Consider the following 68,928-nt stretch of genomic DNA (forward strand, 5'->3'; position numbering starts at 1 on the left):
ATCTAGCAAACAGAGCCTGTTTGGTCCATCTTGGTCTTGGTAAGGTCATTTTATAGGCAATTTCCTTCTCCTGACTTTATCCTTTATCCTATTATTTTAAATAGGGAACCTCTTCCAGCAGACTATCAAATGGACCAGTACTCACACATTATCTTCATGAAAGAAAAGTTGTGGTTATCCTCTCTAGTGACAGGCAAGTGGATCTGGAGACAGAGGATCTGCAACATGGATTCATGGCCTAGTGTTTTAGAAAGGAGTATTTCTTTAAGCACTTAATCTGTGCTTACTCTTTATTAATGGCCAGTTCTAACCAGCTTTATGCCTATTTTGACATTTTGAGGAATATAACTGTCTTCCAGCAGTTGTCTATGGACCTGGGAAGGTGCTTGGGTTCCACTCAGGAAAAATAGCAGTTTGAAAGACAAGGGCAGCATGGTGTTAATTTGCAGGTGATGCTGTTGGTGGAGGTGGTTGTTGTTGAAGGACAAAACACTGTTAGAAGGATTAACATATTTTCTGATTAATCATTTGATTTCTGAACAAACAGAGAGAAAGAAATCAAATGGTTCTGGAGGGATTTCGAGCAGACTACGTATGAAAAATTCAGCATCCTTGGCCTCCTTTATGTTAACTTGAACAGCTGGGGGCTGTCAGAGATAATGTGTGCTGTCTCCAGATGGGATACCACGTGTCACTGGCTGATTCTTCATTAAGAGAATTAATTGCCTTTTGTGACTGTAACCTGCTGCAATAAGGCAGCAGTAGGTTAATATTGTAGTTCAATAAAAATAGCGTTTACATACACTGAAAATCCACCAAGAAGCCAACATAATACTCTTTCCCATTGTGGAATTTAATCCTCCCTATATAAATTTAAGATTTAAATAATACAAACCTAAAAATTGGTGTTTGTTGTCTTAGGTAGTGAAATACAACATATGGTAAACAGGGCTGTACAGATACAAACCCATATAAAACCCTCTTCAGCTGCAAGATTCAATTGTCATGTTTTGTTAAGTTTGTTTTGCAAAGCAAAGGCAGAGCTTATGCACACATTCAGAGCAACAGAGGATTTCCTACTATGCCCCAGGAAAACTGAAAAACCAAACTATTCTCTAATGGAGTCATGTTCTGCTGTAATGAAAATGTGGTCTTTTTAGAAAAGAGCTTTAAAGCTAATTAAAGAGTAACTTAGGCAACCTTAGCTTGTTTTTAAGAGTAATGTTATACAACCGTATTTGCAGTTTTAGCTGTCAGCTACTGTGTTTATCCACAACAACAGCAAATCATGACATAATCTATTTAAGTGATCTGGATAGTTTTGATGGAAAAGCTGTAACAAAACGTTGACAACACAGCTGCCAGATCTCAATTTAAATTCTCCATCAGCACTACTAGAAGAGAGATGGTTTAAAATACTTGCTTTATAGAAGAACTTACAGAGCTATTGTAAAGCAATTTCCAACCAAAATTCATTTCTGAGGAAGAAGGAAAACCAAAATTTTGTATTTTTGTGTTAACGTAATAAAGACTTGTAACAAATAATTTGCTTTGCCTTATAAATTATTTCCATCTTAATTAGTACAGATCTGTGCTGTTCTAGGGAAAAAAAAATCTAAATATTAATCAGTAGTGAGAACTGAAGATTATTTTTCCTTCTTTTTCCTTCTTTTTCTTTCTTTCTTTTTTTATTTTTTTTTTTTCAAAGCTAAGAAATACAAGAAGTAAATGAATAGTTTAAATAGGGTAAAGGGACAATTTCACTTCTAGACTGATTTTGACTGTTGCTATCCCCCAAGATAGATTAGCCAAATTCCCTGAGATCAAGAATAGGACTGTTTAGTGGCATCTAGATGAATCCAGCATTGGACTTTATGGATGCTCATGGTTAGATCACAAGCAGATCAGCTGGTGTACGCAGTAAGCCTTAGCATGACTTTATGATCTGTCACTTTAACTGAAGTCTCTGGGTGCTTAACAGATATCATCACCTTCTACTGTTGTCGTATTATACTGTATTATCAATAACAGTATAAAGACATGATGATGGGTATCACTTTCCAGTGTCGCTGTGTGCAATAAATGCCTCTTTCTCTAACCTAATAGGAATTTCTCTGTATCTGCAACAGTCAGAGATTTTCCATATTACTATGTAAGCTTGTGCCATAGAAATCAGCTGCTTACCCTCCTCTGTATTGATCCTTGCTTTTGCTAACTCCATTTTTTACAGATTTTTTTTTCCCAAAAAAGTCAGCATGGAAATTAAAACTTGAAACATGAAAAATTCACATTTCTTTTCCCCCACTGATCTCTCTGTAATGTATTCCTGAAGTAAGCAACTATATGAGACAAGGAAGAGGAAATCAATATTTGAAATACCAAGAGTAAAAAGATAATTGTACAGAAGTATATTAATAGACTACTGTAAGCGTGGGTCATTTTCTCAATGGAAAGGCAAACTTATTGAAAAACTGATGCCAAGAAATCCAAAGAGATGATGAGCCATCACCCACTGAAAGGCCAGCTATGGGCAAGAATTTATCCTGTTATGTGCATGAAAAAAGTAATGCCTTAGCCAGGAACCTCTTGGGGATGACTTAGTTGTCTGAACCCGTTGAACATCACAGTAAAATACTTGAAAATCTGACTGAACAATCTTCTTGCCACTAGCAATCCTCATTAAGTGTTTTTAGGAGATGGACAAGACAACATAAGATCAAAGACAAATACAGTGCCCATCAATAGGCTCAGAAGACAAGCAGTTGTCCCAAAGAAAATACTCTTCTCCATGTCACAGGTGGACACAGCCTTAGGAAATGGCCAGTGGAGTAAGGCTATTAGTATTGTTTGACAGAGAATGAAGTTTTCTTCACATGATGCTTTCCAGAAGAGATTGGATAAAGATAAAACCCTTGTTTGGAGGACCACAAATGTAACTGGCTGTATTTTAAGCAAGTGCATGGACTAGACTGAGCTCCTTCCCAGATTTGTCTGTCTTATGCTCCAAAAAATTAACCAAACGTAGAAGTCATTGGAACTTTAAAGCCTCAATTATTTTGTTTTTCTAATGGAATGATACTATAGCTGGTGTTGCAAATGCAGGCAGCCTTGGCTGCTTTCACCATGCAGAGACATCGCATGTAAAATTTATCTGGATAAGGACTAAAATGATTTTGAATTTACTTTATGGCTTCTGATGCACATACCAACATTCTTTCAAAATTTTGGAGAAAATCCACAAATAGACAATTTCATTATTTACAGAACTGAGTTTAAAAATTCATAAAGTGGCACTGTCTCTTTTGGATTTTACTTGTTAGAGTTAATGGGCCTCTTGACATAAAAGCATTCTTGGCAGGTGCTCTAGCAGTCAATCAAGTAAAGCATTGATGTAAAGCAGCTGAGCTTCCTTTCACCACCACCTGCTGCAACAGCACAACATTATACCAACCCAAGAGCACACAGTTCACAGTACAAATGTATGTGCTATTTTATTCCTCTATATTTTAAAGCCCCATAGAAAAGCTGAGTCTCCAATTAGTTCCTCTGACATTATACTCATACTCCCCCCAGGTCCCTGTATTAAGCTTGAAGTAGTAAAGATATCTCAAAATGGTTCAGTCTTGGAGATGAAACTGGCACAAAACAGAAAGACAATAAAAAATCTCAGAACAGAAAAAATTCAGCATGTAAGAATTTCCATTTTTATTATACTTCTGTTGTCAGGGTCAAAGGTTTTTCGGTGCCACCCAGCGTATGAGTTCACTGAATTTTCACTCAAAATGACAGTATTTGTGAAATACAGGAGAAAATATAACAAAAGGCATAAAATTTATTTGTGATGAACTGTTGAATGGTAAATTTTAGACTGAGGAGGAGAGAAACTACAGATGAAATTGTAGCAGCTAAGTCATGAAAATGTCTGAGAATGATAATATGTCTCCGAAAGAGTGGTGAGGGTGAGACAGTGGAATGGGCTGCCAGGGAGGTGGTGGAGTCACCAACCCTGGAGGTGTTCAAGGAATATTTGGACATTGTGTTGAAGGACATGGTTTAGTGAGAACTACTGATGATGGGTGGATGGTTGGACTGGATGATCTTCTTGGTCTTTTCCAACCTTGCTGATTCTATGATTCTATGAAGTGTCACAAGTTCTTTTCAGCAGTGGTGTTAGAAGGTGCACTGTTGAATATTAAAAAAGAAAAAAGAAAAAAGAAAAAAGAAAAAAAATTAAAAAGAAAAACAACAACAACAAAAAAAGATGTATTTGCTAGCTAGGCAAGAAAAGCAAGGGTATAGTAGTCAGTGTGTCTCATGGGGTTTGTATCATGCAAAGGATCAGCAGATGCTGAGAGAGCCGTGCTGCACCTGCTCCCCAGCGCGTTTCTCCGGCATTGCCCAGCACCGGCCGTGCCTCCGACCCGTCTTCCCTATCTCGGCATCCACAGGAGAGCACGAGCTGCACAGCAGTTCCACCTAAACTCCAGCCCTGAGGAAGGAACAAGACGCTACAGCGCAGGGGCGTTCCCCACTCACCCTGACCCGAGAACAGCGGTGCTCCACGCGGGCGCTGCCCGCGGCCGCCCCCCGCTCTGTGTGGGCGGGACAGCCCAGCCCAGCCCAGCCCACGCGGGGTCGGGCCGCCTCTTTGAGCCGGAGCAGCGTGTCGTGCCGCATCGTGCCGTGTCGAACCGGGAACGACCGGAGCTGGAACTGGTCCCGGTGCCGGTTCCGCGGCCGCGCCCGCCGCTGCTGGGGGAGGCGGCGCCCGCCCCGCGCCCCGCCCGCCCCCGGCAGCAGCGGCGGCAGCAGCCTCAGCACCTCCGGCAGCTCGGGCAGCAGCTCCAGCGGCGGCAGCAGCAGCATGGACCTCTCCTTCATGGCCGCGCAGGTAGGCGCAGCCCCGCTCCTGCTCCCTTTGCCAGGGGTGCCGGCGTAGCGGGAGCGCAGGGAGGCGAGGGATGAGTCGCTGCGCCGCGTCGGGAAGAGGGAAAGTGGCAGAGAGGGAAAAAAATAAAATAAAACGAAGAAGAAAGAAGGGGGAAATCGGGGAGATGAGGCTCTGAAGTTGCCGGGTGCAGCAGGTGTCAGCGCCCAGCCGTGGGACCGCTCCTCGCCCGGCCCTGGAGCGCATCCCCCGGCCGCTCCGCTGCCGTCATGCTGGGGAGGGAGGCGAACGCAGCGTCGTTCCTGCCTCCTGCTGTGGGCTATAAATAGAAAGCGGAGATCTGATTTTTCAGTTCTTTTCCTCGCTTCCACGTTTGTGCACGCATCTGTGTTTGTGTGAGTTGTCCCTGCCACACGGATTCTGGACTGGTGTATGCAGAGATGCTCCCGTCTGTGTGGCCAAGTTGTTTCAAGTCATGGCTAAGTTTGGGCTTCAGCTCACAGGTTGTTTGTGAATATTGGTGGTCAATGTACAGACAAGCTCCTCAGGTCTACAGAGCACCCAAAGACAAAAAGCATCTCATGAATCCAAATGAATTAGATTTTTAAACAGACAAACAGTACAGACAGCATCATGCGTATTGAGCGTCCATTTCATGTTTTACCACAATGATTTCTTCTATCTAGAATAGAATAGTTCCATTGGAAAAGACCTTTAACTATCAACAAGTTTAACTGCCTGACCTCTTCAGGGCTAACCAAAAGTTAGGGTGTTTTATTGAGGGTATTGTCCAGAAGCCAGAGCATTGGCAGCCGTGGGCCATCAGCTACTTCTCTAAGAAGCGTGTGCCAGTGTTAGACCACTCTTATGGCAAATAAGAATTTTCTTAATGTCAGGTTAGAACCTCCCCTGGTGTAGTTTTGTGCTGTTCCCATTCTATTGTTGGTTATCAATGTGTGACTATAAGCACAAAATTTATGCATATAAGTGACTCTATGGATGGATGAAATTTTTTGTTTTCGAGGATTATTTGGATCCAAGTTTGAATTCTTGCCAAAAGATGTCCTCCACTGCTAAGAGGTGGTGCAGGGGCCCACCAGGCTTGTTGGTACTGCTGTTAGCTGAGCTCCCTGTATCTGATTTCTGGTCCTTAAGGCCCTGTGTCCCCATTCTGTAAGTGGAGGTGAAGTACTGCAGCAGATTGTTCCGGTGATGGGAATGCACTGTGCCAAAACTGGGACTGGTACCACCATTTGGAGCCTCTGCCTTACTCTTGTTGTCATGTTTCATGCATCTTTAACCCCAATTCTGTATATTCCAAGAGCCACCGGGCTGTGCTTCATCCTCACAGAATAAATTCCCTGTATAAATACATCTGGCTCTTACTGAGACTGCTGCTGCAACAGTATCTATCAAATTGTGTCCATGTCTTCCTGATTCTGTGGAGCTGGTTGGTTGCTGTTTGATCAACAAGTGGCAAAGAATAATCCGTTCACAGTTATTATGGTGAACATGGGGGCTTTCTCAGACAAGGCAGCTGTGGGCTCTCTCAGCAGGTGCCTGGGCTGAGGTCTAGAGGCATACTCCCAGGGGTTTTTTGTGTAATGTCTTAGAATTATAAGAGAAGGTTTCTTGGACACTACTAAGGAAAATGTTTTTATGTTGCTGCATGCTGTAGATGCTGCTCTTACCCTTGTGCTGTTCCCCTCTGATAGGCCTTTTGCACCTCTTCCTGACCCAGGCACTGCTCCACATCTGTGATCACAGAGGCACTTAATCCCCAGCGTCACTTCTAGAAGTGATGTACCACTCTTCTTCCACTTTTTTTTTCTCTGCTGTATCTTTTCCTCCTTTTTTGGAGTGCTTTTTGTGGCTTTTCTGGTGACACGGTCCACTGAGATGACCCTTGGTGTGGAGGATGTATGAGAGCAGAGGAGAAGGCTGATCATTCCTAAAGACTCTCTGCTGTGTCCTGGTGGTGTTCAGCAGGGCTTGCATTTTACCTGGTGAATGTCAGGTTAATACTTCAGGACAAAATAGGCAGTATCTGAACTGAGATCCTTAATGGCAAGAAAACACTGTTTGCCTCCCAAGCAATTTCAGGACGCTTCAGGCTATATTCCTGTAAGTTGCTTTTGTGTCTTGGCCACCCTGAAACTATTTCTTGTGCTAGCAGAATGATTAATGTAATGCCCTCTGAATGATATGTTAGATGCCATAGAAAGGATAATATTTTGCTGTTAAAAATTGTTGTGGAAGATTGGAGATTGTCAGAGCAGTAATGCTAACAAATGTGTGCACTGTAGGTACAGCACAAAGGTTGGGCTGCCCGGCTCAGGCACTCGTGTCTGAACAGCTCAGCTGTACAACATTTATTAGTGTGTAATGAAGAACAGCTTTCGACTCTGACAAATCCCTCGTTAAAATAAGCCCTTTCACATCTGTGTGCTCAGCAGCACTGGGCTGTGGAGGCTTCAGTATCCCCTGCTCTGCAGGTGCTCTAATTGATTTCCGGTGGGTCACTTGTGCTAATAGGGAAAGCCTATTAGTTAAGGTTTTTTTTTTTTTTTATTTTGAATCCAGATTTTAATTAAAGTAATCCTGTGTGCCTCAAAATACCATCAAAGATGTTCAGCTGCTGCTGAGCTGTGTGACTGTGTGTGTGTGGCTTGTTTCAGTGATTTCAGAGTGCTCTTGTAGTCTAGGCAACCTGAGAAGTAGCCTCTTACCATAGGTAAGGCCTTCAGCTTCCAGCATCAAAGCTTGATTTGGGGGACTTGAGCACTATGTCCAGGCTAAGAGCATTCAGTGCTTTTCAGAGGTGGCTGTGCATTGCTTCTGCTGTTGAAATGTTCAGCAGCAAAGCAGGGGTCTGGCTTTTGCTATCAGATGCTTGGTGACAACTTGTTCCCCTCCCTCATCTTATGCCTAAGAACAGGCTAAAGCATTTCTGCTGGGGAAGCTAATAGTAAAAATTGCATCAGAGTTAATAACATTGTGAGCAGGGCTGGAACATCTATTCAACATGAAAAATAGAGGCACACAAGGGGAAGCTACAGAGGAAAAAATGATGTCATGGTCCTCAGTACAATACAAATCGATATTAGCTGAACAGCACCTGCAGTCATAATAGCAGTTATGTTTTTCAGGATTTGTGTTTGCAATTTACCTTTCCCTTAAATGATTTCTGTGTTTTTTGTTTCATACTGAGAATGCAAAATAGATTTCAACTTGCAATATCTTTATAGTTGGGTATACGTACTACAGTACAAATACTGCTCTAGTTATCAGATAAATGATCTTTTCTTTTACATACAGAACAGAGAAAAGTAAGAGCTTGGAGAACATGCTCAATTCTGTAGAATTGTTTTTGTCTTACATACAGTTTGTGTATTTACCTATGTGTTCAGGAGCTCTTTAAAACCGGGGATCTGAAATACGGTAAATAGAACTGTGTGTTTAATTTCAGTGAAGAAAAGTGAGATTTTTTTAATCTTGAATTTCTATTATGGTGTTGAAGATTTTTTTTTTTTTTACTGTAGACAATTTTAGAAAGCATGACTCTCATCTATTTAAGGAGTTAGAGAAACGTGAACAAACTTGATACAGAAAGCAAGACCATGTATTAAAGAGAACTTAGACTTCGTTGGTTTTGTGTTCTGTATCACTCCTGCTATTTCAGGTCTGATCAATGATCGCTCCAGTCACTGTGTCTCTTTCATTCTCATTCATTGTTTTGGGAGTAGTTCAGGTCTGCTGTTTTCCCCAAAACAGGGCAGTGTGTCTTGGTGTACCTTGAAGAAGCTCTGCAGCTGCCTATGCCCTTATCAGTATGAGAAGTCTGAGGCTGTCATGCCTCTATATTGAAAGTATGTTGTCATGAGCTGTGTAACTTCTGGAAAGCACTGGAATACTCATAGTAAACTGAGTTTGTTTAAGATGAGTTTGATTTACTATTCATATTTTCCCAAAGATACAGACTGCTCATGTCTATGCTGCAAAATTGGTGTATGCATGTGGAGGGTCTGCTTGGTAATTTGGGAAATCTAATCACCTGGGTGAACAGAGCTGCTGCATCTCTAGACATCTGAGACATAGCTGCTGCTCCCCTTAATTCCTTTCTAATGAGATTTCAGGATGCAAGAAGAGGCACAATTAGGACTTGTTGTAGTCTGCTGAACAGAATAGAGGAACCAGAGCCCAGAATAATTCCACATCTGTTTTCCAGCTTCTCTCTTAATGTATTTTCTGTCTCAAGGGTCAAGGCATTCAAAGCCTTTATTAGCTGTGTGCTCTCAGCAAAGTATTCTGAAGATATTAAACCCAAAAGGGCTTAGATTTGTGGGTTTGGTAGGTTATTTTCACTGCTTTAAAACAGATCCCAGGCTAGCTGCTCAACAAAAGCCTGTGTGTGTGTGCCTGTGTACACATCTATGTTCTGTGAAAGCTAACTGCAGAGACTATCATACCTTTGGGTTGTGTTTGTGCATTGAGAATCTGTGCTGATTTGGAAGCTTTAACACCACTGATGTAAGCTTAGGCAGACACACTGGTTTTATTTTACTTTTTTCTTTAAAAATTGTGCTTGCCAAAAAAAAAAAAAAAACAAAAAAAAAACCACAAAACTCTAAGGTAAATCATGTGGCAAATTGTGATTTAATCTTTCCTTGTCAAAAGCAGGGCTAAGATTATAATCAAGTCTGTGAGACAAAAACTCTTTGACCTGTAGCATCAGACACTAATTATGCTAGCTAGGAATATGTGGGCATTCTTTTACAATTCAGTGGTTGCTTATGTACTGAATAATTGGGCACTAACTTACTCTACCAGCTCTGCTTCCTTAAGGTTAAGGTGAATTTCTTTGTCACTCTAATTCCTCCAGATTGTCTTGCCTTACTGTAAATAGAAATCAGACATTAGAAAGCTGAAAGAGCAAATCAGATTTTAACTGAAGGTGTCTCAGGTGCTTGAAGTTAAACTTCAGTGCCTTGCTGTGTTATGGCACTCACCCAGAGACCAGCTCCATAATCCAGATGTTGCAAAATGTTATTCTATGTATGGAAATCAATACTGTCCTCATCCAGGATGTCATCATCAGTTGAGATGAGAAGCATTTTCTGCAGAAGTCTTTCTGCTAGCTGCTTGGTGCACCCACATTAGATCACTTTTGGGAGGAGTAGGGAGTGAGGAATCCCTGTATATTTCTTGTCACTCCAGTGACAGTGCACGCTACACTTCCAAGTCTTCTGTAGCAAAAAATTCTGTGCCAACAAAGCTTTTGAAAGTTCTGCAGAGATTTGGATTAACTGATTTGGTCAAGCGTGGATATTGCACTTTGGGAGAGGCTGCTGTTTCAGGCTGTAATTGCTGTCAGAGATGCTAAAACCAGTGATTCCAATCCAACAAAACACTTAAGCACTTATTGCACTCAGAGCACGTGTCTGCTGTTCCAGTAATGTCAGCAGGAATGTCCACTTACTTAAAAGGTCATATCCCAGAGCCTGGCACTGATAAGGTGAGAATGCTTTGCAGTTCATAGGAACAGCTCTTTGAAGTGCAAGAGACCTTTTAGTGGTCTTTTTTTTTTTTTTTTTTAATTTGGAAAAGGCTGTGTTTTGGTTTGACTGTAATTCCATTGATTTTCCAGTTTCTCTTAGGAGATGTGGCATGAAAAATGGCAGGGAAGGGAAAGGAGGAAACTGCTCATGTTTTCATTTGTACAGTCTATGTGCATACTTTATAAGGAGGGTTATGGAGAGACTGAAAATAATGTGTTTCATGTGCCGATTAACTGTGAGACTAATTCTATAAAGTGCTTTTACTTTTAGTTTTGTTTGTTTGTATCAACTGACTCGATTTTCAGTGGATATGGGCTAAATGATTCACAAAGGGCGCGAATCTCAGACACTTACATCTGTCCTGAATTCAAAAAGCAGACTTGTAAGATGACTGCAAATGAACACATTCATATGAATTACAAAGATGAACCAGCTTCAACAACATAGTTGACTGCAGCAGCAGCTGGGGTCCTATTATACACAGCAAATAGCTACAGATGGCAGGTAAGAGAAATTAGGACTGAAGCAGTGCTACATTCATGTCAGACGTCTTGCTTGTTTAGGTGTCTGGTATTTCTTTAGCAGGAAAGATGCAACTCTGGTACACTGAGCAGCAGTGCTCTGGCAGACTTGGTGAGAGCTGAACTTACTGGGTAGCACAATGGTGTTGGGCCCATAGACTGGAAAATCTAGACTGGAGATACATAAATATATATTATATATTAGAAATTGAATTTATGAATTTGTTAATGACCTGCAAACGTGGGGAAGCTTTTGTTTTACATTTTGTTGGAAGTGGCGTGGATGGTAGCCATTAAGTTTCACCATTTAACTGCTCTTAACTTTGTTCTGATAACAGGCAGAAGCTAGGTCCAAAAATCTCCAAATGAGTCAAAGGGTTGCATGGGATTTAGTAGAGCAGCCTGATGCATTGGAGAGAAAATATTAGTGTTTTCAAATGAAATGCAGTGATGTGGAAAGCAGAAAATTTGAACAATAACCCAAATAAATTCAGCAGTGACCAGTTCCTTTAGCTTGCTGCATCTATCTGCTGGGACTTGCTTTCCTTAAGGTATTTTCTGTCATGAATTGCATTATCTCCCTATGTAATAGTGTGGTCTGTTAGAGTCCTGTCTGTTGTTTTGGTAAGCTCCTTGGCTTGATGAGTGTGTACTATCCTAAACTGGATGAGTTTTAATCCTTTCCACTCTTCACAGGAGTGATGGTTTTTAAAGGTATGTTTAGAAATAGTGATGGCTCTCTGCTATTCTGAGCTTTTTTTTTTTTCCCCAGCAGATACTCAAATGTAAAAGGAAGGTCAGTGAAAATTGGTGTGAACTGAAGGCAGTCATCACTCATCAGTGGCTTCATCTGCTTCTTGTGCCTGGGGATGAGTCAGGAGTTGCTCTGTTACAGTGGAGCAGCAGCAATTTCAGCATGGTGGAAGCCACTGGCAAACAAACTGCTGAGACTGCATATATAAACTGTTAGCACTAGGATTAAAAAAAAAAAAAGGGGCAGAACAAAGTGTCAGACCTCCTTGCCATGTGTTTTGACGGTGCTGAACGTGCTGTCCAACCTGTGCTCTCCTGTACTCTCTAGTACTAGAGTGATCAGTATTTGTCTCTGCATTGAGTGTTTGAACAGGAGAATACTCTGTGATGCCAAGAACCATGAACATACACTGAATGAATGCTTACAGCTTTGAAAGAATTAAGCAAGACATCACCAGATCCAAGGTAGCTCTTTACAAACACATCCAGGCTGTGTGTATGGGCAGCCAAAGCTGGTCCTGGCTGTGGTCACTGGCCACCCTTTCTCTTGCAAGCTTGCACATGCACATGGCACTTTCAAGTTATTCTTGCGGTACTCGATGTTTGCAGCACCGTGTACTCTTAGGCTGAATCCTTAGTGTTTCTATTCTAAGAGATCAATTCCACACTCCTAGAAGCTGCCAGAACCAAAACCTGCCAAGCGGCAGCTAATTAGAAACCATTGTTGTTACAGTCACTTCAGAGAAGTTCAACATCTCTTTGCAGAAGGCTTTGGGAGACAGAGTTGGGTAAGAGGCCAGTTCTTCTTGTTTCACAGATTATCTCTAGTGTGGAAGTGTTTTTTAAAATAAATTTTAAAAAATTAAGCTTTTAACCTCAACTAGTTCTGTTTGCTGCTGTTTTGCTTATAAACCTTTCAAGCGTTAGGTGACAGGGAACAGCCTAGGGATAAGCTCTGCATAATTAAAATAGGAAAAAAAACTTCTACCACCAACTTCCACTGTGATTTTTTTTTTTCCTGTCAAAATCAACTGGATGAGCATTTTCAAAAGATGGGGAATTGTGCTTCATGAGACTTCATGTGCTGTGTTGAGAGTAATTAAAAGCTCCCAAGTCCATGGAACTACTGCATGAAAGCAGAAGGGACAGTCATGTCCATTCAGCTGATGTTTTGTGTGTGTGTTGAGGTGCATGCTGAGAGAGGAAAAATAACAGCTGAACAAAGAAGGAACGAAATGCATCCAAAAATACACAATTTTGAAGAATTTCTGAAAATGCAGCTGAACACAAGGACTTGAAGCAGTAGATCACACAAATTCTCTTAGCCGTAATTTAAGTGTATATTAAGGTATGTGAGTAATCCTCTGATCTACATCTTTGTTAAAAGAAGTATATAATTAAGTGCCTTGATGATATGAAGTAACTGCCAGAGCGTTCGGAGGTATCATAACAGCCTTTCTTTGAAGTTGAGCTCTACTGAGAATAGATGGGGTTGTTTCTTTTTATTCTCTCTTTCTTCCCCTTCTTGACACACCATGTAATTTTATTTATTGATTTGGATTTGGATTTAGATATTCTCACACCTTTTTTTCATAAAAATTTCCATCCAAATAGTCTTCTGTCCTTTTTGAGTATCTTCTTTCTCCTATCCCCTATGCCTACCTTTTATAAATTGTCTCGGCTGCTGTAGCTGCACCAACTGAAGTCCAAATCCTTCAATGATCTACATTTTTGTTTAAAAAAATCAGAACAAAAATATATATTTCCCTTGTGTAGGGGCATGTTATCATGCCTTAACAAGGATTTATGTGTCTCTGAAAGACAGCAAGCATTTGCACAGGGTTAGATATATCCAATTTCATCCTGTGTTGCTAGAGCTCTTTGAATTGACAGAGGAAAAAAAAACAACAACAAGCAAACAAAAATAAACACAAAAAAACATTGTCTACAGAACGACAGAGGAAACAGCTTAAATTTGAGCAGAGCTAATTCCACTATATTGTAGAGTAATGAGCTCTAGAGGTCAAAATCTGTTGTCCTAACAACAGTATTTGTTCAGTGTGTGATTCTGGATAAACTTCATACTCCTGTTTGTGTACTCCATTTTGGCAGGTACTTGCAGATCTGTAGATTGATCAGCCTAGTAAATTGGTATAGAAAAGATGTATGTTTATAATATATTGCTTATCAAAGGTGAAAGTGGAACTGAGTCATGCCATCATAGAAGGCCACTTAGGTTGGTCAGGAAGGAGTTGCGCTCAGCGTTGCCATGCTGGTTGTCTCGTATCACCTCACTCTCTTTTGTATGCCTTAACGTAGCTTCCAGGAGGATCTACTCCATGATCTTAGCTGGCACAGAGGTAAGGCTGACAAATCAGTAGTTCCATGGATCAACCTTTCTACCCTTCTTAAAAATGAGTGTGACACTGCCTTTGTTCCCCTCGCCAGGGACTTCAGCTGGCCACCATGATTTCTCAAATATCATTGAGGGTGGCTTGGCAACTATGCCAGCCAATGCACCCAGGACTCTGGGATGCATCTCATCATCTCATTGGGATCATAGACTTAAGGAAGTTCAGGTTCCTCAGGCAGTCATGAATCAGCAGGAGGGGCATTTCTCCCCCAATTCCCCACCTGGTTCCCACCTTCTGAACCATCCACTCAAGGGTTCTGTGTAGAACTGTTACTAGTGAAGACTGAGGCAAAGAAGTTTTTGAGTACTTCAGTCTTCTCCTTGTCTGTGGCAACCAGTCTGCCTATGTTGTGCACAAGAAGTGGTACACCTTCATGGACTTTTCTTTTCCAGTTGATGTACCTATAGAAGCATTTATTGTTCTTTGCACCTCTCCTGGATCTTGGCTTTCCCAACCTCATTCCTACACAGTGTAGCAGCATCCCTATACTCCTTTCAGGTAACTTGTCTCTGCTTGCCTGTGCATTTTTTTTCTTGCTCTCCAGTTTCACCAGCATTTCAAACTGCGGGTGCTGATCTGTAGCAGGATTCATGCTGTGAAATGGTTCCTTTGTTGCTGGTCTTTGAAACATCTGACTGAGCATGCTGTGCAGATGGGCCAGGCAGGGAGGTCCTGAACCAAGTCACTGTCAAGTAGCAGATGTTTTGTTCCCTGATGACTCTCAAACACATGAAATGGAAGCGGCAGAAACTGAATTGCTGTGCTTGCTCTCACTTGTTCTCCAATGTTGTTCTGCAACTCGTTTCTCCTGTAATCTTATCAAGTGTGAGAAGACTCCTGACTTCTCTTACAACTGTGCTTTGTACTTTCGCAGGTAACCTTTACCCAAGCAGCTATAATTTTCAGCATGGCTGGTTTTCATAGTGCATCTCTTACTCAAAGTACATAATACTCTTAACAGTGCTTTAAAAATTAGCATTTGGATGACAAAATAAACAGTCCTACCTCAGAAATACTTGTCTCATGACCTCTGGTCTGCACAGTACAGAAAAGGCAGAGGAGGGCATAGGCAAGGCAAGGTGGAAGGCAACATGCTTACAGTCTTACAGTGCCAGTAATTTGTTGCTGTTCAACAAAACCTCCAGATACCACTGTATGGCACAGGGAATACTGAAATGAAGGGAAATAGGAGATAGCCAGCAAGGGTATCCTGGGCCTAACTGGTGTTCATGCCATGCATGCAGCATGGTATGATTTGAATTGATGCAGAGAATGCTAGCCAGTCTGTGGAAGCCAGATTGTTATTCCTGAAAGTTTTGGCTTAAGAAATGATAGCTAGATTATTAAAAACCTTAAATTCAGCTCTAGAGAATAAGTAGATGCTGGTTTGTCTCAGCACATGATGTTTGCTATTAGAAAACCAATTACATGTTTTTACACTTGGGTTCATTTTGTTCAAGCAATAATATCATTTTATTTATACAAATATATTTCTTTATTATTTGGTGTTTTTTTTTCTTTTTGAAATTGCTACAAAAGATGTGGAATTTGTTTTCCACATATACTATGTTGGATTCAGCTGGACTCCACCACATCCATGATGTTGGATTTTTCTGTTTGTTTAACAGAGACATGTAACAACTAGGGTATAGATGCATTACTCCAGAGATCTATGCAGCTCTATTATATAAGTGATGATTAGGTATACAACCTTACTTTGGGTGAGGCATGATTGGAAACTGACTCTGCTGTGATACTATGGAGGAAATAAAAATCTTCATCAGAACAGATTCACAAACTGGGGCTTTTTCAACAAGGAAGCTTAAACTCTCTGTGAGTGGCAGACAAAAGAAGCAATTATTTCTTTAGCCAGATCTGCAGTCAGGTGGCCCTGCAAGTAAAACTCAGCACATCCCTGGAGTGTTCAGTTTGGATGAAGCCTGCAGCCTTGCCTTTCAAAACTAGACTTCTGACTCTCAAACTGTGATTTTCTTGTGTTTTAATTATGGTGCTGTGTCCTTCAATCTAGCAGGTGATTTTAAGGATGGAAACCTCAGCTTGTCAGCCTGCACTATTTCAGCAAAGGCCTGTCCAGCTGCAGGATGGGGTATTCTCTTCCCCATTTAAACGAGCAGCATCTCTGAGTGCTGATTTTGACAGATGTTTAAGAGTAATACAGCCTGTGTATAGCTCTTTGCCTGAGGATCATACTACACTGCTGTCAGCCCTGGTAGTCATTCCATTCCCTGCCTGTCTCACAGGAAGAGCAGAGCAGTGACAACAGAGGAGATGCTGCAGCTGTCACACCTTTTTACAGCTCCTTGCTCATTGATGTGAGGATAAACAAACTTGGTTTGTTCGTGCAGTTGCATGATTAGCAATTTATTTTGAAAGTTGGTCATTTGAAAAATACGAAAGCACAAGGAAAATAGCTCTGACAGCACTTCCTGTGCAATTTACAACCTAGTGCTTGACCTAAGGCTTGTCTTTCCTCTCTATTAACTTAAGAGTCAACATAAAGGCTGCATCCCTATATAGTGGAAGCACGTTTCTCCTCTGTGAGGATTTGGCTCTCCAAATACAGGTACATAGCAATTCTTGTTCACTGCTGTCTCTTTATTCCCTGGTTTTATTACCAATTCTGAAGTGATGATTACTTCACTCATGGGCTACTGGTATTTACTGCAAAAGGGCTGAGTGAATTCATATTTGAGTGGATGTCTAAAGAAATAACAATTGGAGATTGGTTTCCTCTTTTGCTTGAAAACACTGGGGGGAGTAGAGAAAGGGGAGAAAACAACATTTGAAAACATAAATGTTTTCTCTTGGATAACCATGAAACAAACACTCAAGCTCATATCTTCCAGCACTACATCCCCATAAATGCTGGCATGAAGCAGAATATAACCATGTGTTTAGTTGCTAAATATTATCTATTCCAGTACAGTGGCTGCTACAGAGTTTTTGTATGCAGGCTGACCTGCAGTCAGTGTTCAATATTGGGACTTGCCGGTCCTTTAGGATTTCAGCTATTTCTGAAGTGTGTGGGAAATGATGTGATTATAATCTCAGCACTGGGTGGGTGCTAATGCACAGACAGGGCTTTTGGGGATGTGACCTTAGAGCTGCAGAGGAACATCATGGTTTTCTTGGAAACTTCTTGGTTATCTCTCATTTTGGGAGGCTATCCCTGCTGCTGCAGCTGCCTGTTGTTGAAGTGCTGATACAGCCTTGCACCCATCACCTGGGTAATACAGCATGTGGCAGTGCTTGAGTACCTCAGCTGTCACTTGACCTTCTTGTGCCCAGCCCTTGCTGTGGCTCTGTGTGATGCTGCTCCTCCTTTCCTCATCAGTTAGTACCAAAGATTCTTGTCTCTCAGAACCAGTAAGGGATAAACTTATTCAATAACTGCAAAGCATCACCCTCCATAGGATCCTGCAGATAGATCTGATATCTCCTGATATGGAAGCTGGTTCACAGTCAGCAAAGCTCTGCACTTCTCTAGAGGCACTAGACTATAGCTTCCAGAATGTACCAGTCTGTTTGTTTTTCTTTTTTTGTCTCACATTTTTCCTCCTTTTTTTTTTTTTTTTTTAAAGTAATCATAAAACAAGCTTGCTTTCATGAGTTCAGGACTGCAGGAACCTGCATTTTAAGCAGCACAACTTCCATTCATCTTACAAACATGCTGCTGTTGCTGCTATAGGAGCATTTATTTCATTTTTATGTAGGTTACGTTTATTTTTGTGGGTCCAAATTCAACTGTGGACTACACTGCTGAAACTGAGCCCTGGATTTTTGTGGTGAGAACTGTCAGAAAAACCATCATTTTTGACTTTATTTTTTTAATCTGCTTCACAGAAGTCTAAATAGCCTCAAAATCAGTTCTTTGGAAAATGCGATAACTTTGCAAAGAAACTTGTTGATGGGAACAATCGACACTGAAAGGCTGGAAGCAAAGTAGGGGTAAGGGCATATGTGCACTTACATCATGTAAACTAGATGCCTACCATTATGGGTCTGTGCATGCTCTCCTTGCTGCCTGAGAAAGCCGAGAAGCCTCTTGGCCTTATGGCTGCTTAAGGACAGGACTAACCCAGACTTCATCACCAAAATGCAGGAGCAGACAGCTGCAGGTTCATATATCCTAGGCAGAGCAGAAGCCCTCGAGTGAGTGGAGGGTCCAACTGTTCTTCCGTTCTCCATCTGCTGCTTCCCACCAGCACAACTGTCCTCATCTTTCAGAGAGAGGGAAGTACCTTTATCCAAGGAACAGAAAGAGAGCCCAAGAGGTGTGTTTCCGTCACACCCGCTGTCTTGTATTACTCAAGGGACTTCTCAGATCCGCATCTCTGTGAGCGTATTGAGCGTTCCTGTCAGCCATAAATCATCAGTGGGAATAAACACCTCTTGTCTGAGTTAAGCCCACTGCCTTGGGAAACCTGTTCCACACCCGCAGCTCTCTGCTGAAGAACTTCTTCACACCCACTCTGAACCTTCCCTGTTCTTCTCCTTTTGTGTCAGTTGGCATTTTTTTTTATTTTTAACTGAGGTTTAAAAAAAAAAAATAATCTCATGCTACTGTTTATGCTTCTATTCTCAGATCTGGATTTCAAAAGCATGTGTTTAGATACAGTTTTTATGCATCAGTTCATCATTCTACTTGCATAGTCCATTTCAGGTTGTTAGTCTTTGTTTATCTTTTTCACCCCATCTCTGTAATTGTAGTTGTCTTCATGCGTGTATGTCAAGGTGGGATAAATATTGTACTCTTTCCAGGACTTCTCTGCTCAGGTTTTATAGTGTTTGTGGCTGCTCTGAACCTCTTCACTCGACTGTCTTTTAAAATAAGTCTTCTGAGCAAGCAGAGAGTTCAAGATAAGCTGTGGAGTTTTTGGTTGGTTGGTGAAAACTGGGTTTATTTAGCATATTTTCAACAAATGTTTCAGTCCTGGGGACAGGGTCTGTGCTTACTCCTATAAATGTGGGATATGACTGAGGGTGTCTCAGAAGAGATGGCTTTTACCTTGAATGGAATTCAGTACCTCTGTGTTGGATGTCAAGATATCCATGGAATAGTTTGACTCCAGGTAGCATTGTTCTGGTTTTGATTCATTTATTTTCATTCTATGACAAAAAGATGCAGATTTAATTCTTCTGAAATCATGATGCAAAGTATTAGTTCTTTTTTTTTTTTTTTTTAATTAAAATCATGTTTAGCCTTGCTAGGAGCTTCTTTTCTTTTTATTTGGCGGAATGATATGACCAACTGGTATTACCTGGAAGACACTCTTAAATTTTGGGTTTCATTCTTAGGTGTTCAGGCCTCTGACCATGGCAAGTATGCATTCCTTATCTTATTACAGTACTTTGCATAATTTTTTTTATTTTTTCATTGAGATATGTTATTAATAGCAAGTGAAACATTTATCTTAGTAATGTATCTCTTAATCAACAAAAGACCACAATAACCTTTTGAGTACCTCAGTAACTCCATAATTCACATGCATAAAGTATCTCATTTGCATTTCTGCAAAGGGGAAAAAAAGAGGCATAATCTAAATGATATTAAGTAATGAGGGCTTAAAATATTAATGGAGGCCTGAAATCAAAACAACATATTTTAATAAAGTATAATGATAAAGTTATATTTCTATAAAATACCTTACTTTTTTTTTTTTAGTTTGTTAACACGTACTGGGGTCATCTTGCTCTCTTTATAAATGCCCAAGTACTATTAGGAGATGTTGCTGCCTTATCTTGGTTTTTCTACTGTCAAAACTGTAGAGCAACAGGGAATCAGCTGCGCACTTTTCATCTCTGGAATAGAGGGTTTTTGATCAAAATCATGCATGGGTTTTGTTGAGACAGATCAAAGGCAGTAGACCAGGTTGCAAGTACTGCAATCAGAGTGATAAGAGAAGTAAAATCAGGGGGAATCATTGGAGTGTAATGGAAGCAGGGAAGGAGAGATGTGTGAGATGGAAGAAAGGATGCAATGTGAGACTGAAATGTAAGTAATCTTTGCTCTGACTCTTCAGTTTGATTTCTTCACCACGCCCAACCTGAATAACCTAGCTATGTCCCTGGGACATTCTTAATACTAAGGTTGTTTATTCTGGAAAAAGTCCTTTGGCAGAATGGGCATTTCCCTTTTTTTGTTGTTTTTTTCCTCAAGCTTAACCCCGATAAAAGATGATGCTACAAAGAACTGACATGAGGTAGTTATCTTTGGTAATCAGGGCCTTTCCTCTGCTATAATCCATACTTGATGTTTTCTGAAAACTGGGCATACTGCTGTTCTCTACACATGAGCAGATTCTTGCTGAAAACCAATCTCATTTGAAGCCTTCACAGGTCCTGATCAGTTGGCATCCAAGGCTTGGTGCTGAGTAATAGGTAAAAATTTTCTTGGCACGAGGTGGAATGACCTGGCATCTTTCAGTACAAAGGCAGGTATGACCCAATTATGTTTGCTAAATAATGAGTCATACACTTCAATGCTTTCTAGAAATTCTTTTTTCCTCTCTTTTTATTTTTTCTCTATGAGGTCAGCAGGAATAGAATGTATTGTTAATATTCCATCATTATTTTTCCGTTTGGTACAACTGTAAGTAGCTTGAAACAGAAGAGATGGGTGGTGGTCAGATTTATAGGGAACATGGTTATCTGTGGAGAGTGCTACTGTGATATTTTCCAAAATGGGCATTTTCAGTTTGTGGAAACTTGAATGGTGCCTGCACAGGCATCAGAGGAAAATGGCTCCTAATGGAAGGAGAAGTGGGATGGCTTGGTCAGGTCACTGAACAACTCTACTGTGTCTGTGTGTAACATGTAAAATTCAGGCTTTGCATTCACTTCAGAGATGATGTCACTGTTTTTAATAGTACTGCAGTGATGTACTGCCTTGTGGAAGGGAAAGTGCCACCATGGCCAGAGCTGCGATTCACAGCTTGGCATCCTTACTGAATATCTGAAGAAAATGTTTAATGTCAGTGATGGCCCTTACATGTATATGGATATTGTTAGTCCCTTTTTTTTTCATGCTAAGGCTTTGTCCAGCCTTAGAAGTGAAGGAGACAAAAGATTTAAAACATTAAGAAAATGTTTCCTCTTCTTTCTCTACTTGAGTGGTGTGAACTAGAAGTTGTTCTTGGTAAAATTGGGTAAAGCAGTTTTACATAACTCCTTTTCTGTTTCCAGACTTGAGTTCTATTTGATGCAATCTTATCTGAGTTTGTAAGATACAAACTTTAGAAACATGGCCTCAGAGTAGGGAATGAATATTCTCATTCTTTCTAGATCTTGCAGAAAAAAACCCTGAAGTTATCCAAGGTCCAGAGTAAATTATTATGGAGCTTATATCTGAAGCTCATAATTAGAAAAACTTAAATTAAGATTTACTCTGGGTCAAAGTTAAGTACATACAGTGTACATAGGGAAGACAACCTGTTGGAAAGCTTGCACGTATTTCTGACTTACTTCTTCCTCATGTCCCCTTGCCTATCTTTATCTCTCTGCTTTAGTAACTACTTCCTGTTATCTTTATGTGATGATCCAGAAAACTAGACCTGGGAGCATCAAGGAGGACAACACCATGACCTTCCACGCCACAGTAAGGAAGGTCATTGTTTTATACACAGAATCTGTAACAGGCACCAGCACAACCTGATGATTATTCCTCTCCCTAGCAGAATTACTGAAACTGCATTGCACAGTCTGGTTCTCTTATCTTGATTGCAGTGTTTAAATGTCCCTGTTGAACTAAGCAGGGTATTGGATTCTGTGAATATTCTTTAGCTGTGTCTTGTCAGTTTTGCCTGCAAGCGTATAAACCCTGCAGCTCTTTGAAATCGGTGACATGATTGTGTATGACAGTCATTAGTGGTTGAAACAGAAATCTGTCTGCAAGCATCTGCTTTGAGAAAGCCAAATAGAATTAAAGTTTAACCATGCTGCATTTGCTCTTTTATTTACTGGGACGGCCACATTTCATACGGTCCCTCCTGAGGAGGTTTGACTTGCTGCCTTTTTGTGTTTTGTATAAGTGTGTTTCATATCACAGGTTTTGTTAGAGACTTGCTTCAAGATACTGAAATTCTACCTTTTTGAGTGTCTTCAAGATTTTTCCAGGGGGAGTCTCCTTGGTTTTTGGCAGTTCTGAAGGTGCAAACTCTTCACTTTTGCTTCTCACTCACGTGTTTCTTAGCATAAATGAGATGGAAAAAAGGATGGGTGAATTTTCTGCTTGTTATTCCTCTAAACTGATGTGAGTGTAATAAATACCAGTAAAAGTCTAACAGAAAGAGAACTGGGTTCAGTGAATACAGTGGCTTGATTTTTGGATACATATAGCAGGTGTGGATATGACATGCACTGATAAGGGGTATTCAACAGCAGATGGTTGCTTACACTTTTAGATCTTGGCATAAAGAGTCTCTGGTAATTGCAATTACTAGTTATAGTAGCAAATGAACAATGCTGTAGTGAAAGTGCCCAGACAAGATTGGGACATCAGTGTGGTAGGCTTTATGTAAACTAAAACTAAGCAAAGTTGCAGTGAAGCTCAATCATTTCTCAAGAAATAACCTTCAATTTTTTGAAGATGTTAGAACATCAAAAATAGATAAAAGAAGGACCGTTTCCCAAGGTACTGGCATGAGCAATAGCAAGGATGCGTATAAGAACTTCTTCATGAGCACTGTCCTGCTTGCCCTGCACCCACTATATCTCAAATTATTCTTTTTCAATTGGGTGGCTGGCTACAGCCAGCAGTGTTTTTACTTTGAAGCCTGTAGAGCTTTTCGACTGGCATCTTTAAGCCCTGTACATTGTATTAAATGGTATATGGTTTGGAATTGGCCTTAAACCACATCACATTCATCTTTTCAATTTGATGTGTTTGTTTTGCTGACTTCATTTATATTAGCAATATAGAAATAAAAAAGTGTAGAATTACTTGCAAGTTTTATATCCCAATCTGTGTATTTTTGCTTGTTTTTGTTTGTTTTAATTTCCCCACTTCTCTAGGTCACTGGTCCCTGAACTCTGAGCTGGAACTTATTTTTATTATCTTATTTTTAGCTGGTTGTGAATTTTTAAGATGGACAGTCCTCTTGCAGAAGTGTATTGCATGTTTATGTTTATTGCTTATATTATCAGTGATATTTCCATGATACTTTTTTAGCAACACGATTAAATGTGATTTTATTCTGTAATTATTTCAGTGTACTTGCCAATAGATAAATAATGCCTTTCCTTAAATTAGAGGAAATTCAATTAATGGTGAACTACAGATGAAAGGCATTATGTTCTCTTTTAAGGATGCATTGCAGAGGTTAATTCTGTACAGTCTCTCCAGTCAGGGTGCGTATTACGTGATATTGCATCATTTACAATTTATCTTCAAGGGAGAACTGGAACAGGTAATGAATGTGCTAGGAGGAAAGCACTCTGGGCACATCCGTGCTTTTATGGAGTTTTAAGAGTTCTCAGAGACATACTGTATAAAATATTTTCCTGTGTACAGGGCTATCGGTTATATGTAGAAAACTTATTTTTATTTGGGAATATCTTAAACTACCTAATTGACCTCATTTTAAATCAGGTGAACGTGCTTATCTATTTGTTATGGTCATACATTTGTTATTTTACCTTTTTCCCTTTGAGTATGCTTTCAGTGTACAAACATTCATATTACAGTAGGACTTATGACTTTCAAGGCACTTTCAAAATAAGCAAATGCATAATTGGTTAAAAGAAATGACAACTTAAATCTTTCTCTTCTCCTCTGAATCCTTTATCTCCTTTGTAATTTCACAAAAAGATCTGTCAGTATGATCCTAGTGGTAGGAAATTTCATGGACCTGATCACCTGGAGTGCCATCACTCAAGTACCCAGTTATGCTGGGAACTGCTGTGTTGTGCATGCTAAAGTCTCTTAGAGCTAGGTGTTTTACTTCAGCCAGGCATTTTTTTCAGATGTTCTTATAGGATTTGTACTAAGGATTTAATAAAGCAGGCTTTGGGATTTTGGTGCGGTTTGCTTACTTTGTTTTCAGCTGTTAGCATTCAGCTGTTAAAGCTCATTCTCACTGTTGGGCTGCTTTTCACTAGATTGATCACTTTCAATTTGCACGTGTAGATGCAAGATGCCACCGCGTTATCGTATGCTTCATTGCATGTGCAAGTGAGTATCAGTACAAGGGTGTGTGTGTGCTCTTGTCTTGCTGTGAATCCTGTCTCCCTAAAGCACCAAGGTATCCCTTAGCTATCTTGTTGTTCTGTTGCTTTTACCATCTGATGTTCAAAGGGTTCCAAAGTTCAGGTTTGAAGAAAAGTCTGCATTTTTTTACTTTGACTGTCAGGCTTTGGAGAAACTCTTAGTGAACTCGGAGCCAGCCCATCTTCAGATCGCTTTTTGAAACTCTTTATGTGAAAGACTTCATCTGTTGCATTGTGCTGTTTGTAGTTATTTTTTCTATAACTGAGCTGTGTCAGACTCAGGGACACGGTTGGACTTGATGATCTTTAAGGTCTTTTCCAACCTGAGCAATTTTATGATTCTGCGAACCTCAAGGACAAAAACATTTCTGTTTATTTTAAGTGAATTAAGATGCTTGCTCTTTCAAAGCATTGTTCCAGAGACCCTAGGATGCCAGGGGATTGGAAACTTGTGTCTTCTATGCAGTTTGGGAGGCCACCACACTGCACTAGCTCCTAGAACCATTTCAGTCCTCCAGACCAGTGGCGATTCTATAGTTCAGATTATACTGAATAAAATGAAGAGAGAGAATGCATATACAATAAATTTTGCTTCCTTTTCTGTTTTCTGCCCTCCCTTTCATAATGCAGAAATAACTGAAGAAGTTTTTTTGAAGTCATTTTTGTGTAGGAAACTACTCGGAGCTAAGGAAAACTTTTACATATTCATGCCTTTTAATTATTCTGTGCAGCCCTGCCAGCTGTAACAGTTCAAAGTACAAACATCGAACTGCAAATAGAAGTATAATAAATTATACATTGCTTTGAGCCCATCCTGTTCATATGTATATAAACAGTCACTAAGGAGTGCTACTTTGCGCATAAATATATAGACTCACACTTATCTAGAGACGTAACATCAATGTGTAATTTATTATATTATTCTGTAATATTCTTTGAACTGTTTGAACAGTTTTAAAAACAACACAGATGGTTTGGCTGTTCTGTTTTCTTTGGCACGATAAAGATGCCATCAGCTGCTGTCTAGTTCAGCCACACTTAATCATCCCTTTATTGTCTTAATACATGAGCAAAACCTAGGATGTGAAAATCTGGGTTTGTGAAAACATATGGAATATTTGGCTCTGAGGAAGGCTGTTCTCACACTTTGAGGCCTTCTGCCCTCAAAAGGGCCAGTGAAATGTCCCACATGGGTGTTCCTCTTCTACTTCAAAGCAAAGTGATCCAGGCTTATTTTAAGACTTTTGTGAAATGTATTTAAGCTATGCCTGTTGATTTTGCACCAAAGTGGATGAGAAACATGTTAATTCTTTTCCTTGAGCTCTGCTGTGGGAACAGCATATCCTAGAAGATGGCTGAAACAGTTGTCTGGTGGCACTTGTCTGGTTCTTGAGCACTCAAGATTTACAGGTGACCAAGCTTTTAGCTCCTCTTGATATTCACTCTTTGGAAGACAGCTTTCTACAAGTTTCTTCTCAAATTCTAAAAGTTAAGTAACTTTCAACATTTTTTCACATTCTAATTTTTATTTTCTTGTATATTGTATGATTAGCTCACTCCTGTGGCCAAAATACAAGATAAAATGATTAATTTTCAGGCACATTAATATGGTTTCTTCTTCAGGTATAAACCACTCCTTAAGCATTAAAGAATAAGTTGAGGGGGATGTGCAGTCTGTAGGTTGTTCAAGCCATATGTTATGCCTGGTATGCCTAATGGAATCAAGAAGCATGACAGCCTGCCAGATGTTGGTATTCTATCAAGTGAAGTGTATGCAGTAGGAATAACATTTGGCAGTCCTTGTATCTTCCTAGAAGTTGCACTGTTTGTTGTACTTGACCTTCATGTGTGCTGCTGCTCATATGGTCTCCAAACAAGAAGGGGGTTAACGCTGTGTCAGCTTTTTCTACCTTTTTTTTTCCATCTCAAGTGGAATACATCATTTTTTTTCTGACTCTTGGGCTTTTTGTGTGTCTTGAACTACATGCCAAGTAAGTAAGAAAAAGTATTTATAAAAATAGGCTTAATACTTGAGAGAGATACATCTCAGATTCTTTATCAGCATAACTCAGCCCTTCTTTTTTCTTTTTTGAAAATGCAATGCAACATGAAAATGAAAGAAAAAAAAAAAAGGTATAAAATGTTGGATGAAAATGACACATAGCCCAAATAAAATTGCTGTCATTATTATCAGTTTTCTCTTTCCTGGGTGTTTTTTTTTTTTTTTTTTTTTTTTTTTTTTGAGATAGCCTGATAGCTTATATAAACTTCAGGAAAATAATCATTATGGTTTCAGTTGAGACTGTTAAATTGTTTTCATTTCCATTTTAAGGCTTTCTGTTGGATGCCTGGAAGTATTTTGCATACGTAAATGAATTTCTGGAAGTTATCGCAGAATGATTTCTTCCCAGTGGATTTGCATTATGATGAGGGTACTGGCCTCTTCTGTTATCATATTTGAGGATAGATTCCAGGTGGTTGTTTCCAAGGTGCTGAAAATGAGGCATTTACACCCTACCTTTTGGTACAGCAGAGCTGCAGTGGTAGTGATTACTTCCTTTAATAGGCAGATGTATCCTAGCCTTTTGTAATATGCAGCATTATTATGTAAAACATCAAATGTATAGTTTGAAAGCTTTTGAGTCTTCATGGAATAGTAAATAATTTCTCTGATGAAAGAGAGCTAAGCGATATCATGCCTGTTGCTGTGGTATAGCTAAATCTCAACCAATTAATTTTTCATGGGCTGTGTAGCAGGGACTGGAGCTAGCACGCAAGATTTTTCTTCCTACTGGGTTTAAGTCTGAACATAATCAGCATATGCAACACAGAGGAAATTGTATGCAATTGTATTTTTGTTTAGAGGAGTAAGGTGTCCAAAATATCCTTCTAGGTCTAACTCCCTGAACACCAGCCACTTGGCATTCTTTTTGTGAGAAGCATCCTGATTACTGAAAGATACAATAATTTACATACTCACTGTTTTTGCCCATTTCTCAAGTCTATTGACTTTTCATCTGGAACTAGTTTTAGTTTTGGAATTGTATTATTGTTCTATTGCCATGAATGGTTACTAATTTCCATCCTTTCCCCATGGCTACATCACTGCCTCCTTCCATGAAACAGCCTAAGCATTGTGTTAGGCTAAAGGAGACAGGGGAAAGAAAATTCTAAAAACTGTAGTCATCAGCCCCTTTCTTTGCTACTAAGATATCTTGGCCACAATAATGAATTGGTTAGGGGCATTGGCACTTTGTCACAAATAAGGATGACTTCAAAGACCGCAATGGAGGATGGGCTTGTGCAGACTTTTTCCAAATTGAGAAATGGGATTAGGCTTCATTTAGTTATTCCTATATGCCTGCTCTTGAGTTTTCTGTGCTCTTTGGTCTTCTGTTTAAACCTCATCATTTGACTTTCTATTTTTGGTGGGAATATTTTTTATTCTTGAAGATATGGAATATCATTACAATCAGCTTGTTTTACACTTATTTTCTCTTTACCCTCCAGCACTCGATAGCCACTTATTCTCTGTGTAAGAACAACTGAAACTTCCACTTGATGTGGCTGTGCACTGCTTCCAGCCAGCAATATCTCCATCCTGTAAGCCATTATGCTGTATGCAGTGTTTGTTCTTTTTTCCTGCTTATTGTTCTTTTTCCTTTTTTTCCTTTTTGCCCTCAATAGGGAAAGTTACACTTGAAACCAGACAATAATTGCCAGCCTATTTCAAAGCAGGAGGTTGTACAAGTCCAGTTAAATCAATTAGTTTGGCTTTGAAGTGGCCAATGCCAAAACTAACAGTAGATGGTGCAAGAAACCCTACAGAAGGTGGGATGTTCAGCACCTCTTTCTTATCCAGTAGGAATATAGAAAAATTAAACTCAGAAGCTTGGTGCTTGACCAATCCTTCTAGAATTGTGTTTAGCTTTAAACTGTCACATTTCTGCAAGTTGTTCTTATCTGTAAAGGAATTCCTATTTCCTCTGTGGTCTTCAGTGTGACTATAAAAGATGTAAGAGGGTCCTACATTCTGCCAGTCTTCAAATCTGTGAACAAATTTGAATCTTTCCTTCTTATGATAACATTGATGGTTAGTTCTGTAGCCTCCTACTGAGTTTTGCTGTATTGAAATATGTTTACCTCCCTGGTTCTCTCTGTTCATATTTTTTTTCTTCCGTGTGTGTGTATGTATATATGTCCCTGGAAGCAGGAAACCTGGATGCAGCTGCTTCTCTAGCATAACGTCCCCAGTAGGATGCTAGCTGCTATTGTATTACAATACTGATGCTTGAATGGTTTTCCTGACTCATCCAGATAGTTCAAAGCATGTCATGCTTGACTACCCAGCATACATTTGAGGTGTTCACCACCACCTCCGGTATAGAGTATACATACTCATAATTTAAATTAATAAATAAAACTTAGACTTGAAGGTTCTTTGTACAATTGTTTTTTTTCTGTTCAGCTTTGAGCAAAGCTTCCTCTTTCTTGATGCAGTATTGCTTACACTGGCTGGGGGACTAGGATGAGATGAGAAATCCTGTTTCCACTTCAGATTTACCAATTTTCAGCAATTAAAGACTTTTACTTGCTGCTAGTTTTCCACACTTGAAAGATGAGATCCAAGAGCAGTTAACTGACACTGATAGTAGTCAATTTGAAAGCAGTAGGGTTTTTTTGAAATAATGAGAGCTATTACAAGAAAGAATTTGGGAAATCTAGATTGTGTGGAATGGAGTTGTGATGTCTTTATTGCTAAGGTAACTTGCATGCCACTTATGCAGAAATATAAGAGCTGAAAAAAAAAAATCAGGAAACACCTTCTCACCAATTACTGTTTGTTTTAATTGGTTCAGCAGAATAACTTTGCGCAGATAGGTGCTTTGGTCAGCACAAGGCATGTTCTCTTAAAAGATACTTGAGGTGTGGCCATGCTTAGGCATGAAGATTTAGCTGAGCTCCATCTGCTAGTGGATTTCCTTAGTTAAGACGAAGCAGTTTCTACATCTAAGAGCAAACTCAGATGTGAAGTGTCTGCGCAGCTCTGCTCATTTTTGAATGTTCCTTCCTGAATATCTAGTCACCTGTTGGGATGACTTGATTTAGCAGAGGGTTGTTATTAGGGTAGTATGGTTACGTTGCAGTTGGACTTGATGATCTTTAAGATCTTTTTCAATCTGAGCAATTCTACGATTCTATGACATCTTTTAGTGTGGTTAACAGCAAGGCTGAAACTTGCGCTTCTGGCATTTTCAATACTGCTGATAAGGAACAGCTGTGAACATCAGTCTCATCTAAAAGGACAAAAACTTATATTGCCTAGCATAAGTAGGAAAGCAGTAAAGGAAATAATACACAGGTCCTAGGAATATGATGAAACAGAAGAAAAACAGTGATTGATTGGAATAAGACAGAGAATTTTTAATGGGATTAAAAATAAAACACAAAATCTTTATGCTTTCAAATCAGAGAGAAAATTTTCCACTGCCACTGGTAGGGCAATTATTTTGACAACTATATTTTAAAAATAAATAGCTGTTTTTCTTAAGCTTGTCAACAAGAGACTATGATTTTAGGGTGAACAAGGATCTGAATTAAATGAAGTGAGAATTTGAAGTGATCTGCAGAAAGCATTTGCATGGATCCTCCCCCTCAGAGTTAGATCTATTTACTTACATTAAGTAAGATTGCATTAGGTGCCCTTTAATTCCAGTTGTGTGGGGATTTAAAGCATTTTAACTAATCTTGTAGTGAACATCAACTAACAGTCCTGGTTGTCACTGTGTAGGCAGTTCTTGTGTGGTAAATAATAGGATGATGTTCTGGTAAATGGTGGTTGGAAGAAATTGGTTTTCCAGATGTTACCAGTAAATAAGTAATAGAAAGAACTTCTTGATTTGCGTAACAGTACATGCCTTAGAGTAGCTGAATTACATATATGCATGATTCTGTGAGAAGCAAGAGAGTATGGGGAAAATATTGGTTATGTGAGATATCTTTTTAATGCAAAACATTTATTTAAAAAGTGTCTAAGAATTTGTGATTGTAGCTAGGTTTTCAGATCCATTGCAGCAATCACATGCTGCTAGGCCAGAAGGAAATACTCATTTCACTTTAAGTGTTCAGAATCTCTCATGTAACCTAAAAGAAACAGAACTTCTAGATATTCTGAAGTAACAACAGCAATTTTACAAGACAACATTTGAGCTGGGGTGACATTTCACCTTTCAGTATCTCATTTCCAGAGAAGTCTACAGCCAGGGTCCAGCATCTGTCAAAGATATTGCTGAAGTTTTCTAGTCTCTTGAAAACAGCTACTTGGAAGACTAAGCTGCACTTCCAAATCTCTTTGCTGAGTCTGGGTTCCCTCTAACATCACAGGAACTGAATGTTGTACTTGTCTAGTTTGCTGTAAAAGATGTTCCCCGATTCTCAAAGAAATGGAACAATGTTACTGATAAATGATGGATTTTATGTGATGTTATTTAAGAAAGCCATCATTTTTAGACTATTGGTGACTGGGACCTGCCATGTTTTCTTTCCTTCATGTGAATTATTTAAGTTATAAAACAGGGTGGTGGTTGTTGTTGTTGTTTTTGCTAACAGGCAGATGTATCATTTAACTGTTCAAGAGCCTTGTTCTACTCTTGCTGACCCTCAGCCATCCTCTTGGATGGCAGCAGGAGGCATTCAGCACAGTGGGGGTTCTCATTACCTCTTGATGTTTTGTTTGGTTTTCTGCTGTTGTTATTTAATGGTTCAAATTCTTTCTTTGCTGCTCCCAGAAGCTATTTAGCAAGGGATTTACTTTGCCTTATTGACTCAGAAAAGAGTTTCATTTCAGAGCTGTGGCATTCTCCTTCACCATTTTCTCCTGCTGTGTCCCTCACTGCCACATTTCCCAATTAACCTTTTTCCCTGGTCTTCTCACACGGGGGGGAGTGTGGCACAGGTGCTGCACTGCTTTGCTCCAACTATAAAACCCTCTGTTTTTTTATAGGATATATATATATATATCCTATATCTATATAGATATATAGATGTTACACAGGCATATATATATATATATATAGGATGCCTGTGTAACATATATGATGTGGGTTAAGTTCTTGGCTAAAATAAATTGTTGTATATTTTGCAGAGGCAGAGATAGGTAAGTGGAGCAAGAACAGAAGTACTGCATGGTTTCTCTCCTTAGCCTACAGTTTATTACAAGCACTTCATAGCTCCCTTAGTGTTGGGTATGGATGTCCCACAGGCTTTAATACAATATCTCAAGTAAGGCTGAAGAAGAGGGAAGATACTGTACCTTTTGAGAGAACAAAGACATCAAGGATAAGGGTGAAATTCAATCTTACTGAGGTTTATCTACCACTAAGATAGATCACCAGTTTATATTTTTCCCTGTGCTTCCCTCTCCACTGGAAAGGCAGAAGTGTCTCCTGTGGTCCATTTACATGGTGCTAATCACTGGAGAACCCTTCCAGTTAAGTGGCAGCAAGAGGCCGGATTGAAAAGCCTGCACAGCTTTAGATGTGTTCATGATAACAAAATTCTTTGAGAGTTAGTTCTTAAATCCGGAGTAATAGCATTGAGTTTACAAACTGAGATGTTAATAAGTAGGATCAGATATACGCATCCAGTTGTGCTTTTACTCTTTCCTGAGCGCTTAGAGCCATTGTTGATGCTTAAAGACAGTCACAGCCCTGAAAATCAGCTTTCTGTCCAATACTTTATGACCATTCCTATGTTCTTACATGAGGCTGTTTTATCAGTGGGAAGGGAGAATGAAAATTAAGTAAAGATCAATTTTTTCGAACGGGACATCAGCAGTGAGTTTTATTTCCAGATCTGTGATGAAAGTGCCACTGACCTACAAACAGAAAAACTGACTTTCAGTTTACAGAAAGAGCCTCTACCAGGTGCTGAACATCAGGGTTTTATGTCAGGTCACTGCAAGCCTTTTGGAAACTCAGATGAGCTGTTTCACCATGTGTTCCCCTCAGATGGTGAAAACAGCTTGTTTGCACGGAATGAGGAAGCTCAGATCTGACATCACTTGCAGCATGGTGTGTAGCTGTGCTGCTACATGCGTGCTTCCTGCCCCTGTGACAGCACCATGTGGACCAGCACAGTGAAAGCTTGTCAGCTCAAATAATTCACAGAAGGTAGAGAATGTATGGCCACAAAAAAACAGATATTGCTTATTGGAACAGTGCTTACAACCTCCCACAATCTTGGGCACATACACATTTAAGTGTACCCCTATGTCTTCCATAAACAATCACCAAGGATGGTTGCTCTAGTTGAAAGACTTTGTAGATTTGATCAATGTAAATGTTAAAAAGAGGAGTATCTTGGACTGAGCATTTTGCTGCTACTGTGGTAAATATATGCCCATTGTTTGCTGCTTTGACTAGTATCTCCACAGCTGCTGAATGGCAGCACTTCCGCATGAATGCTCTTGTTGTGTTTGCTATAAAAGCCAATTCTGACTTCAATCCCTACAAAAAAAGGAAATTGTGGTTAAATTGAACAGTTTTCCCCATCAAATCCCGAGAGGTAGAAGATGCTGGTGCTGTTGGATTCAGAGGACCAAGCTGGACTTGTTGCGAAACTGAAGCTTTTGCTCTCTATAAAGTGTTGAAAGTAGAAGCAAAAAGTCTTTGGTGCAGGGGCAGTGATCCAGATCTGACTTCTGCAATTTCCCATTTGGTTTCTTGCAAACTACTTTTGTCCAATCATACCATTTATTTGCTCTCAAAGATAATTTTATGTAATGTGGATTGGGAAGTATGACATAACCGTTGCTATCTCTGCTTCATTTTCAGTGACATGATATTTTCTAGTACAAACAAAATCTGTTCAGCAGCCAGTTTTTGAAAGAGAGGCTGCTTTGTAGAATGTTCTGAATATCAAGGAAAAAAAAAAGCTGCTGTACTGTCACACTTACTTAGCAAATTCTTTGCTCTAATATTAGATTACAGCCACCACTGTTGGTGGAGAGAGGTGGCTTATCCTTGAGTCCTCTCTTGTTTAGCATCCTCCATAGCACAGTTGCAGGCAGACAGGTAGGGTGTAGCTTGGTACCAACAAGAGAATCAGTGTGTTGCAGGATTTGAAGGATAAAGTGTTGAAAGACAGAAATTTTCCAGCACAGTGAGTACTGGGCATGGTAATTTAGCACTCATGGTTATAGCAGCCTTCTGTGATGTGGCTAAAGGAAAGTAAGGTTAATTCCTCTGTTATTCATAGGCCATGGTGACTTCAACAATACTGTGCTGCTGCTAGCTGTAATAGTACTACTACTAGTACTGAAGAAGAGAAGATTCTTATTTCGTTGTTACTGGGCTAGAGACTCTGGTGTCAGATATAGAGAAGAGCCCTATTGGGATAGGTGAAGAGTAATGATGTCAAAACCTCAAAAACATTTTCAAGTGGGGAACTGAGAACTTTTTGTGGTACCACTGACAAGACCACTAAGACCACCCAATAGGTGGTAGTGATGTTGGAAATCTGTCACTAACTTTAATTACTATGAAGCCTATCATAACTGAAGATTTCCATTGTGTAGATTAGTAATTCTTTAGATTTATAGAATTATCAGAATTTATAGATTTATAAATAACACGTTGCAGATATGTTTTTACAAGTGAAGTTAGTGCACTTGGTATGCTCCATCTTCTTTACTGTAACAAGTTCTGCAATTCATGTTTTTGTTTGCATTTATAAATTTTGTTCACTTCTAAGCCATAAACAAAAGTGGAACAAATTCCCTGCTTACATCCACACTGCTTACTTGATGTGTTCAGTGCTGGTAGCCTTAAAACACTCATGGTGCTGTGCTTTGGTGCGTGAATGCTTTGCGGATTATCATTTCTTGATGATTTGAAATGATAATTTTCATTTTCTTTATCATTTGTCATTTCTTCTGAATTTCATATTATTCTGTAGCTTTACTTGGAGCCTGTAGGCTAGCTCTGAGGTATGATGGTACACGCAATATACATAGGTTTCTTTCAGTAACAACAATCCTAACAAAAATGGAAGAAATAGTGTACAGTGTGTATATGATAGTCCTGACAGGGGAGAGCACCACAAACATGGAACTTCAGTGATTTGGGAGGTTGGCTACTGATGACTCTTCCGTAATGACTTTGAAACCAAACAAATGCATGTATTGGCTTTCAATCTAATTTTGCCATATTCTTCTTCACAGCTTCCTGTTATGGGAGGAGCCTTTATGGACTCACCAAATGAGGACTTTAGTACAGAGTACTCTTTGTTTAACTCATCAGCCAATGTCCACGCAGCTTCTTCCATGCAGAATCCACCAGAAGAAACATCCCGGTCTTCAAACGATGCCATATTGTTATGGATTGCAATCATAGCAACAATTGGAAATATTGTGGTTGTGGGAGTGGTGTATGCCTTCACCTTCTAGGATGCCTGTCACTCCAAACACTGGAAGAGAGGATAACTACAGCAGTATTTGTCATGTGTATGTATGTATGTGTGTATATATACATGTATATCTATATAAATACATATAGGTGGGGACTTTGTTGGATAAGTACTGCCACAATCACAGAAAAGAAATGCAAGCTAATCATTATGAATCTTGATTCTCTAATGGAGAACAGCGCCAACACAAGATTTGTATGGAAATATAATGAAAGGCAGACCAGTGTACTTACAGTGGATACAAAAAGGAAGTGAGATTTATCCAGGAAGTGCTTATTTTCTACTGTTGAGATTTTTCTAGCAGCTTTTCTGGATTTTGTCAGATTTTTGTGCATTTTTTTTACTGTGGTATAACACTGTATGTAATTGTTGTGTGTCATAGTTAGTAAACATGTTAGTTTTTCAGGTGGCATTGACTCAGTTCTGATACAGTACAGGTTCATTGTGTGTGCATTGTAGCACTTGCATACACTAAGCTGTGTTCAAAATCATGAGTCTTAACATCATGAGAGGCAGATGCACTGTACTAAAACTTGCCTTCCAGTATCAATGACTGGATATGATCATCTAAGAATTGATGCTCCACCTGCCTGCTGGTTGCAGGAGACACAAAGTGTGAGTGGAATAGAACAGCATAAGCCCCTATTTCTGTGTAGAGATACTGGATTGCAATGACAACAGCAGTTTATAGGTGTGTTTCATCTAGGAACGAAAGGACAAATATCATGCTTTCAAGCTTATTTCATCATAATCCAGGTTTTCTACAGAATACATTCTTTCATAAGCATATAGTTGTAGCAAATGAATGTGGGGGAACTGTGAAGCCTAATTAACAGTGAGTGATGTCTTATGAACAAAGTTGAATTTAAAGAAAGATGAGATACTTCTGTGCTCACAAGGGAGTGAGTACAGGAGTCTGGTGTATGCAGGGTAGAAATAACACAAAGGTAAGATATGGTTGGTGAACAAGTACCTGTGTCTCAGTCTTAAGTCTCTATGTTCTGGCTCCTGGAAGTGGCTTTTATAGAGCCTACTGTAAGTAACAGCTCTGCTCACTGAATTTTTTTCTATTGGGGAACATTTTCATTGCATTATTCCCATAAGCACTTCCTTTTCAAAGTTGCAGCTGTTCTTGTTTCAGAGACTATAAAAATCCTGAGGGGAGAGGAAAAAAATCACCTTTGTTGAAAATCTCCCTCTTCCTCCTACAAGAAGTAAAAAACACCACAAATAAAAACTCCAAAATATTTGAACTTTGAGACAGTGGAAGAGAAATTCCTGCTCCAAATCTATATGTACTGTCTCATGCAACTTCAGAAAGCCTTGTCTGAAGGCACAGAGCCTATTTTTGACACTTTCCTGCTACTGAGCCTGAGGCTGGACTAAGAGATCGCAAATCCATTGGGAAGTTTGAATTTTCCTTCTTTTCTCTTTAAATTCATTTCCCTTCAGGGCTGGTGGACAGTTACTTGAATCAAAGCAGCATGCCCCAAATTGGTGATTAGAATTGCTCCTAGTCACTGTGTATATTTTTTTCTGTCTTTTGTGAACTTGCTTTTAAAGCTGGAAAGATGCAAACAGCCAGCGAGAGGGAAAAATAGAATAAGTTATCCTAAGGATGGAAAATCCAATGACAACTCAGTTGAGAAACTGAGCATCCGTGTGTTTAACTATTTTTCAGTTTGGAGGAATTCTGTGAAGATGGTTGAGTACAGAAGAGATCTGTTCTGAGAAAAATCTTGAGAATTAGTGGAAGCTTAGCCACGCAGGAAAAAAATTATAATAACACACAATAATAATAATATAAACTGCAAAAACTGTGCTATTCACTGTCCTAAAGTAGCTGTTTGCCCCTTTGTAGGTCAAAAATAATGAAGTTTTAAAAATGGGTAAGCTGTATAAATTGTGTACCTGTCCTGTTCTTCAATTCTTCTTTATCCTTTCTGAGCAGAAAGCAAACTGTTAAGTGAGGCTGGAAGGCTGCAGAGGGGTTTTGAACAGGGAACTGAGCATGACAGGGTAATGTATACAGACACACAGGACCCCTGGAAACATCACGTGAAATACAATTTTTTTGATATTCTCTTGCTTTTGTAATTAGATCAATTACTTACATGCTTTTTGTCAGATTTTTTTTTTTCAGAAGTTCAGTAGGCTCTCTAGTTAGACCAAAACCTGGAAGCACATGAACAGCACAACATTTTTCACCGTGATTAAAACCAATTTGACAATAAGGTTCTAGCCCAATGAGGTTATTCTACTGCCAAGTAACTTTGTTTAAATTTCCTATTGAATATTAATCTAAGTGCAATTAGCAGTGTTTGCCCTTTCTTTCTCAAAGCACTGTACTAAATTCTTTACCCATGAAGAAATTGAAGAGGGAAGAGTAGAGAACCACCACTCTGCTAATGAACCCAAGTGACACTACTGTGTTGTTTTTCCCAAAGAAAGTGCCCTACTTTCATGTGAAATTAATAATAATTGCAGGGGTGTTGGAAAACAATGAATTGTGACTTCCTAACCCAGATCATTCTCATACATACTTACATCATTACAGGCTGAGTTGTCAAAAAGGGCCAGACAGAACTTTAATTAAAGTAATTGGCTTGACAGTGTGATAGGAAAACGGAGTGCAGGCAGCAAGCACAAGCAGTTCCTATCTTGTAGTTAAAGATGTTAACTGTTCTGTCAGTTTCCTGCTACAAAAAAAAACCCAAAATATCTCTAACATTCAGGTGCAAGGATATTGCACGCAGGAGTATACACAGAATACTGCCAGGCATATAAAAGATCCCTATATTAAAGCAGGAAGGCTGGCTCAGATTCTGGTCAGTTTTGATAGCAATAACATACTGTGTATGTTTCTGGGTTGAGCCACTACAGTCACTTAATCTCTTAGAAGAATCAGGAAAGTTAAAATTCAAGCATTGAAAAAGGAGACTCATCCATCACTAAGTGCAGCTAAATCACAGAGGGGAATGGGGAAGAAATGGTGGCTGTTTCATAGATATGGTCCCTTTGAAATGTGCTATTACTGCCTCTTTACGTGTGTGTGTAAGTTATACCCTGAACTGTCAGCAAGCTTGACTTGGAATGCTATAGCTGCTCCTTTCCTTGAAGCCCAGCAGCTGGAGAAGTGCTACCTGTCACTGAGGGATGATGAGTAAGCCCAAATACACTCCCTGGACTCATACTGTAAAAAAGTTGAAGAGGCTTCTGTGCTTTGCTGAGTATTTTGTGCATCAGCTTTAGAGCAGGATTCCACTTGTAGAAGATCTATGCTTTAAATAAAAGCATTTAGCACAGATAACAGTTACAAGAGCCTGATTGGAGTTTATTTTGTAGCAGATAAAGCAAAACTACCTGCAGTACTAGACTCCTAGTTATGCTGTAAGCACAAAAGCAATACTTTGCTGTGTTATTAATGATCCCCAGGAAGAGGGAAACAAACTGGATGCCCTTTGTGCCTTTTCTAGCCATGGCCCCTAGGGATCTGTGACAACATATCAAATAATCAAACTGTCACTTACAAATTTTTTTTGGTTTAAGCATCCAGCAGATTGATGCAGCTGCTGTGCAGCCACTCCAGCAGGGAGATGGAAGGCTGAGCACTCATGAAAGTACATGAAAGGGGACATTAGATAGGAGGATTGGGTGAGGAAATGCATGCAGCCATTCCTGTCACAGTTTTATCTCCAGGGCTGGCTATCTGTGCTTGTCCACAGCATTAATATCCCCCAAAATAAAATAAGGGAGTAAAAATGTATTTTCATGTCAGTGCATTTGCAAAACTGAGCAACAGACTTTGAAGCTGATGCAGCAGCAATAGCAGAAGGACTCATCTGCTATGATTAATGTATTTAGCAATTTAAATGAAAAAGTGAGTGGATGGTTACCTTGAAAGTAAAGAGGTCCCCTCTCCAAAATCCTTGTTTGCAATTGGACTTGAGGGTTGTCAGCATTCCACCAAACTGCTGAACAGCCTGTAATAACAAAGCTCCAGGCAAGAGTGAATAGAATCATAAAATTCAGCAAGGTTAAAAAAGACCTCCGAGATCATTCAATCCAACTGTCCACCTATCACTAATGTTTCCCACTAAACCACATTCCTCAGTACAAAAGGTAAACATTTCTTGAACACCTCTAGGGACAGTGACTCCACCACCTTCCTGGGCAAAATAGAAGCAGCCAGGCATTTTATTGCAGCCCTGTACATTTGTTTGGAGTTAAAAGGGAAAATCCTATTATCTGGGACCAATACGAGTCTTTGGGCTGTAGGTTGTTATGCATTTTGTCTATTATTAGAAGCTTTCTTTTTGCTGTTCTCAAAATTATTCCAGTTCTTAATATCCTCTTCACATTGCTCTGCAGGCTGCTGAGAGCTATTCATTTCATGTAGCTCTGTTCATTTATACAATGTCATTTTACTGGGTTTCCTGTGGCTAATCACAGAGCAGAATCTAGAAAATTATTCATTCCAAGGCAGAGTTCTGATTTTCAGCCTATTTTTCTCTATAATGGAACTGTAGATCAAAATGCTTCTGTGTTTTTGGAGCACGCAGAGCTCTGGTAACTGGATTTCATCTGGCTAATGCTCAGAAAGAAAAAGGGCAATCAGGTCTCTGATGATAATGTCAGACATCAGGGTTCTGACAAGCAAAGCTTAGTGCTTCATTAACTTCTCATCTGCCCCTCTGAGCCCCGCTGCCTTCTTGTACACACAGTCTGAGCTGAGTTTCAGTGAGCTAGCCATCAGGTACGGCGTGTCCTTCCTGTCTTACAGCTTGCTCATCCGCAGGGAATGAAGAGAATTTATTCCCTTAGCAGAAGAGCAGAGATCAATATTCTGTTAGGAATGTTGTTACTTGGTACATCGGTCAGTCATCATAAGATCAAGGTCAGGATGGTTTAACAAGCAGTAAGCCCTTTGCTGCTGGTCTGGGAACACCTTAAAGAATTCAAAACGTCTTGAGGTCTTAAGGTCTTCTAATGCCCTAGATCTGATTTTTGTCTTTCCTCATACAGCTCCTCTTTTTTATCTTTGACTTTGTCTTCCCAACTTCAGATGGTAAAAATGAAGTCACCTCTTTGCTTGTGTATGGACATACAGGGAAATCCTAGCAGGTTGGAACCAAGCATGTCCCATTTCAGTTTTGGCTCTTCTAGCACAAAGTTGAAGAGAAGACTCCAGTAGTCTCTCCAGAAATCTCTAGGGAAATGTGTCCTCACATGGTATGGCAATTTTGTGTCATTCTGGCCTGTTAGTACCAAGGTAAAAGCTCTTTCATATGAACACAGACAGTGGTTTCATCCTTTTGATACAATTTGGGATGATTATGCTACCCACTCTTACCTTTCCAGTGTAAGCTGCCAGTGAAGAAATTTTGCATTTGTAGAAAACACATAGAAAGCTTCCCATTTTGCAAGAATCATCTTCTAAAGTGCTGCTTAGTCTCCTGCAAAACAAACAAACAAAAATCCAGGTTTGTTAACAAGGAATGTTAATGAGTCAACTGTTATCTGTACAGTAACAGCACCTCAATTTACTACTTTAATCTACAGCTTTATGCCAGTAAATCTTAAAGGCAATCTCATTATTCCTGATAATTAACAGAAATGGAAAACAGAGACAAATCATTTTTCAGGAAAGTCTCAGACATCACTTTTTTCCTCTTACCTTCCCAAAGTACCCTGATGTGAACTCTCATCCATCACTTCAAAATCACTTATCACCATGCATCTTCATGCCTTCATTTTATTTCTCCCTTTATCTTCCTTCCATTCTCTGGCATCAGAGCACAAGTGTTTGGATGTCAGCAATGTTCTTCAGCTGTTCTTAACAATCTTTGGTGACCTTCACAGTAACATTATACAAAGATTAAAATAATGTCCCTTCCAGTAGATAGATCTTAGTCATTATCTACTTCAGCAAACTGCAGTGTATTTCCCCAAAGCAGAAAAGGAGAATACAACCATTAAGCTTTCCAATTGTATCATCCAGTATCTATATAGCACAAAGGTACCTTTTTGATTTTTCCCCCCCACAATTACTACTGCATCATTCTGCATTTACTGAGTTTTCTCCAGCCCCAAGTCCTTTGTTTTTCTATGCAAACCAGTATCACTAGCAAAGGGTAAAGTGAAAGATACTAAAAGCACTCACTAAAAGTACCATACACAGAAGAAGAGGAAAGCTCTGTATGATTTACTGTAGGGCCAAGCCCTGAACCAAAGGCAATTCAGTGAGAAAAACAAGCACAATGTGCTGAGCCATTGATATTTCACATCTAAGTGACATCTATACTTCTCAGATGTGTGGTAAAGCTGCTATAATCAGCTTCAGCATTTCTAAATCTTATTTTTGAAACACAGTGTAGTCCTTAGGACTGAAAAGCACTGAATAACCTTCCCTCAGTCCATGCTTGTTCTGATATTGATTTGGGAGCTTGCTGAGTTCCAGTCACCAAGCTATGTTGCATTTCCTGAGGAGTTCAGCTCCATTTATGAGGGAGATTAAACTATTTACAATTTAGACCTAAAATACATTTCAGTTGCTGCCTTCACAAGGAAGCTGATGGTCTCAAGCATGCAAGCTGCTCTTTGCAGTGGGATCTTTGCCTCCACCTGGAGTCAACTGGATTAATAACACTTCTTCACTTCTGAAATCTGCTTCAGTGAATCAACTTGCATGCTCTGGGTTGCTGGCATTGCATTTTCTTTTCTTTTTTTTTTCTTTTTTAATTTTAAACACATCTAAAGATGCTCATATTTCCCTAATCAAAAGAAAGCAAGAAGAGCACTGTATTTTTTTAAATGAAAATAAAAGACAAGTCTGAATATTTTGATAGATTTGCTGGAAAGGTATATAACTTAGCAAACTGTTGCACTATTTTTTCTATTGTCTGAGCACCAAACCTGAAAATTGTTTTGTTATTTCTCTAGTCCTCTAACTTCTCTTTCAGTTATGAAGTTATAAAGGTTCAGAAGGAAGGGAGTGCAAAGCCTCAATGAAATTTTAAGCTAATGTAAATAAAACCAGTAGCTAGCCTTATGAGGTAGCCTATACCATTTACTTTTCAGTTAAACAAATAGGCAATATTTGAGATACGTTTTGTTTTTCAAAATAAGTTTATTAGTGGCACTTCCAAAAAGCATCTGTACTGCACGTAAAATGGAGGTATTTGGAAATGACATCCTCCTTCAGCTCACATAAAAAAAAGTTTACAGGAGCCACTTAAAATGCACTGTTATTTTTCTTAATCATACTGGACAGTTTAATCTCTTGTTCTTTGTCTCTGCTATCTTGTTTTGCACACTTAACAGGTTTGCTGGATTTCTTTGTATGTTTTTTGTAATATATGGGTTGGTTTAAACAATAACATTTACTCTTGTAATAATTGTTCTCGAAATGTGGATCTCTAGCTGTAAAGAGAAAAACAACTTAAAGAATACCCTGTTTTCTCTAAGTTTACTGTAATAAGCAAGTTTAGCTAACAGAACTGTATTCTTTTCAGCTCCTGTTATATTCTTACCCAGTTATTGACTGGTTTCACTATGTATGTACTTGGGACTGGTTTGCTCTTTTACTATGATGAAAATGATAAGTTTTGTTAACATCAGGTGGAAACTGTGTTTTTGGATAAAGTTCTTCAAATTGGTGGCAACGTGTAATTTTTCATTTTAGTCTCTTTATGGGGCAGTATTTAGAAGTCTGTAAATGTATCTATTTAATTATTATTACCTCCAGTGACATACAGACACAAATAAGTTGTTAAAATTTACAAATCTGCATGATTTGTCAGCCTTTGGTAACTATCTCCATTACATGCATGGTACAAACACAACACTAGGCTTTCTCTACAGAAATGTGTTAACCTTCTGCCAAAGAATCTCAGCCTACCTCAGAGCCAAAAAAAGAAGTCTCAGCTTCCTCAGGCTTCAGTTCAGAAGTCCTTATACCCTGAACCCTTGTGGAAGGGTGCTCTCTCTCAGCAGGCTCCTCAGTCTAGAGCAACCCTACGTTCAGATAACTCATACAGGCTTTTTTTTTGTGATTGTACCCCGAGAACTGCTGTCCTCGGGCAGCCATGTGGAAGATTTTTTTTTAGGAATTCAAGGAGGAACTTCAGATCTCAGTGTAGGATGTTCAGCAATTTTCATAAAAGTGGTAGCAAGAGGAAGAAAGGAAAACATTTGTCTGTGCTAATGCAAATAACTACATGAAGATCACCACTTGCCTTGTAATTCCCCTAAAACAGAACCAATGAGGCAAGTATGTTCAGACCAACTAAGGAAATGACAAAAGTACGTGCTAAGTATCCTCTTGTGCATAGTTTTAAATAAAAATTAGACTTACCTTTCCAAACTCAGAACATCACAAATCTGCTATGCCAATCCTGATAGCAAATCTGACAAAAACACAAAAAGACATTTTTTTCTACTCCCAATTTATACCAATCTAGCAACATAACATTAAAGATTAACCATCAGAATATGAGAGTACAGTTACTAGACTACAGTGATGCCCAATAATAAGTCACTTCCTGTTGCAACTGTGAATATCTGGCTGCATATCAGAATCACACAAATCTCAATTCAGATTGTTTTCGAATTCTACAAAATAATTAGAAATTAGAATAATTTAAAAGCAGAAGGGAATATCTTTGGAACAGTTAAGGAGGAAAATACCAGCCATGTACAATTATAACTGTATGTGTTCATACTAATAAAACCAGTTCAAATTTTTGGAAATATATTCTCACATAGCATTATCTACATTAAAATACATTCATAACCAGTTTGTTTATGTAAATTCTTTCATAAAAAGACTAAGAAAGAATATCATTTTTTTAGCCCAAGAGAGCCTGTCCACAATAGGGTTTCAGCTGCCACATTTTGCATTGCCTAGTGTTACATTACAGTTTTATTTAGGCTGAAGAATAACTCAAACTCAAAACTGTTTGGAATGACTGTACAACTTCACTGCAGCATATATACCTCCACTAGGGTTGAAGCAGCACTCTGTAAACAGCCTGCTTTCCATTTCATCACCTGCTGCGATAAAAGAACCAAACAGGAGTTTGTGCTTTGCTTTGAATTCCTATGAGATGCTGCAGTATTTTGAAAAGGCAGCAGGCTGAGAGCACAGCACGATGAAGTTGCCAGCCTGTGTACAGCACAGGGTTTGGCACTGGAACATATTCCTTTACACACTCAAATAATCCATGCATGCTAGAGGCAAGAAAGTTGCTCCTTTTATGAAAAGTTTGTCTTATAGTTTTTGTTTTAGCTTACAAAGATTTTATTCTTGCAAACACTAGTTGAGTACACAAGCAACTGTATGTCCTTCCCTAGCAATTAAAGTATGGGTAAAGTTTTAATAGTCCCTGTGCCTCCAGTGCAGCAACAGATTTTAAATGCAACTGTTCTGTTTTCTCAGCAGCTCAGCTAGTGTATCAAGTGCTGCAGCATTTTATTTTTAATTTTTATTTTTGGTAATCTTTCTCCTCTTCCATTTCCAACCCTTTGTAATACTCTAGTTCTTCTAATCTCTGTCGTTATTTACCATTTGAAAAGAAAAGACTGAGGGTAAATATTCTTCAAAGTCCTCTGTGATGACAGCTAATAATATACAAATATGCAAATAATGTACATAATTATTTCCCTTACTTTCTGGTAAGTCATTAATTAGTTTGAAGGTCTCATGGCTTTGTTTGTATTTCTTTTTTAATGATTTAAATGACCATACACACTTCCTTTAGCCTTTCAAGTTTCTATCTTAGCAACCTTCCCTAGTAATTTCTGCTGACTGCTTACTGGTTTCACATCACTAAAGATCAGTCCCAGTCTTCTAAAGTACAGTTTGATTGGAGTCTGTTAAAGCCAGACTCTAACTTTCACTATACAAGAATTGTTCTTACCCTCCTGATTCCTTGGTAGAGGAATATGTTTGAGCTCATTCTTGAGGTTGTTGCTTCATTTCTGCTTGCAGGATACTCTGGATGAAACCTGGATATTTGCCTTCCAACTACAATTTAGAATTCTTCTTCAAGTGATTTTGGAAAAACAAATCCACTCTAAGTGAGAAAAAAAATAACCCACAAAACAAGCAAGCATAAGGCTCATGATATTTTGTCCTATTTCAAAATTTTTTAGTGTAGCTTCAATTTTATCGTGAGGTGCTTTAAGATTTGACAGAAGTCAGAGCATTTTTGTACAATACAATGTGACAGTGTAACTGTAAATAATCATAGATTTTTTTATATGCCAAAACTTGCTGTATAATCTTTTCATCACAAGAAAGACATCAAGCCTTTGGAGCAGGTCCAGAGGAGGGCCATGAAGATGTTCAAAGGGCTAGAGCACCTCTCTTAAGAAGAAAGGTTGAGGTAGCTGAGCTTGTTAAGTCTGGAGAAGGATCTGGGGAGACCTCATTGCAGCCATCCTTCAAGGCATGCAGAGTCAGCTTGGATGAAGCCCTGATCTGGTAAGGGGCAACCTGCCACTGCAATTTGTTAGAACTAGATGAGCTTTAAGGTCCCTTCCAACACATGCCATTCTCTGATTTTATGATTGAATCAACTTTTAACTATCAAGAGGCAAAAATCACTGCACAAAAATTACATTGAAATTTTTCATAATCTCTCTTCTGCAAGAAAATTAGTTCATCAGGTATTTTAACACGTTCAAGTGCTGGCATTATGGACGCCTCCCCCAGTGAGGCTGATTTCTGTCAGACAGGAGCCACCCTTACTTTATCGTCCAACAAACAGCCCTGCTTCGCTCAGCAGTTGCATCCTTACTGTGTTTCTTCACATTGCGTGCACAAGAGCTGCCTCAGAAACCAGCTGTGCTGAAAACAGATGACTTTGGATCCTAAAAAGCTCTTCTTCAAACCAACCGATTAATTGAACACCACAGGAAGGCATCACAGATGCTGCCAAAAACCACATATTGTTCTATTGAGAAATTACTGCTGGGATTGAGTACAGCACTGGGCTGGGACCAAGGATGGTAAATGGGGCAATATCCTTCAAAGCAAGGCACACAGCTGGCCTGGAAATTATTGCAGAGTAACCACTGCTTGTGGGTTAACCCAGCTTTTCTTTGTGAGTGAGCCTTATGACTCATCCCAGAGATAAAGGAAGCATCTCCTTGAAACCTGTGTGGACAACTTCATTGTAACACATCCACTTCAACCAGAAAGAATCTTCAGAAGAAAATAAATGTTAAATCAAGAGGTGAAGTACTGTTTTACATCATCAAAAAAAAAGGCAGACTAAATTTAACATTGAAGTGAGCGTAATGTCCTTCTTAAAACACTCCAGTACTTCCTCTCTGGCATAATAAAACCTAGGGAAAATGCTACCATGCTAGATTAATAAAAATCCTGAGTGCAAAAGCATTCGAGAACAGGAAATAAATAAAACCCTAACATCTTTTATTTTTCCTTCTGTATATCTCAGTAGCCTCTTTCATGCACACCCCCCACACAGAAGAGTAGTGCAATAGCAAGATTTAAAAACAAAAGCAGTTCCTCTAGTACCATTTTAAGGTTTCTCTTTCCTGATTAAGTTGAGAAAAAGTCACTTTTGCCCTAGATAACTGAAGTAATTGTTTTCATGCAAAAAAAGAAGTATCAATCTGTCGTGGTTTTGAATCTCACTTCAGCTCAATGCAGGCATCCACAAGTTAGCATCAAAGCCACATCTCTTACGGCTGGAGAAAAAATTGACTAGAAGTCACAATATCTTTGAATTTCTTCAGATGCGTAATAGTCAGCTAGAAATCTACAGAGTGTTTACTAGGAAGTTTATAACAATTTCAATGGCTTTGTTAAACTGTGACTGGATTAAACTGGTTAAACTGTGCTTTTCTCATGCCTTTGTAAAGTAGAAAATCGCTGAGTGGAGAAACAGTGATAGACTCAACTTCTCTTTTCCCTGCTGAGTGTCCTAACTGCTAAGCCACTTACATTCAATGTCTCTCATGCACTTAATGTTTTATTAGAGCCAGAATGCTAAAATGGGAGTATGGCAAATAGCATTCCTCAGTTCAGTAAGTGCATCTGTCACCTTAGAAATGAAAGTTCATGTCCCCACAAGCAGAGCTGGATCCTGAGCTGCTCTCCACCACATTTAGGTAAGTGCTCTGACCAAACACTGAACATTGAGGGGAAGGAAGAGAAATAATATGACCTTAGTCTCTTGTCATTAATTAGTTCCATCCAGTGGTGCACTGGACCTCACAAATGAACTTCATTGTTCATACATCATGCTTGGGACCAGTATAAAAATCTTCTTTCGTTGTTTTTTTTTTTTTCCCCCCTATGTCCCAAAATACAGATTTTAATTGGTTCAGTGCAATCTGCCAGGCTGTCAGAAGACAGCATCATGGTTTTTGTTGATTGTTTATTTGTTCATTTGAATACTTCCTCTCAAGGAACTAAAAGAAGTTTCTGAACAAAAGCTGCTCCAAATAGTAGAATTTTGTTCTTATTAGAACTAAGTAATCCTTCTGATTTTATTTAATGGTCTTTTACAAGATGCCAGTCCATGTAAACATTGCAGTCTGCATCAATTGAGCTCCTTTAAGTCTTATGAAAAACATTTAACATGGATTTAAGACATTGATACATATTAAGAAGTGTTCTGCTCCATATGAAATCAGTAGCAAAAACCTCATCTTCTTGGATGACACAACAGTCTCCAAGCCTCTACAACTTAAGAGTCCAGCCATAAGAATCTTTTTGTTCTTTTTGTGCTTGATCTATTAAGTGATACAATACTTAAGAATTGTTTTTATTCTATACTGATTTTTTTCTTTCCTTTTCTCTCCTACGTTCCTTAAGTGATGTCAGTGTACACACTACAGGCAACTTCCATTCTTCAGACTATTTGATACTGGAAAAATACATAGGTTTCCTTGGACTGCTGTAAAGTTTAGACAGGAAAAAAACTATGGATAGCTTTCATCACGAATAATACTACAAATCTTGCACAACAGCCTAAAGTGATATTTCTCCCATCCTGTTTTGGAAATAAGTAGCTCTGCTATAATCAGAACTGCAGTATTTTCCTTCATTTTCCATCAGTACTGAATACTGTTTAATGTAACTTTATAGCCCTAAGATAGAATTAGAGCTCTCTACTGGAATGCCATTTTATCTACTATGAATTATTAATTATATTATATCACGATTACAGTGAATGATGAATCTGTTTCTTAATAGGCTACGAAAACAAAATGATTTATGTTACATTTGTCCATTCGTATATGAGAAATTCAAAAGTAGGCACCCCCACCCACCACCCTGTTACTGCTTGTTTTTTTCCTAAGTCACAAAAGATACAATCACATTAGTTGCATAGGGATGAATCACAAACTTAAAATAGACATTGAAACAAAAATATATCTAATTTCTTGCCCTAGATATGACTTACCACATAGCATAGATTTAAAAAATATATATATTCCTTCTCACTGTGTGGTACTCAGTTACAGAAAAGATTCATGAAATCTAAGTGGCGAGAAAGCACTGTTTGAAAATATGTGGTCTATTTATATAGAAATTCAAGTTAAATAACAAAAGCATATTTTCTCTTTAGAAATCTTTTAAGAATTCCCATTAAATATTTGTAAATATCTATAACATTATACAACTTTCATACTTTTCTCTCTTTCTGCAGCTTAAAAGATCTTCAACATATTTTCAGACAAACTACTGAGAATGCTTGGAAGCAAAGGCACTAGAATTCCAATTCCATTACTTGGAAAAAAAAAAAACAAAACACCATAATATATCAATTTGACTAAATTGAGCAATATTTTCAACTGATGTCCAGCAGATAATCTAACTTGTCTATTTCATACACATTTTAAATGACTCCACCCAATATAATACTGGCTCCAGTAAAGTTCTTCTTGATTTAGACCACTACCAGTAAATTTAGTTAGAGCCTTTGTTTCATACATGGCCCAGAAAATGACCAGCAGGGTGATGACTAAGTGCAGGCCTTGGAAAAGAGCAAAGCAACTTCATCTAGCCACCCAAGTTGTCATGCTTTAAAGAACTCACAGGAGTTTGAAAATCCTCATCCCTAGAATTGCCACAACTTCTGTCAATATTTCCATGTGCAGAACGATGACTAGATTTTCTCTTTTAGAATCAGCACATTAAGAGTTCTTCTAGCAGCACATTCCTCAAGTTCTTCTAGTACTTTCCTCCTTTGCTGTGTTAACCTGCATCCCTGAAGTCAATGAGGGGAAGTTCTTGCACAAGGATATTAGAACTGCTGCATAGCTAACATACAAACGCTTATTGCCCTTCATGCTCTGAATTTTTGAAAGCAATACATACCGTGGCAGAGGACCTTGAAAAAAATTGCTGATTTTATATTTCCTGTTACCACTCTTGGGCATTGCTTTGTCAGTTTTCTCATGAGTGCTATTCTGTCTCACTTAGGTATATCCAACCTGAACAATTCTATGATTCTATGCATCAACAATAAAATATTCTCACTTCCTTGTGTTTCACTTCAAAAGACATGGTATCTAAGTATTCAATCGCTGTTCATTAGAGATGAATTCATAACCTTCTATTCATTCAATCTCTAACCTATTTTTTTTTTCCCTTTTTATTTTGCCTCTAAACTATATGCAGTCCATTTTCTATCTTCCTTCAAAGTGTTAATTCTTAATTCCTTTTCTCTGTTTTGCTTGTTATAAGGAAAAATACAGCTGGTTTTATGTATTTATACTTGAAGAAATATATAATGGATACCTGCCAGTCATACATAATTTGTCACAATTTGTCCCTTATACATACAAACATCTTGTGTCCTTATCTGAATACAATACTCTGAAACTGGGAAGAGTTCAGCAAAGGGCAACAGCAGAGGATAGAGATAAAGAAAATGTTCCTCTTAAGAAAATCTGACAACTTACATTTGATAGAGATCTACAAAATTAGGACCAACATTGAGAGAATTGGCAGGGATGAGGTGGTCACCATTTCTTCCAACACAAAAATTAGTGGCAAAAAGTGAATCTAGCAGGAAACAGGTTTCAACCAGAGAGATTATTTTTTACAAAGAAGGTGGTCAGCTTGATAAATGGTGCAGATTCCTAGTATATAGCCTGCTGTTTGAAGCACACTTTGATAAACCTAGATATCAAGTTGAACAGCAACAATTCTTATAGGCATCAGACATTGGCACAACTTAACCCATGGATGGACCAGATCTCTCAGATTAGAGAAAATCACGTGTGCTTATCTGACCACAAGGAGCAAGATGTAGACCACCCTGAGGCTGTTACCCATTCACTTTTGGAGTGGAGTATTAGTAAATAACACAACTGTGAAGGTTAACAGAGCTACAGCTACATTCTAAAAATGAGAATATCTCAAAATGCCCAGCATCTGAGGTTTTTATGCAATCCAGTATTAGTAGAATACTGATCGTTTTACTACTTCCAAGTATTAAAGTCAGGAACACAGCAGTTAATTAACAATATTCCAAAAAGTACAAAAAAGTACATTTATACATATATTTTTAAATCTTTACATATAACGTCTTCTAAAACAAGTGACTACAGTCTCCCCATCATGACCCTAAGAATTTTAAGCAATGAGATGAAACTAATTAAAAAACAAATAAATAACCACATCCCACAAAAGACTGTGATTTCTACGCTCACATGCTACACATTCTTAATTGTGACACAAGTGGAATGGAAGGCTCCTTCAGATAGACATTGACTGTAAGGAACTTGACTAAGCGGAAACGTCTGAGTAAATGATTGTGAAACAGACAAAAAGTGTAAGGACAACAAAGCCACATGCTGCAGTTCAGAATTAACTAAAAATAAACTGAGTCCATGGCATAACAATTTATCAGAAAGACAGACAGCCAAGAAAAGGAAAGCCATAACTGTTTCCTCTGAGGCCATATTTCTGAAAGTAAACACTCAGTCTAGTCCTGACATTGTAATGGAAAATGGCACTGAATAGCATTGAGGAAACCCAGGAAAATTATACAATCGGGTATTGCACTGTTTAAAACCTTAGCCATATTAGGGAAGGGACCAGTGTTGACAATTGTTCTTCAAATCAGAGACAAAAGCAGACTGAGAGGAAACTTTGTCTGCCAGAGAAAGCAATCTGGGTACCAGGAGACCTCTGTTCTCATCCTGGCCTCCCCCCACTGGCTCCCCTGAACTAGACATTGTCTACTATTATTTATACAGTGCTTCTAAAGTGATATGTCTGTCTGGAGGGAGATATGTTCGAGGAAATCATCACCTGAACGAGAACAGAGCTAATGAAACACTTCTCCAATAACATCAAAATATGTCAACGTGGTGATACAGTAGTCTGCTTCAAGAGGGTGCTTTACAATAACGGTACAGAAGTTGCAATCAGAAACCATGGTACGTCCGTCAGCTTAATTTTTAAATATGCCAAACAAAAATTAACTGTATAATTTCACTCAAATCTTGATTTTTTTTTTTTTAATTTTTTTTTGTCCCCACATCTTTCAGGAAACCTCTGCTCAAGTTCCCCATGTCTGGACAGCTGACCTTTGCCCAAGTTCAGCGAGGGTCTGCCCAAATTCAGAGAACATTTTCTTGGCGTAGATGAGAACACTGTCCTGGGAAAGGCTCCAGCTCAAGCAATTCTGAGCATGACTAATTACATGGATGGGACTGCTCAAATGATTTGTTAGGTTCCACTCTAATTTGAAGAAGCTTGTAGGCCTTCCCAGTGAGAAACAAATTCATCTACAAAAGCTGACACACAAATGCATTTTCTTACTACACACAGTTTAAAAGTAGATGCAACTGTAATACTTTGATGAAAGAAGCTAGACTAAAAGCCTGCTACAAAATCCAAACTCATGCTGTTATTTCTCCATTGTTTCCAATGAAAGTACTGCTGCTAATAAAATCTGTTTGGCTTTTCTGAACAGTCTCCTATGTCCTTAATAAATAGCTTGCCAGAAGAAGGAATCTGGCCAGAGTCAAGTTCACTACAGTGGCCGAGTGTGTCTCACATGCTCAGACAAATTCTTCAGGTTGTAAATAGCTCATAAGCAGCCACATACCATGGCATGACCTGATCTTATCAGAAGACACACAGCAATATAGCCTCATATGATGGCTGTGATCTACCATTCTTTCAGCAACAAGAGGAAAGAATATTCCCCCCCATCAACACTACCACTTACATCATTTTGGGATCACTGCCATCTTGGGCCCCATAGTCTGCTACTGACAATAGGAAGCAAGAGCCTGGCCAGGAAAGGGGAAACACGACACTGCTGCCACCACCAGGACCAGATGTACTGGCCTGCACTGCAGATAGGTTGGGCTCAGGATTTCCAGTGTGTGAGCCGAAATTCTCATGTCATTCTCTTGACAGCACCCACTACATTTGTGCAAGTTTCAGACCCCTTTTTTTTTTTTTTAAATTAAAAATAACTATTTTGTTTCTCCATTATAAATTACACAGCTGTTGGAAAACAATATCACTTGCAAAGCTATTCACTGCAAAACGTAACGTATCCCAGACACTACAGGAAGTTCCTTAGTTAGGATTGTCTTCTCACTGCTAATGCTGACCTATACCTGACTTCCCAATGGAAATGAAGGAGAAGTCACCCTCTCTCTGGTCTCTGGTGTTTTGCTGCCATGTCCACATGCTGTTGCATAGGCTTACTGGCCAATGATCACACTCATGCATCTGTCCTATTACACTGACCATTCCAGTCCCCCCCACCACCTTCCTTAGGTCTCACGCCTATGCCTGCTGCAACACCTTTTTCCAGAGGAAGTGCCTTGGACCATGCAAAAACCTGGGGAGACAGCAGGTGGGGTTGGGCATTTCCTCCGCTCACTGTTTGGCACCACTTGTAACCAAGTGCTGATATTTCCCGTCAACAAGATGAGCTCTGGCCCGCGTTGCACTAGGAGAAATCCTGAGTACTTGCTTCAGTGATAAATAACATTCAGGATACTTGAAAATATGAGCTTATGAAAAAACTAAAACTCATTAAAACACAAAGCCACACTGGGGGAAACCGGTTTTGTGCACTTCCTTGTACTTGCCTTAAGTACCCCAAGGCACCTTAGGGCCTGGAAAAGGCTAGGGAAAGCACATACCTTTCTCACAAGTGCACGTACCCTGGTTCACTGCGAAACAAAACACCCTTCCTGCCAAGCTGCTTGCATAACTAGTTGGAATTTATCTCACACTTAATTTGACTGTAAACAAAAGCATTGCATTCTCCTCCCTCATCTCTCAAGTGTTGTTTATACACAGCTGCAGAGATGGCTGACTAGACCATTTGGATTTCTTCCCCTGTTGGTTTCCAAGTTAATTAATACACTCTGCTATGGTTCACTGGCATCAGTACACACCATCAAAAACAGTGAGTTGTGGTCTTCACATTAATAACTGGAACACTGGGACTACTAAGAGGATGCAGCATCACTTCTCTGTGAATTCAGCAAGGCCAACACAGCAAGAAAATCTACCTATGGCATTAGCAACATGTAGGACAATGAAGAGAGCTCAGAACACACTTACTTCACGTGAGGTATTCAAAGCCCTCAGCAGTTCTAATAGAAATATTTTCATCTAAGCATTTGAGAGACCTTCACCGAGCCATTGCAGAAGCCTGGCCACTTGATTTGGAGTGCTTGGCAGAAGCACACATAGACCTTTCCTAATAAGAAGCCTGAAGGAATCTGTGTGTATGCACAAATGCAAACACTCAAACTGCAATACTTCTGAGTTTTATTTTGAACTTTGTAAATAGAAACAGAGTTCAGCATTCAAGTCGCTGTATTCATGTAAAAACCCACCCTTTGAGAATTGGTCTATAACATCTACTGATCTTGTACAACAGTACAGTATTTATTAAACCTGATTTATTTTTTTTTCCACAGGAACCAGCAAGGTCATGCACTACACAAAAGCATATGCTTTCCAACTCATCATCCAATGGGGAGACCAGGTGGAAATGACATTGCTTCTAGGGCTAGACCTTACAAGACATCAACACCCAATTGGGAGCACGCCTACCCACACTGTGCCAGAGCCATCTCTACTTACCCAAATTTACATTGTTTACACCACAAAGATACAGGGAAAGCTTCAGATTCAGATGGTGACAGTGTTTCCCATTGGGGAACAATCAAACTCTGGGGTAAACAATATTTGATTTCATAAAATGCTCCTTATTTCTGTAGTGCTAACCATGTGCTGGTTGTTCTGCAAGCACCAGAGGAAAAAAAAAACCAAAAACCTTGGGCCCAGATATGCCTAGCACGTGACTTGCTGTTCTCATTTTAATGGAAAATTTAAACATGAGTGTTTAGATATATACTCCTCTAACTGTGCTTTATCTGTCGCTCACTTTTATAAGAGCCTTTTATAAATTGAAACATGCTTGAGGCATTGAATTACTCACAAATGCCTTCCATTACAGTTCTGTCCATCCAAACAACCTCAGTCACCCTATGTGGGCTGTAGCTCTTAAGCCTCCCATTCCTTGCCTCCTAGTCTGACTACATCTTAGCTTTCCAAAAAGCAGTGGATGACATGCTCAGGACAAATAGTCTGACCAGGGACCTCAAGTCAAATCCCTGAATCGGGATTTGCAGGGTGCTTTCCAGACCAGTCAGACATGGCTTAATGTCAAATGTCCAGCAAAAGTATGCACTGTCTTTGACAACAAAAAATAACAAACTAAGAGGAATCATTTTAGATTTGTCCACGTAGCAAATAAAATATTTATCAAAATAAAAATGTTCCTACTTAAGCGTTTACTGCAGGAATTGTAACTAAAAAGAAAAAAACCACCATAAAGCCCTCTAAACAATCTTAGAAACAAATTCAAGTCAAGAACATTTACAATCTATGATTATTTTCCCCCAGTGAATCATTTATGGAGATGGATTTGCTTGAAGCTGTTTAGTACGATGATACAGATACATTGTCCAATTTAGGAATTCCCTAGGCAGCTGATGTTAGGAAGAATTATCCACACATTTACCGCTTTTATTTTCTTCTTTAAGTCAACATCATCATCTGCTGCTGTGCACAGAATAAGGATCTAGATGGACTTCTGATTTGATGCTGTGTACTGCTTGTACTCCCATGTGCATCTCCTGCTCTGGTGTTCCTAGTCACTCAGAAGCTACATCAGCAATGCGGACATGCAGCATTAACCTCAGCTGCTTGGGAGACATCAGTAACACTCAGGTGCTGACATCTTTCCTGTGTATCAGCAAGAATTTCCCTGTAGCACCAGGAAATCTGACTATAGGCAGATGCAGTCTAGCAGCTCAGTCAGTCTTTTTAGATGCGCTTATTTTCATCTCTGAAGATATAGTCTCATTTATTTTTTCTAGCAAAACACTACTGTTAAACTCCATTCCATGAATTATTCTTAGAGTACTCCCAGCTTTCCTTTACTTTAACAATGAGCTGATCACTGACTGACTCACTGGAGCATTCTGGTAGCCAGATGTTGCCAACTTAGAAGCATCATATTTCCACTTGTGTAAGTTCTGCACAAAAGTTCCCAGTGTTTTGCTGGAATGGACAGACCACACAGGTTTTCTGAGGATTTTTGCCAAATTAGCAAGGCTAGCTGGACTTCATTTTCCTTCTTTGCAAACACGGAATAACTCGCACTGAAGTACATCCAAGTATTTAAAAAACTCAAGTCTGTAGGAGATGGCCAAGATCCCATAGTTTGAGAGAGGAGTGAGTATCTTTCCACTGCAGGGTTATCAAAGCTGCCCTTATGACTACATATCTAAGGCAGAACAAGATTATGCTGACACTAATTCTGAGCACGTGCCGATATTTCTCTGGAAAAATGTTCAACTTGGATAGAAAAAGCAGAGGATGGGAACATGGATCAGCAAAACCTACTGGTTAAATATGGAGCAGGGAGAAGAAAAATCTTGGAATTTTTCTCCTATTCTCCTATCCTAGAAAGAAACATTGCACAGAATTTTCAGCTACTTTACCCTGTCTCCCAGGAGGAACCACCTCTACCTTCAGGCACTAAGCTTATGAGTGCAGTTGCCCCAGATTTATCACTTTTTAGGGGTAAAAAATAGACAAAGGCTGATGCATATCATCTCTCTGTGAGCAGCATAATCAGGCAATGTTTTGAATTGACGCATGACATTTAGAGGTCTAAAGTTAGGGAAATATGGGACTTTGTGATTTCTGTCAACATCTCTACACTATCAAAGCGAGATGTGAAATATTCATAAAAAAGGAATGATTCTGTGCACTTCACATAGAATGAACATAGACCTCAGCTTATTAGGCAAGCAAACAAAGACGTCAAGGAAAGCAAAATAAATATTTTCAAAAAGCAGGAAAATCAAATCAGAAAACCCAATTTTGTGGGCAGACATGGAAGAAGGAAAGACATACTTATTTTCTGATCATTTTACAACTGCAAAAGTGCTAGCAAAAGGTGATTTTTTATAATCAGCAAAGGCATAAATAGAGATGCAGCTGAAATGGTAAATGTGCTTCTGCTACATTAATTTAATTTATTCAGACAAAAGAGAAAAGTCTAACATGCTCTTTTGCTTCTGTGAAGCAAGTTTACAGTAAGAGCAATTGCTAGCACAGATTCATCAGCCAGTCATTATTATAAGCACTCAGCTGCAGATATAACACCGATTTTTGTTTAGCTGCAAAGCACTTACATTTTGCTCTTAATCATCTTTTCCTTCAAATAAATATCAGAGAAAAAGTTCACGAACTCAAGGCTGTGGTGCAAATCTAAAACCAAGATCTTGTGAGATGTATGAAGCAGTGCTATTGAATGCAGCCATGACATTGACACAAACCATAGCCAGATGAGTGTCAAGCATCAGCACTGATGATTACAAATACATAGAGCATATGGTTACACACAAAGCAGTATTTGCAGAAGCAGAAATAGTTCACTAGCAGCTGTGATAAACAGAGCTATGCTTCAGTTTTTCACTTCTAAAATTATTTATCATCTATTCAAAAGGAGAATTCTCTCTTCCTGAGCACTGAATACATAGCACAGAGAACCATTGCCTTAGGTAGCCTTATGCTGTAGTTAGACTTGGTGTTGCAAGCTTTATAAACAGGCTCTGAAGGGAATCTTAGGTCTGCACACCAAGTCCTTTTGAACCATAGATAGAGATGAAGCCCAAATGTACAGAATTAGATAAAATGAGCAGAAAGGAAAATTCCTTTGAAAAGGTTGTTACAGGCTCAGGCATCAGTGTATCATATTTATCTGATATTGATGCATCTGAAAACACTATTTTAAACCAACAGACAGAGTGAAAATAAAAGGGCAACAACTATAAAGACTATACAGAGAAAATATCCTTTCCTTTAAGCTCAGCTTTCACATATTGACAACAGTTAGCAACTTTGAAGTTCTTTCCCATGTTTCTTATTGCAATGGGAAAATATTAATGACTTTATAGATGTCATTCACATGTAGCATGATAAACTATTTCAACAGGATTCTGTGTCAAACATTAGCTTGAGTACATGCAAATTGATTTTACTTGAACACTTAAGTCAGGAATGCAAATTGCTCCCTGGAAACCAGGTCTTCTCAATGCTTATGAGAGTGGATATAAAGAGAACATTTTTATAAATTCAGTTTTAATTTTTTAAAAAGTGTAAGCACCTACTTTTTTCAGGTCAAGAAAGAAATGGCATAACATCCTTTTGAACAAACTACTATGCAATCCAAGTGGCTGCACATGCTGCTGATTCACCCTGAAACATAGCAGAGAAGTATTTGAGCTCCTGCACCAGTCAGATTCATAGTATGATGCCTCTCTGCATCTGCAGGCTCTACAGGTGTGCCTAACTGAAAATACTCTCTGGGAAATTCATAAATAAAATGGGCACAGGTCTGCACTGAAGATGACAACTCAGGACAACCTAAGTAAAAGCAACTTCGGGGGATAACTACATCTAGTAGAAAAGCAACTGAAAGGAGCACCGCATGATATGATATGACTGAATGCCAGGGATACATGCGTGTCACCACAAAAAAAAACAAACAAAAAACAGTTAACAAACCCATCTGCAGATGTAAACCCTTCCCTGCTTTCAAATGTTTGTTTTATAGTCAGTGTAGGTCACAAGGGCTGCACCAGTCTGGATGAAACTACTGTCATATACACTTTGACATATTTTCATCACCTGTTCAAAACCTTGACTCTAAGGGTAAAAATGCAATATGTGTATATAAATTCCTGCTTGTTAACACCTACTGAATGAGAAAACTCCCCACCAGAATGTCTGGGACTGGTTTTGTGGACAATTGAGTTCTGTGCTTTGCTTTTGCTGTTGTCAAAAACAAACACACACAAGAGCCCCCTAAGACTAAAGACAAAATCCATATTAAATTAAACCCACAGGTAAATTAAACATATTGGCAGAATGACATATAATAACACTGATATAAAAGAAAAAATCTCAAACTTCATCTAACATAACAGACTTTTTTTTTTTTTTTTTTTTTTTTTTTTAACTGCTACCTAAAAGAAAATTGCTTGAAATTTCAAAACTGCTAAACAATTTTAATGTAATTAGTATTTGGAAACAGGACGTTTTAGCATTTTGGGAAAAAAAAAATAATCTCTTTTACTCAGAGCAAGAAATTTCTCAGAAAATCATATTCAGATTTTTTTAAATTTTTTGTAACATTGTCTTACCTCTAAAAATTGTGTGCATAGCCAGAGTAAAATAATGGAACTCCTGTCTTGGAACAGGAGCTCTTCAGATAACAGTAAGAAACCATTTTCATATTAAATAAATACTACTTACAGACCAACAAAGAGGTAAGTTGCTATAATTCAAAGCCATTATTCTCAAGTGTCACAAGAATCCTTGAGAATGTTTTCCAGTACAATTTGATTGAAAAGGAGCAGAAGAGGGATAGGAAAGACAAAACAAGATATGCAAATCTTTTAACAACTCTTTTTTTCCTTCAAATTTTCAAATCTAGAAAAGAAAAAAGGTCTTTTTCCTGGGATGATAGCCTTGCTGAACATTATTCAATCTATGGTGATGCAAAAGAGAATTCTGGAGTAAGTTCACTGGTGGTATGTGTGCTAAGTTCATGTTTCCTAGCTTTAAACAAATTAAGTAAAAAAGCATTAACGTCCACCTACTTCACAAATGGAAAGGAACCCAGGAAGCTGGCATACCCTACTGCTCAGGGTCTTACTTGAAAGTTTCTCCATCTCAATGATCCTACTAGAACTTTCCTCTTTATCTGCAGAATTGCTCGGAAAGGACTTCCTATCAGCATTCTCCTATTAGAAAACCATTCCCAGATAAAATCTGGTACTGACCAAAAATGAAAACAAAATTTGCAGCTCTTTCCCATCAGAGAGAATTCAAGATTGAAACTGAAATCTCAGCTGTAAGCTGTCCGTAGCAATGAATGTGTCAGAGGTATCACCTGTGGCATGCACACCTGGTTTTGTGCTGAAGCATCTGAGATCTGCCAACCAGTGAAGCAGAAGGTGGTTAATCCAGCTACTAACCTCCAGTGTGTAGAAGCTGGCAGAGCTTCTGTTGTGCTTTGCTGCCTCAATTCTTCACCAGTTCTACTGGTGCTGGAGATTCTCAAGTAGATAATTATTAAAGTTTTAATTAAGCAAGGGTCTGTCCGTTCCCTTCAGATGCAAGAGAAAGTGTTTTATTTAAAACCCATCCCAACACATACACTTTTGCTTTCTCTCTGCACACACTTTTCAAGGCTATTAACCATGAATATTTAATATTCACAGAGACCTACAGAAAAATCTTTTTACAAGGTTGGTAACAATCACTTAAGTGTCTTTGTAGTTTCATTCTAAAAAGTCAATTTAATACGTATACTGCAGTCAGCCTTTAATTATTTAGAGCTGTGCATATCCTCAACAAATGTGTTTAACAAGCTCATCACCAACAGGTCTGCTTATTAAAAGTTATGTTTCCCTGCATCGTACTTTCTTTATACCATTATTCAGAGAGTGGGAATGGCTATAGATTTTCCATTACTCACTGAAGTAAACAAACTTAAAAGCAAATACACAAAATTTGAAAGGAGAATACGCCAATGTGGCTTTTTCAGTGCATTCCTCCTGACAAACACAAAGTCCAAAATCAGTACCCTGAGAACTAATCTCTCTCCTGCTAAAACATCTTGGTATAACATGTACAATAGTAAAGGGGATGTACACAGATTGTTTCATCTGTTACATTCTGCCTTGATGTCTCATCAGCCATCAAAGCAGCAATGTCCCTGTGTGCAAAATGTGAATTTCTAATCTGTGTAGTAAGATCTGGTGCACAGAACCCCTGTGGCTGCCCACAGAGCCAGCAGTCTTACAAGAGACCATGGGAAGCACTGGTACCCATGCCTAGGTTCAGAAAGGCAGAAGCATCCTTTGTGCAATTCTCATTGCTTCCAAGTATTTTTATTCCTACAGTTGTTACAGCCAGATTCCATAACTGCATACTGGCAGATGAAGACAGGAAATCAGGGAGGCCTCGTGAAGGGAATCATGGAATCATGACTGTTAGAAAAGACCACTAAGATCATGTAGTTCCATCATCAGTCCATCACTGCCATGCCCACTAATCACACCTCAGTGCCACATCTACGCTCTTCTTGAACCTCCAGTGACTCCACCATCTCCTTGGGCAGCCTGTGCCAATACCTCACCACTCTGAGAACAGACTTTTCCTAATATCCAAACTGAACCTCTCCTGGCACAATTAAATCCATTACCTCTCGTCCTGTCACTGTTACCTGAGAAGAGCTGCCAACCCTCATCTCGTGCTACAACCTACTCTCGGGGAGTTGTAGAGAGTGATGAGGTCTCCCACAGAATCATGAATCACAGTTTGAAATGTTCAATTTTAAACATTAATTTTCCTTTCTCTGTGCCCTTACTGGAAGCAGTCTCCTCCCTGTTCCCTATTTGAGCTATTTCAGTTGCCAAAATAGGACAGCCTTAGGAGCTGGATATGGAAAAGACAAAAGATTAAGTAAGAAAGAGCAGGGAGGGATGGAGTTACAGCAGCAGAAGCCTTACAGAACACAGTGTGAAGAGGGGAGCACGGAAATGGGATGTGAACAGATTAGAGAAAGGGTGGAGCATAGGTGAAAAGATCGAGGCTGGCAGAAAAAAAGAAGTACCCTATTTTTATCATAAATCTTTATGCATGGGTTTTTCCTCTGAACAGCAAGTGATAGTAGAGAAGACAAAAGTAATCTTGTTAGTAAGTTCTGGTTTTGACAGAGTCTCTCTGCTGTTATTTCCTTTTTCTTTCCTCCCCCAGTGGATTCTGTGGTTAAAAGCTGACAAACAATCCTGCCAAGGCCAACTTCATCTCTGCATCAGCCTTCTGCTTCATTGCCTTCTTATACCTCTAAGTGTCACCTCACCAGCTCTTTAAGTTCACAAGGTGTCATCTTTCCTTTGCTCAGCTGACATTCAGTCAAAACCCTTTGAGTTGTTACAGTTGATGCTTATTTGGTGAGAAATTAGAAAAAAATTCCTACTGCATTAATAGAGGTTTCCTTCCTGCAGTGGCTGGTAGCCATTGCTGCTGCTTAACATTTGTAACATTTGTCGGGCTTCAAGCTTTGTGAAGTACACAGAAAATAGGTTGGGTTTGTTTATCCTTTGCAAGTGAATACACAATGTTTTTTTTCTCTAGAGTTTTGGATAGTGATGAGACGGGAGAAATAAAATGACAAAGCAAGATTGTGGTAGATAGATAAGAACAAAACTTCTGAGTTCAGGGTGCTGAAAAAACTGTCTGATATATATATAGATGGCAAAGCACCATTACAATAACATGCTTTGTAAGACAGTACTAAAAACAAGGATGTTTTGCTAGGTGACAAGGATGACAGGGCTTTCAAAGACCACACAGAATGCGTCTCCCTCCAGTTGCATTAGCACCCTGTGCCTCTACCAATCAGCTTGTCCAGAGTAGAAACAGCAAAGAGTAATTTATCTTGAACAATATCACAGCAAAATCTGAGCATGACATAAGTTAGTATCACAGTCCTGCCCTGTCAGAAGACCTGAACATTTAGTCAGAAGACCTGAACATTTAGTCAGAAGGGTATTTTCCTGCACTCATTCCTCATCAGTAGCTGAGACCACCACTAATGCAATAGCCTTACCCAGGCTAATGTTATAGCCACCCACTAATGTTATCCCAGGGAGGGGAACATCACTTTGGGGCCAGGAGTCACAATACAGAGTAAAAGATCAGTATTAACAATATCACCAGTACAGTGCCTAATGCATGATACTGGTAGCACTGGTCAAATAAGCAGTCCCACAGGAACAGCAGTATAGTGTCTAACATTAGCTGTAACATTGGGTTTCAAAGCAACTTGTTATTTTCCTTTGAAAATGCTTCTTCTCTGTCACGCTCTTTCAACAATAGACTAGCAATATTTCTTGTTTTTCTTTTTATCTCCTTGATCTCACTTACATTCAGAGCTCAAAAGACTTCCATGGCAGCATCAAAATTATTTGCAGTGGCTTTGCTATGGATGTATAGAAAATACTGTTTGTCTTCTACCTTTCTTAGTTACAAAAAAAAAAAAAGTCTTTCAATATGTTTTCTGAGTCTTATGATACAGTATTGAAAACCTGCAGCTTATCCTTCCCCTTTTGTCTCTCTACTACTGACAGTTGCACACCCTGAAGCGAGGAATGTTCAATGTTCCTCAGTGCAAGCGGCTCTGTAGCAGTGAATAAACCTGCTACAGAGAGGGGGGTCTAACTTTGGAGCTGTTGCTACATTGCCTCCTACTCCAAAGGAGGCCCAGCAGGGAAGTAATTGTCCATTTGCAACACATTTAACTGCACCTTCCTCAAAATTAGCTGAGGGTAAGGATTAAATCAGTGCACGGAAATTTTAAATTGACAAGCCAGAAGCCATGCACAAAACAGATTCTACAAATTGGTCTTTTACACAGGCAATTCAGACTGACACATCTCTGCAGCTGTGTCGGAGGTGCAGACGTGCATGGAAACTTAGCAATTTAATCAAGGTCATAATTGAGATGTGCTACATAAGTCATTGATTTCCATCTCTTGCAAGAAAGCAGAGGACAGATTCACTGCAAAATTCAGAATTTTAATTTCATTTACTGAGTGTATATTTGCATTAAGACAGATAATTTTTTTTACTGTAATGTTTTTAAATCGGCTTACAAATGCAGAAGAGATCTCAGCTGACAGTTTTGTTCCAGAGCACTCCAGGTGCTCTTTCAATGATTATTTTATCTGATCACCCATTACTAAAATAGTAACTTGTATTTAAGCTTTACATTTCATAAACATGAAACACACTCTCTCCCTCCTGTTATCTGAGGAGTTTGAACTGTCTCTAGTGGTGATGAATCATTTTCCAAGCAAGATGACACAATGTGCTGAACTGCTTCCAAGAAACCACTAGCTCAACTGGAATCATCAGTGAATCTTCCACGTGGTGCCCTGCACAGCCCCTTCTCCTTTGATAGAATTGATCAACAAACTGTTATACAAATGCATCACTGCAATGGGACTTTCCAAGGAAAATCTGGCAAAGTTTGAGTGAGCAAATGTTGTAACTTCTCCCTTCCACATTCGCATACTCCCTTCTATTTCTCATTCCCATTTCCAGTCTGTCTCACTGTTCTACAAGATAACTTACAGTAAAATTGTTGGATAATATTTTTTCCAACTCCATTCATACACTTTCAAAGTTAGAGAAGCACAGAGTAGTTTGGATATTAAGGTAAAAGGTGGCACACACTTGATCTCTCTGGACTGTAGTTCTGCAGCATAAATGGGCTCCAGTGACTCCTAAGAAGGCAGAGAGCCATGCAAAGCGGCAAGTGAACAGTCAGGTCTGAGATTTATAGGGTAGTATAGTTGCAAAACCTCTTAATGTAAAACCACAATCTGAAGCAAAGAGAAACAAAGGAATGGAAGAAGTGGGAAATCAGACAAGGGAATTTAATGCCTTATCAGTTCCATACAGTAGAAACATGTAAAAGTGGAGAAACAAGTACAGTGCATTCTGTACAGTACACAGTGAATTGAAGCCAAATGTATTGCAATGAGGTCTACTCCTTTATCTCCCAGATTTGCAGTTTGCTTAAAAACAGAATCTTTCAGAATAATTAAATAACACCTCTAAGACACATCAATGCATCCCTTAGCAGCTATATCGTGAAAAAATCTTCACCCAAATTTATACACATATGGTTGGTCCTTAATTCAGTAAACTTTAGGCTTTGAAACTTGGCCCATGTGCAACGTATATTGCCTGGTTTATTTTACCACCCGGCACGGAAAGGCTGCTGAGGCTGTAGCACCTAATGTATTGCAGAAATTGAGTTCACCAGTTGCTTTACTTTTTTTCTCAGGTGCTGCAGATGTTTGTCGTCCTTATCTTAGGACTAGAGTCATACCATCTTTATCACCATAAGGCCAGTCCCCATCTGTTCTTTACCCTCACATCTGCTGTGAAAATCTCAAGCCCAGCACCCACATGAGGAAAGAGACATTTGAAAGCAAGCAGGAGGCTTGTCCACCCATCCCTCCCAGGGAGAGGCACAATCCTAGGCTGTGCTCACAAACGCAGCTGAGCTCCAGCTAACACAGTTTCAGGCCCGTGAATTGCTCAGGTGAAAGATATTCACAGCACATGCAGTGGAAGTAGAAACTATCCCTCCTTTTTCAACTGGATAGGCCAACTCCAGCCAAGTAGGCTGCTGATTAGGACAGCACAGCAGACATGCCTCTGATGCTTATTTGCCTCCAGCTGAATAATGAAAAGGCTGACAAAAAGCTCCAGGAGTATATAGAGAAGATTCTTCCAGGGGAGACAGCTTCTCCTTTTAAACTGCCAGCTGCCACCCTCTCCTGACCATAGTTTTGGCACAATAAAATACAGCTTCGCATGCACTACTGAGCCAATTCTGAATTCTGGTCTACTAACTTGGGTAGACATCCAAGCACCCAATGGCAGGATCTGGTCAGAAATGCCTGCTACCTAAACCAGCATTTGTTTTGGAGCAGAAAGTATTACTATAAGAGAAGCATAAGAAAATCCCTGAAAATCACAAAGATGTAGCATAGGTTCCTTCTCTACAAACACAACCCAGTAAGCAGAGTGGTAATTCAGCATCGGTAACTAGATACGTCTGCTTTAGAATAATAATATTCCCTAAGGAAGAGAAAACAAACAAAAACAGTAAATTCACCCATCTCTCTTTTAACTTGCCTCATTTACCACCTTTTTGCTGTTTCCTCCACAATTCAGAGAAGTAGCACTCCCTGCCCAGTGTTGGAGCACCACACAGCTGGGCAGTCAGCATCCAGGGACCCTGAGTTTACAGAGAAACAGGACCCAGGAGTTTTGCAGAAGCTGCTTTCTTCAAATTTGGCCCTACATCATAAATTTCTCCACACAGGAGATAGAGACAATACTTAACTACTGCACAGATAATTGAGAAGGTTAAATGAAAGTGTGCTTACACAGCTCCCTGGAATGGAAGATTAGAGACCACATACAAATTTGAATATTGTGCAGTATTTGTTGCTATTCTTCCACTGTTATATCTCCCCTTTATGTACCTTTCAAAAACTCTCCCTTGTAGCATGCCAAGATAATAAAAGAAATGCCACCTCACCCTAACTCCTTGTTTCTAGATTCTGCTATTTGTTGCTATGAAGCTCTTCTCCCCTTCCTTATTACTGAGAATTTGCTTAGATATTTGCATTTAGTCAAGACAGAACATTCATCCATGACTGCTGCTTATTTCTTACTTGCTGCAGTCCTTTATTTTTCACAGAAACCACTCACATTTTAATACAAGCACAGTGTGAGCATTAAGAAAAAAAGTTTTAAAAGGTAGGTAAGCTCTCTACAGGAGAGACACCATTCATCAGGACAGACATAGATGGGGCATAGGCAGCAGGCTACAAATCCATTAAGTTCAACACCGAGCAATAATCGTTAGTCTCCTCTCTCTCACAAACCAAGCAGGTGGTATCAGTGCCTGCACCTAGATCTTACCGTGTAGATAAAAAGAGAGACAAACTCCCACGCTCCGCTCCTCAGCCCATTTTTGAACCGCTTTTCAGTCTTCCATAGTGACAAAAAAGAAATTAAGATGAAAGATACTGCAGACCAGAGGGACTCCAATTTGTTTTGCAGCATCCTGATCCCATTGCTTGGCATGTATTTCTTCAGAAATTAAGTCCTTGGAGTCATTTGCGTTCAGCTGCTGCCTGCAGAACACACCCAACATTGGAGCTACTCCTGCACGCTCCCACCAGTAACTGAAGGGCTTTGCCTAGTAGTTTACAGCACACCCAGTTAAGAATATCCAGGCCTGACCAATTATCCAGTTCCACTCATATACAAATCCAGTGCACAGAGGTAGTTGATTTCAAGCTGGAGTATCACAGTAAGGCAGACAACATCTAAGAACAGAAATTGGAAGAAGAACCTCATTTACACTCCTGAAATACCCATTCTGCAGTCAGGAAGAGCTATCTCAGATTAGATAACTTGATATTATCATAGCTATCAGCTGGAAAGCCATCGCAGAGCACTCACTAATCCAAACCTAAATACAGTCAAAAGCAGCAAAAGTATCTCCTGCCATGAGGTTGCATAGGGCGTCAGGGAGATGAGCATAGATTCTGCCTTTTCCACTACCAGGTGCAACTTAGTAGTTTAAATTCTCAGATATTCCTGTTTGAGCCCTAAGGAACACACAGCCAAACATCATCCTGCCTGCAAAAAAAATAAAAAAATAAAAAAAAAATCCAGCAGATTCCTGCCTACACAGCTGCCATTCCCATATAAAAGCAAACAGACTGTATGGGAACTGCTGAATCACCGCCTGAACCTCTGATTGATCACCTGAGGTGAGCAATGTGTCAGCCACGGGAGCACAGGTGAAGGCAATTCACCTGTGCTGCCGGAAAGGGTGGAGCCTGGTTCCACCTCTCCTAAACCCATTTTAGAGCTCACTACCAATGGGAAAGGATCTCTTCTGGAGATCCTTCCTCTGGAGTTTTGCAGTGAGCCCAGGATGCAGGTAAGCATTCTATCTATTCTCTTTTTATTATTATAATCTGCTTAGCTGAACTCTCTGGTTTATTTCATAATTATAGCATCTTTATATTCATAAATTATATGCTGATGTATATAATTAAGAAAATCTTTGACAAATGAGAATGATTTCTGTGCACTGCCTTCCATTTCTCGTAGCTTCTGTATCCCTGATCTTCCAAGTACTCTAATACTCCATTCTCATCACCACTGTTCAGCATGGGACCAGCATATTTATTAACTTAAATTGTTTTGAACAAAGCTGCCTTGTCTAAACACTTCATAAATTCTACCAAGTTGGTCTTAAAAATCCTGGCTAGGTATGCACATATACACCCCTGATGGTCTGGCAGTCAATGTTTTTGTATGCGTATGTATTGGAGTAGCAGCTACTGAGCTAGAAGAAGGCACAGGATTTCAGAGAGTCTGTGCTCTTGACACCAGGCACAGCACCCACACCATCATCACTGAGCCTGAACTAAGAGGCAACAGACGAAGATGGCACAGGGCCTGCTGCTTTCACAGACTTAACTCATAGTTCAGCTACCACTAGGGTGTCATATGATGTTTTGAAAATCCAACTGTACAGAGTTTATGGCTTTGTGGGTTTTTTCTTTTTTCTTTCTTTGTTTTTAATTAAGGCTTGAAGCCTTCCAGAGACAGCTACAGGATTTTCAAAATAAGCAAGGTCAAGGCAGGGGTTAGGAAGAACGCACACATTAAACTACTTGCAGATACCTCCTGGATGAAACAAAAGCTGACGTTGCCTAAATAGCAGCCTTACTCATCAATTTTGACACTATGTAATACAACTGAGACATTAAGGGATTTCCACTGTTCAGAAATATTGCGGTTCTTCTGCCAAAAGGACAAAAATGATGGAACCAAATGATTATGACTAGCAAGGATTATCAGACTTCCCTTTATAATTAGTAAAGGTATTTGTTTACATCAGAACTGGACACAGGAATTCAGATACGAACTGAACCATTCCCAGAATGCAAGGGAACGCACTGTTCTAGTGCTTGCTTCCACTCATAAAGCATGACTTACTATGAATCAAAAGTCAGAATGGAAGCTTCTAGCTCCGTCCGATCAAAAATCTGCTGAAGCAGACCAGTGGAATGGTTAGCATTTCCCAGATTTAAGGTGAGACCCATGCAAACTGTTATCACTGCTAGACATCACTTTCTCACTTCAGTATCTTACCAGTAAAATATATCTGATCATTTAATAATAGAATCATACAATGGCTTGGGTTGAAAGGGACTTTAAAGACCATCCAGTTCCAACACTGTCATGGGGCAGGATTGCCACCCATTAGATCTGGTTGCCCAAGGCCCCATCCAACCTTGAACACCTCCAGAAATGGGACATTCACAGCTTCCCTGGGCAAACTGTTCCAGCAGCTAGCGTTTTCTTCCTTGTATCTAATCCAAACGTACTCTTTTACTTTAAAGCTAGTACCCACTGTCCTATCACTACACTCCCTACCTTTCCAATAAACCTCCTTCTAATACAGTAAGGCAGTTATAAGATCTCCACAGTGCATTTTCTTATCCAGACCGAACAAAAAAAACAGAAAAACACACTTAAAGACATGTTCAACATTGTATCACATTAAATCATCAGCAATATGACTTACAATACTTGTGATACATATACATACATACACACACACATATATAAAAAACATAGTAAACTAAGTCAGTAATGAAATGACAGGAAGATACATTTATATTTGGGTTTCTAAAGAAACTTTATGATATTCAGAAACTCCATAATTTCAGTGTTTTTCATTGTTGGTAATTCCCAAAGGCTCGTTCTTTAGAGCAAGACACTGACTGATATCATCCAGGCCCACTGAATCTTTCTTAATCCTTCCAAAATTGTGCTCTATTATTTTGTGTATTTACGT

General features: G+C 39.2%; 2 protein-coding genes across 3 annotated transcripts; one reads left to right on the top strand and one right to left on the bottom strand.

Moving 5' to 3' along the window:
- The first annotated feature begins 4,778 nt into the window (after positions 1-4,778).
- C5H14orf132 (chromosome 5 C14orf132 homolog) lies at positions 4,779-36,893 on the top strand. Its single transcript, XM_031593036.2, has 2 exons — positions 4,779-4,891; positions 34,584-36,893. The coding sequence occupies exons 1-2, from the start codon at positions 4,865-4,867 to the stop codon at positions 34,806-34,808; spliced, it is 252 nt and encodes an 83-aa protein (XP_031448896.1). The 5' UTR covers positions 4,779-4,864; the 3' UTR covers positions 34,809-36,893.
- A 1-nt stretch (position 36,894) lies between these two features.
- Positions 36,895-40,615, bottom strand: LOC149917912 (uncharacterized). Of its 2 annotated transcripts, none has more exons than XM_090141576.1 (4): positions 40,506-40,615; positions 40,182-40,284; positions 38,725-38,811; positions 36,895-37,003 (listed from the first exon to the last, which is right to left on the bottom strand). In XM_090141576.1, exons 1-4 carry the CDS (start codon positions 40,562-40,564, stop codon positions 36,992-36,994), a joined length of 261 nt encoding a protein of 86 aa, XP_089997702.1. In that variant the 5' UTR covers positions 40,565-40,615; the 3' UTR covers positions 36,895-36,991. The 2 variants fall into 2 exon arrangements, with proteins under 2 accessions (XP_089997702.1, XP_089997701.1); XM_090141575.1 differs by lacking the exon at positions 36,895-37,003 and adding an exon at positions 37,417-37,527.
- Positions 40,616-68,928: the final 28,313 nt, after the last annotated feature.

This window comes from Phasianus colchicus, chromosome 5, assembly GCF_987193195.1.
Source record: "Phasianus colchicus chromosome 5, bPhaCol1.hap1.1, whole genome shotgun sequence".
In the NCBI taxonomy this organism is placed as follows: domain Eukaryota; kingdom Metazoa; phylum Chordata; class Aves; order Galliformes; family Phasianidae; genus Phasianus; species Phasianus colchicus.

Bases quoted from the DNA above. Each gene is read 5' to 3' on its own strand.
- LOC149917912 (XM_090141575.1), bottom strand. From the start codon at position 40,564: ATGGTGATAAGTGATTTTGAAGTGATGGATGAGAGTTCACATCAGGGT. The intron at 40,285-40,505 runs GTAAGAGGAAAA...TTTGTTTTGCAG, and splicing joins CATCAGGGTACTTTGGGAAG to GAGACTAAGCAGCACTTTAG. The intron at 37,528-38,724 runs GTAACCATCCAC...TTTTTTTTGTAG, and splicing joins GGGACCTCTTTACTTTCAAG to CAGGAAACTGACAGAACAGT.
- C5H14orf132 (XM_031593036.2), top strand. From the start codon at position 4,865: ATGGACCTCTCCTTCATGGCCGCGCAG. The intron at 4,892-34,583 runs GTAGGCGCAGCC...TCTTCTTCACAG, and splicing joins TCTCCTTCATGGCCGCGCAG to CTTCCTGTTATGGGAGGAGC.